Genomic DNA, 72,089 nt, shown 5'->3' on the forward strand with positions numbered 1-72,089 from the left:
CTACTGACTTCTTCACTCATAACCTCATCACACACATGGCTTCAAGGCTTTTCTAGAGCTGCCTTGACTCTCCGGAAGGGTCTTCCTCGTTCTATTCGGCTTGCTCCTACTGCTCATTTAAAAGAGCATTAAAAACCCATTTTTTCAAACTTGCCTACCCATCTTCTGTTCTTTGAAATCCTCACTACTTCTCATCACTACACATCTCCCCTCCCATTGTGTGAGACTTCCCCCACCTTTTAGATTGTAAGCTCTCTGGGGCAGGGTCTTCTCCCCCTTATGTGTCGCTGTCTGTATTTATCTGTCATTTGCAACCATGGTTCATAGAAGTCAGAATCATTTCTCTCACAAGTCATCTCCCAGCTCCTAATAAAAATGCATCAGCATCAAATAATAGAACTTTGCTGTTGTCTACTTTCCTATTACAAACAGTGTTTGGATATGTGACAACTGGTATTCACTCTCCAGAGCTGTAAGGTGAGGTAGGTGACAGGAAACAACATTACTTACCCTGGGCAGTACATGCAGAAGGCTTGCAGGATAACAATATTTTAAATAGAAAAATCATTCTTGAATAAACTCAGTTGTAATCGTTTCTATTTAAAGTAGACCTAAACCCCAACTGAATGACTTTTATTTTAAGTTAAGCAGGGTGTATGAAAATGCCATTTTATAATATAGTTTCCATCTATTTGCATGTGTTGCTGATCTACTTTATCCACTTTCAGCCTCATCGCATCTGCATGCACTTGCTCTACCTTTGTACAACAGTGCTCGGTGCCGACTTCCTGGTAGTGACTGTATTGCACCACAATTGAGGGCTTTGGCACTACCACTTCTAGTCTCCATCAGGAACATATGTGACAAGGCAGAAGCACAATTGTCATCCAAGAACAGGAAATATTAACAAGGACCATAAAAGAAGAATCACCAAGTTTTTTTTTCTTTTCTTAAATAAGGCTGAAGAAATCAATATAATAAAAACAACTTCTTAAGTGACAATAATATGTTAAAGCTTATGTGAGATTTTAGTGATTGAGGTTTGATTATATGGACTGGGCTTAGGCCAATAATAAAAGCAACATAACCCTGGTACATCCTAATTTGTTAGCAGCATTTTAAAATATCTTCAGTGTTTATGTGAGTTTTAAATTTACCTCTGCACACAAAGATGCACTATGAGCCACTTAAGATTCATCTGCAATGCACATTTGTTGTTAATTTAATTAAATGCGGAGTTACTGCACTGTACTTTTGCTTTCATCGAGTAGGGTGGGGAGAAGTGGAGATTGAACTTCAGCAGCCATTTTTTACCAGCCATTTGTAATATAGTAAATGCCATTATCACAATCTAAGGGAGGGCATTCAACTGTGCATGCCCTCAGTACATTTTGTACTGTGTATATATATATATATATATATATATATATATATATATATATATTCAAATGAATGGCTCGAAAAACTCTCCAGCGTTTATTTACTTTTCTAGTTTAATCTGCAAGATGCTGTGCTGTTTACTGCCATTATTTTTCTGACAACTTATATAGAAATACCTAGATTGGTCTTGGAAGCAACCCAATTGCAAAGATAGACTAACCTCCTACAGAGATTACGTTGCCATAGATTTGACCTGTATAGCATAGCTGTATAACATAGCATATGTTTGGTACTGAAAAACATGAAGGTCAGATTTCACATCCTTGTGGGCTAGCACCACACAAATTACCTGAATGCATTGGTGCATTGCATGCACCGGTGCATTGCAATGCAGATCAGCAACATATGTTACCATGCTGCTGATCTGCATTGCAATGCACCGGTAAACAAAAAGTTTCCATCCATACATTTTTATGTGTGCTGCCATATCATTACTTACTATAAATGGAAGCAGTACCTTAAAAAGTCAGCTAGGCCAGCGGTCACCAACTGGTGGTCCACGTCTCTGGCCCGTGCGCCCCCCAATGGGGTCAGGAGAAAGACCCCATGGGGGAAGTGCACTGGCCAGGGACGCAGATGTCACTTGTATGGATCGCAGGCTCAGGCCAGTGGGGGGGTTGTGTCTCTGGACACAACCTGCCTAACTCTACCATTAAAGGCGCACACCTGCGATGGGAGAGTAGGCAGGTTCTGGCATCATCACGTCACTCTGGGGGAAGTTTCTTCCCCTTCGAGTGACACATGGCTCCCTGTGCATGCACGGTCTGGAGTCTGTAAATATAGTGGCACATATTTTAGCATAGTGTTATGAAACACAAAAGTCCAAATATTTCTCCAAAAACATCATTTGTGGGTGTAATTATCTCATAAAAGCCACATCCAAAAGCACTTTGGTGTAAAGCTCCTCCACTTGAAGCTACATCCCGCCATTAATACTTTAAAGCAGCGGTCCCCAACCGGTGGTTCACGGCTCTGGTTGGTGCACCTCTAAAATCAGGAGCCGGTGAATTTAGTGGTCCCCAAAAGAAAAAGGTTGGCAACCACTGCTTTAAAGTACACTTGAGTTAAGCCTATACACCCTAAATGATTTACTAATTCTTAGCAAACAGTAAAAGCAACTTTAAAACAAACCCTCCTTCACTTTTCCCTATTTTTATATGAAGATCCTTAAAGACCACAACAACGGTTTGCTAAATAGCTTAGAAACACTTGCTGGTTGGTTGTGTACATTAGAGGACTGATAGGCTACCATGATCTGCACTCAATTCCTTTACATAGATATGGAATGATGAGTTAATTAGGGTTAATAAAGGCTTGTTTTACGTTTTTTTTTTACGACAGTGCACTCTGTGTGTTTAGAATATGTAAATACTTTAGTAAGCATGATTTGAGCACCGGTACACGTTGGGCTCTATTTATAAAGCAGTAAAAATATTCCGTGGTAGAGACTCTTCCTCCAGGCCATGGGTTTCAATGGTAGTAACTGATTCTCCACTAGGGAATGTTTTAGGGAATGTCAGATTGAAGTACAGCAAGGTTTTTGGAGGACTACCGGCTACAAAGATAGGTGCCCCACTGCATGTATATCAGTTAAAGAAAGGCTAAGTTTTTCTGCTTATTCCTATCTGTTCTTTCATGGTTGACACACACTAATATATATATATATATATATATATATATATATATATATATATATATATAATCTCTTAGGACTAAAGAGAAGGCCACATGAGGTGTATTTATGAGCTCTAACTCGGCTTGTTTCAATGTTCCCAGCTCAGTAGGGATTACAAAAAGTTTGTGGTAGAAGCACTTACCACACTAGGTAGTAGTTAAAAAACACAGTATTTGTTAAAAAACGAGTGGCTAATATCACCAACATTTCTCCAGTGTTTTCATATATTCTGAAAGGACCGTTTTCTTTTTTTAAACGAGGAGAAATACTCCTACGCCATAAAAAGCTGCAAAACATTGTAAAATGACATTTTACCAACTTAAAACCAGTTACATCAAACATGGAGCTTACAAACAAGCACATCAGACAGCAAAAAACACAAATGCTTTAGGCCAGAATCTTAAGTGTACATGTACAGTTGGACTGCTAGTAGTAAAATTGATAAAAATACACTCAATATATGCACAGTATTAAAGTAATATTGTAGATTGCAAGGCAATATACTAGTAAAACTATAAATTATCTAAGTTATGTAAAGGCAACATTGGAAAAATCCCATGATTAAAGATGTGTTTCAGCATAGAAATAGCAGTAAATTTTAGTCTCGGTGCAAATTATGTTGTTTGATCGAAAAGAGGATCTCAGAGTCATTGGGTATAAAACACATCCATGAATCTGCAGTAATATAAAGTTTATGGAGAAGCTGTGTATTTGTAAGCCTTGTGATTCCCAAGTTAAAAATATCTGTAGTTCCATCCCCAGAGATAAAATCCATCCCAGTAAACAGTAAAATGTCATAGAAGTCCTAATGTAGTGATCAATTGCTTAGGTGCTTTGCCCTAATCAGGATGCAAGACTGGACAAAATATCGATTAAATTGTCAAATCCATAAAGGTATCCATCTTCCCGATTTCCTTCTTGCCAGGGTATACGGTGATTCAGGGTTTGCCCATCAGGAAGGAGTGTTGTTTTTCCAAAATCAATAAGCCACACGTTACATTTTCCTTTCTTGTCGTGTACAAAAAGAAGGGAGCTTCCAATCACCTAACAAAGAAATGTTTATTCTTTAGTGGTATTATCATCAATGGACATCGATTTCGATAGAAGCACACAAAACAAATAACTGTAGGAGAAGGAGAAAAGAAAACGACCCTTAAACTAAGATTAAAGTTCCACTTTAGAAGATGGCATCAGGCAAGTGGTTATTGCACAAAGGGTCAGGCTATTCCTTCTGCAGTAAGCATCTTACCTGTCTGACCATGGTCTCCGATGTCAGAATTTGGTTAATGTTGGTTGAGAAATACCCAGCTGGGGACTTCTTGCGCAGTAGTTACATCGGAAGATGTTGGCCCCATGATAGGACGGGACAGGCGAGTATACACTGGGTTTAGTTCTGCTTTAAGGTGAAATTCTAGACTTTGGGTGACAATTGGTAGCAAGTAGGCATTTATTACCATAAACTCTGTATGTACAACTGGCTTTAATTTTCCCTTCTATGGGGAACCTGGAAGATGCCATACAAAAGCTGTGCACATACATAAAGCACCACACTGAGGTAGCCGACTTCCTTTCCTCTAATCATGGCATTCAGAGACAACTCTGAAATACTTGAGCTTCAATAATACACCCTACATTGCATAAATGGGCTGGAAAATACAGACTGTAATGTACGCATAGATTTTACGTTTGCCATACTAGTGGAGGACTGGTGGGGAAGGGAGAGTAATACTCTCTTCCATAGTTATCACCGAGGCACGTGTTCCCATCCAATTTTGTTGACAACTCAAAAATCTGGGATTTTACCTTACTTTTTTTCCTGGTGACAGTGATCACCAAGGCAAATAGAGTAAATCTCCCTCTCTATCACAAAGACACAGATGGCAACACAACAAAAACAGATTATGGCTTTATATACACTAGCATTTTCAGTGCAAATGCTCTAGTATGATCTGCAATGAGTAATGATAAATTCAAAGCTCTAATTCTTTTCTATGGATTTTAGTTCTCTCTCAAACAGCAAAAATGTTTTTCTCCAATTACAGAACATACGTGCAATTAATGAGAAGGACAATCTGATGGCCCCTCACCTCATGGTGTTTGAAGAAATCCGAAGACTCTACAATTGTTCTGATCTCCTGAAGCCGGTTCAGATATTTATGCTGTGGAAAACAAAAATACATATTAAAACTATATTTTTCCTTTTTTTCTAAATCAGCAACAATGTGCAATCTAATCAGATTTCAGTTCACTGCAGTGAAGCCAGTAAAGGGTTTAGTTATCTTAAATACCATAGGTAACTGTAATTTGCACAATGTTGTTAGCTAATTGATTACTTAAAGGAAAAAAAAATATAAAAAAGAAATTACTAATACAATTACAAACATCCTGGCCTGGTACATGGAACCTCGTTATGAGTCCTACCTTTATTCTATCCAAACTAGGCAGCTTCTAGTACGAAAAGACAAACAAAGGAAGCTCTAAAAAGTCCAATATTTTATGGAGTGTAGCCACAACCTTCTTCTGGTGACCTAGGCCAATATATATATTTTTTATTGACTTATTATCTAAGCTTAGTCAGAACTTCCCTATAATAATTTTGGGTTTAGTGTTATGCCCTCTGGAAACCATTCAGCCAAAATTACAACCTTCATGTAAATAAACACATTGAGCACGGCTATGAATTTGGATTTGCTTTGATTCACTTTTTGAATCTTAATGATGAAAGTGTTTTCCAGTGCATTGACAGTCATATTTTTCAGGATCATATTGCAAGATCCAGGTAAAAATTATGACTTTTTAAGAAAAGTTTGGGTCCACCTCAAGTTATTGTACATTTCAGCAAATTTGTGGCACTCTTTTTGCTCTACAAGAATTAAGGGACTACAGATAATACAGCAGTGTAAAATTAGCCCTAAGCAGAAAAATAATAAGCAGGCCAGGTCAAAATTTCCTACAAAGAGCACAGTATGGGGTTTTATTTCAGCACATGAGGGGAACACAACTGCATTATTGGTGACTGACAACAAACTACATGGCAGAGAGTGCCATTGTTTGTTGTGCATATTTGGACACTCATGGCAAGTGCTTAGCAAATAATATTCAGTTCTCATTGCCTTGTTCAAGAGAAAAAACATATCATCATATTTATCTTATTCCATTACAGGTTCCAAAATTAGGAGGTGTAAAAAAACATTTACACATACTTTATGCAGTCAGCTTTACTCCACAGAAGCCATGGTATCCATACACTGTACTGATGGACAAGAGCTTGAAAAAGCTGTATACCGTTTAGGGTAAAGATCTCTGTTATATTAGGCTACATTTGTACCAAGGGCTCTGCAGACATGTGATTGACTAGAGACTAGATGATGGGATATAAAGAAATATTTTGTATGGCTCTACTTACTGATTTGAATTGAGGAATTATCCTCTCACATTTTGAGGATATGTGATGGAATGAGACTCATTATTATCTTCTGGAAGTGATAAATAATTACCTTGATGGTAAATTTACTGTGAAGATAATCTTTTTTTTGTGTTAAATTTACATTTACTTTTGATCCTAAAAATAGTCCTTTCTTGACTTTTTTCTTTAAGCTTTTCTTTCGCTAATACCCTGCATTGATCCCCATGACTTTCTAGGAAAGTCAGTTTTACCTTCTGAATTAATGTTTAGGTTCAAAAAACTTTACCTTTCTTCAGGCATAAGCACACAGGTAAACCATCTGGTAAATTTGATGTCGAGCTAAAACTAATTTTAACATTCTGGTGAGATTGTTAACATTTGTTGAGCTCTAGGAGCTTTTATTTCTTGAATCACACTTTTTGCTCTGTTTAAAACACATGTATTGGGAGTACACCAAAAATGTACTATAAAGAACCTTTAAAGTCCTCAGATAGGTTTACTAGGTTTCATTTTTCAGGTACATCTTTTCTTTATGTCAGTCAGTTTTCCTGCTAGTAACACACATTCTATTCTAGGCTGACCATATTTACTCACTGTCCCCTATCTATGGAAAAGCAAGGTTGCCATCCTATGATTTGATTTGCACTATCTTATTATTATCTTATTATTATTATCTTGATTTGCACTACAAATACCATCTCCTAATCTACATTACATTGAAGGGTGTGCTTTGTAGCTCACAGAAAATAATGAAGAAACCAGATAGCATTGTTTGAGAAAATCTAGCATGTGTACAACAGTCCCCCAACATCATTCTTCAATCCATTCTGGTGGATGAATGAACAACTGAATGGGGACCTCAGATTTGGATTTAAGATTTACAGTCAGGTTTTAGATGTCCAAACTATGCGTTTGTACCCATAAATGGGAAAAAACATAGACATGTATGTCTGTTAAGGTTCTTGTGCCACGACATCCTCAGAAAAACCAAATGGGTCTAAAGGCTAAATATATTGAAAGTGCGAGACAAACTGGGAAATGTAGTCACCACTGCAAAAAATACTTTACATTACAGGAAAACATAAATACAAATTAACAAGTTCCCCTTTCACATTGCTGAGCAAAGTAACTTACCAGTATAACTTTGTTTCCATCAATAAATTCAAGAAAAGCTTTATGAACCTGGTCTCGAGATTTTGTAGTCTTAAAGTTTGTGTTGCATGTTCCATCACCTTTCTGCAAATAAAAACATTTGGGATACGTTTTATTTTCAAATCTGCAAAAACAAAAAAGGTTGTTTAAGCTCACAATACCACCTTTTGAGCTCTGAAACCCTAAGCTTGTGGTGGAAGCCCAGCCAACTTCATTTTTGAAGGACAAAGCCCTCTACTCATTTCCCTCACTCTTCATTTTCATAACCCCTTCTTGTGCATTGGACGTTATTGGCTCAATATTTCCGGTCGGGTTAAGGGGGTTTTTGTTGCACCTAACAACAAACAGATTTTCAAAATGTTTCTAATGGCTTATTAAGCAGACCAAAATGAAGCAAATAAAAGTTTACTGTTAGAGTTTAATTACACTTTAATAAAGAGTAATTAAACTTTTTTATAAAGTGTAATAAAACAAGCATGCCAGAACCATAGAGGTACTGAATAGGCTGGTGCGGATGTTCAGCAGAGCCAACACATACCTTTTAATGACCACTCTGATATTACTTCCACCCTGAATATTGGGGTTTTTAGGATGCCGGTTTTGGCATTTCTTGATGATGTCAAAGGCTGGTTCACACAACCTTATACTGAGCTTTTGGCCAGTAGTTTTCTGTGAGGAAAAAGTAGTGCTGCCTGAGTTTGCAGTGTTGCAAGCAGATATACAAAGCCAGTGGAATCTATTGTTTGGCAGAAAATCTAACAATCTATAAAATATAAAACCCAAAGACCCAAGCTTGTCCAGAGAAATGCTGTTTTTTGCTAGTATAAGGTTGCAACATTTAAAGTACCTGAAAAATGAGGCAAAGCAGATACACACAAAATCAATACTGACAATTAGTTCTTAGTAGCTGGGAACTTTAAGTTCTAAGTCAAAAGGAAGCTTTTATTAACACAAATAGCTATTAGACATGAATCTGTGAATGTTTACCCATAATGTGTCCCCCTACTTAAGTTCCCCTTTAGGTCTTGTGGGCTTCAGCTTGCAAAGGATCATTGTGCACTTAAAGCTTTTTTCATAGAGTGCTTAAAAGTTTTCAGGAAGCCAGCTACAATACCCTGTCCACCCTTCCCACCAGCCATGCATACAGAAGCAAAGACCCTGCCACAATGTATAAACACTTCATTAGCATGTGGGTTGTGGGAAAGGAAAAAAAGAGAAGCAAAAATATTAGCAGGTTAAATTTCAGCTCTAACAAACCAATGGGTTTCAATGACCTGACCTGCTATCATTTAACAAAGGTCATCTTATTATAACATTCTGCACAATGCTAACCTTTTAATGTGGCATTTCATTTTCCATAACAAACTTCCTTACTGTAAAGGGATGTTCCAGCTATTGTTTCACATCCACTTCTTCTGTGTACACAGGGGACACAGAATACAATGTGATAATTATGCCAGATATGCAGACTTTTAGTTGTATGTATTTTAAAACATCACTATTGTGGATCATCAAAACATCAATAGAAACATATGCCAGAAATAGAGAGATAACTTTAGGCTTGCTTCATGGGCCAGTATGAAACAGTGCAACATGTCCCCCTGTGCCTGTAATCCTGGGCTGCAATCTGAAACATGATTTGTAGATTTACCACCAAATAAGAGACAGACTGGCATCAATCTGTGCTATAAAAAGGATCACTGCTTTGGTGCTATAAAATCGCCAAGTGTGGTTTGCCCTATTAAAGAAAATCAGTTCCAGATTTAAAGCGGATATTTAAAAATGACATTAAACTTTTTGATGGATACTGCTTCGGGTTACATAACCCCCCTAGACTGGCGGGGATTGTGAAAATTCACAGGTGGACAAGTTGTCCACAGCGTTGGGAACTTAGCAGAAAGATCTTGCTGTTGGCCTATCTAAATAATATCCTAACGTAACACCATTGTGATGTAATTAAAAGCTATTTATGAGGAATCGCACTCCAATGCACCTAGAAAGCCTATGCTAGAGCACACTCCAACACTCAACTATGTGTGCTGCAGGGAAAAAAAAAGAATTGGGGGAATTTCTTTTTTGTTGGTGAAAAAACGAAGAGGCTGTAGTAGTGCAGTAAATCCACTTATAAAATATCACTTTTGGATGTACTGCCACTTTAAATGAAATGAGAAGATTACCTTTGTTCAGTCAATGGGAATTATTATTATGCACGTTATAGATATCAAGGACTGTGAAAGTGCAATAAATTATATATCTTAATTAGTTATCCATAGCGCCTAGGTTCATCTATTATAGCTAGCATTCTTTAACAAGGAATTCCCTATAAAACAGTCAACATCACAGCCAGCCTTAGCTTTTTTGTTTTGCAAGTTATGAGGAGCAAGATAAGGAAACACACCCTATCACATGTAATAAAAGTTATGTCAACAAAAGGAAAGTATCTACGTTTTCTATATTGTTGCAGTCAAAGTTAATTCGTAATTGCAGGTGTCGACATGATAAAGTCTTTCGCTATTTGTTCCTGTTTGGTCTTGAACGTGAATTTTATGGTTGGGTAAATTGTAGGTGTGATCCTACTACACCCTGTCCGAGGGCACGTATACTACTTGTATGATATAAATCAAAAAATGATAAATTATAATAATTAACTATGTATTAAAAGAAAACACCACCCGTACCTATTAACCAATGTAATATTACAAATCTAATTTAATGGAAAGGTTAGTAATGTTTTAATATCAAATTACTAAATATAATTAAGACTTACTTTCTTGGCAGCATGTAAACCAATACTTGGCAATATATTTTGTAATTGTACATGTGTTCACTCCCTTCTCTAAATCTTGTTGACAGGCAGCAGTTTAATATGTTTTTCCTGGTTCAGACCAGGACCAGGACAATTTGAATAAGACTTACTATACCATTGAGCTTTTATCTTCTAGAGAGAATTTTAAAACCAGTGTTCTTTTATTTTTCCCACAGAGCTGAGAGTTGTTTTTATGTTTTTGCTGCATTATATTAAATGGTCGCTATGACCATAGAAGGTGTAGAAAACTTTTACATAAAAGGTGTTGTCATGCCTAATCCTCATTTTCCAGTACATCTGTGTGTTCCAAATTCCTGTATTCCAGCCAGTGATTTTGTGCTGGATCGGGCTTAAAGTTAGATTGCATAACTCCAAAACATTGCTGGTTTATAATTATTTGCTAGTAATTGCACTTAGAAAGCAATGGGCACTAAGGGGACACATATGTTTACACATTCCATTATTGGGATTAGATCGTTAAAAAAAGCCCACTTTCCACAAACTTTCCTTTTAATAGGAAACACCTCTAGGTCTAACAATACAGTTGCTATCCTCACACTCCTTGCTTCATCCGTTTTGCTCAAGGTGAATTTCTAAAAATGCAGAAAATTAAAAACTTTGCACATGCCATAGGCATCTGCCTTACTTATTGATTAGGTTTACATGGGTAAGCCATATTTGAGCACATAGAAATTTAAAATAAAAAAAAAATCATAATTTCCCCCCAAAACAGCAAATATTGTCTAAAACACCTCAAAGTTTCATTTCAAAAGTTTGACGTTTCTGGTACACAAACAAGATTCAATCCAGTATGCGCAATACGACTTCCTATTTTTCAGAAACTAATACATTGCACTTTGGAATATCCTGTAAGTCCCTACCAAACTAAGAACAGAAAGTGCAACAAACAGAGAAAAACACGGTGTCTTTTTAAAAAAATTGTGTCAGATGACAGCAACGACACAATTCTCAAAGCTTTAGCACAAGGATGATGTTCTTTGATTCAACCACACAACAGTAATTGGTTATTATCTGGAAATAATTTTATGGAAAATAAGTTCCTTATCCTAGTATGTTACTTTGTAAATTGAGCTCATGACTGGTAAAAGAATTTTAGTCCATCCAGACCATCATATAAAACTTAGTTAATTGCTGAATATTGGCCAGGATAAAAGTTATCTCATGGTATTTAATACCACACTGACCAACTTGTAGATGAAGTGCCAGTACATGTGCAACATTATTTGCAGAAAATGCTAAACTACCACCAGTTGTGGAAGGTGGCCAATGGTATCCTCTGGCACTGGATGAGAATCATTGCAATGCCAAGTTACAAGTTATCTCTATTAGCTACGATTTCTTTGACTTTTATGGCACTAGCATTCAGTCCTGGCTGACAAAATTGAAAACTTTTACCAAAAAGTCTTTCTCTTGTCTCATGGTTAGTTGGAAGGGCCAGAAGGGTGTTGAACATCCTGAAAACATCACAGTACTCCATGTCAGTACTCCTTTTTTAAAAAGACGCAGCCCCATTGCACATAGTGGGCTGGTTCTTGGGAGGAATTTTGCAAATAACAAAATGCCAGGATAAAAGTTATTGATGAGCAGTAGGCATTACTAGGCAGGTTGCATTTGCATGCAGACAGACATTGGTAGCACCTATGCCTTATGTTGAGTTCCATGAATAAAAGAACTTAAACACAAAGTAAGAGGGCTGGGAGGAAAAAAAGTCTGGCTGGTGCTGGACATCAGCCAATAATTGTGATCTGCCTGACTTACATACAGCATCTAATGGATCTAAAGTGCAGTGAAATCAGAGTAAGCATATTAAGAGAGGATCCTGTACTACTGTGCAAGACTGAAGAGTTCACCTTTAACAGATGCCACCCTTATTGAAATTAAATCTGATCAGTGGGATGTATTATCACTGCAAACTACATTTGAAAACTAATGCAACAACTTATATGATATAAATAATGCACAAACATGATGTGTACATTGTTTAAAGTTGTTAGTGTACACTATACCACTTTGAAGTTTAGACCATGACTAAGTCATGACTAACCTTCTTCCCCTAACTGCACTTGCTTTGGCAATCGTGTCTAAAATGGATTATTTGTGGCCTTGCTTTGCAATATGTGATTCTTTCATCAACACACAAGTCTTTAAAATGTCATTGTGTGGGCAGAAAGAGGATACGGTAGAGAAGTTGACAAATATACATAAAACAAATTAGCCAAACTTGCGTCAAGAACAGCTAGCGAGCAGAAGTGAAAAAGGCTTTATTAGGCTCCCACCTGACCCCCATTTTACAGTCCATAACACATGGCTCATCGAAGCTGTTGAGAAGGTCATCTAACTGAATGTAACTTTCTTTGTCTCTTTCCGTCACTCCATGGTAGGTGGGAACACAGGAGGCCAGAACATCATTCATCACCATCTCAAAGCAGTTCTTCTCATTTTCAGAGTAACGTTTTAAAATGGTTCCCCCTGCTGCTGCTTTAAAGCTTCCTAGGAAAACAAATAATAAAAATAAAGAATTATTTGACATCACAAATACTAAATGCAATATTAAATATATTATGTGGTTTAAAAAGATACATCTGAACAATGCCAAATCATCATGTTCTCACTGCATACAATGAAAAACAATTTAAACCTATTATGCTCTGTGCCACCATAACAGAAGCAACTGCAGTCAGTGCATGGCCACAGCATACTGATCACCTTTAAAGACTGTCAATGAACACCAAGCAAACAAAACTAGTTACCTTGGATTGGAAAATACATATTTTCACACATTCAGACACACACTTTCTAGGAATTTACATTTACAGGTAGTCCCCAGGTTACATACGAGATAGGGACTGTGGGTTTGTAATTAAATCGAATTTGTGTGTCGGGGGACAGGTACATTATTTTATTAAATGGAATTAGGACAGATGTTTGCGTCAACATATTTGGCAGCGTGGTGTCAGTTACTGTATAAAATCCTCACTGTGGGTTAATCACAAACAAAACAAAAAAAAAGCTTTATGGAGCCTAGACATGCATAAAATTCTGGAGCAAGCTGTGCTTCGATATGCAAAAAGAAAAAACTGCAGAGTTTGTCTAGGTCAATAAGGAGTTACAAGAGCTTGCAGAACAGCAAAAGTTTTCTTCTACAAGTCATGCGAACCGCACGGCATCCTACAGTATGGAGAATAGTCATCATTGCTGTAGTGGGTGGTCCTGAAAACTTGGGGATGCTACAAAAAAGTTTGCTCACTTGAGAGATTTTGGAACACTGGTGCAAAGAAAAGAACGGAAAGCTGCAAGCACTCCTCTTAGAAATCGAATTTTTCAAAACATTTTAAGCAGCTGTAATTAATTTTGTTCTGTCCTTGATAAAGGTCAAGAATATAAGTTATTTTTAATGTCACATACTCGAATCAGATTATTTGTTCCTGTATTTAATAGCTTGGTGTAGATTAATTGCCTGGTTTCCTAGGCAAGATTTGTAGCAGAGGGTAAATCATTAACCAATAGCCAAGGTTACAACTACAAAAATGCCAGGTGCTTCCTATTGCTGGGATTGAAACCCCAGGCGTACATGTAGACATGGGTCAAAACAATGGTTTCAGCAACTGATACAAACATTGTCTTTTCTGGAACTAGAGACAAATTCTACAGTAACTAAGGGAAATATTGAATTAAAGTAGAATGTTTTACAATGTTTTGTACAATCCCATGAAATGGCGACACATAAATAGCTTGTTTTCTTAACTAATCTTATCAGTGAAATGACGTATTGGGATCACTTACATATAAAAATGTGGCAAAATGATAGCTATGTCACTAAAGAAACACTGAGAAATCCCATCTGGGAGTTTTACCAGCTTTAACCTACGAATAAGCTGGCATTTACTGGAAAAAACTATGGATATATTGTCTCATTACTGCATCATTTGTTATCTAGCAAGAGAGTCAGTGTTTTCTCATATATGACGAAAGGTACCAGCCCAGGATAATACCAGCTGCTGTGTGAGGGATGACCGCACAAAGTAGAGAAGCTAAGCTAATATGTAACAAGCCATTAGACTTAGGATAATGTCTAAACATTCAGAAAAAAAAGTTATTACAGACACTTTAAAGGGCCATATGTGCCAGTATATAAATGTGTTTTACATAAACATGTACAGATTTTTAACAAATAGGAACATTGATTATATTGAGAACTCAGGGTAAAACAATCATTTAACCAAACTTACACTTACTGCCCATTGCCCATAAAATGTTGAGTCCTAACTAACCCAATCCTCTCCCAAGAGGTGTAACAAGCCTCAGATTTAAAAGATGAATTTGTTATGTATGTTGGAGCCCAGATTGGAAGCATTTATTGTGTATCCCCATCCCAGTAAGTAAAGTATAAAAAATGCAGTATTGTATAAAACAAAAACAGTAACTGCCACCGTCACAAAAAAAGCTACTACAAAGGAAAAAAAGAGGACCTCTGGAAGTGCCTGCACAAAGTTAGAGCAGCCTTCAGTTACCAACAGTGGTGCAGTTAGTCTGTCCTGAATCTCCCTCTCATTCAGTGTGTGCATTGGAGTGTGATGCCTCAAAGCACACATTGGAGCATGCTGATCAGAATGAATAATTGCCCATTTCCTGAAGATCTGGTAGCCAAGTGACACTGACAGCATTATAAAAAGTGGGGGTATTGATGTGTGGCAACATTTTCTGAGCTACTTATAGCAGGAGGTATACTGAGAGAACTTTGAGGGAGTACACTAAAACTGGAGGCACTATAAACTGGAGGAGATGCTAATGCTAAAGGAATTATAACAGGGACATTATAAGAAGCAACACTAGTATATAGGGCACTAAGGGTGAGACACTAAGGACACCCTAACAGTGGGGACAGTGGGGTACTGAGGTAAGGTACTATAACAGGGTCATTATATTGGGTATGTACGCTGCATTGAATTTTGCAGATGGGAAAATATTTATAGTTTTAACAACAAATAAAAACCATAAATGTGGCAATTTAACAGTGTTTCTGAAACTAGTTCTGCTTTCTTTTTTTGTTTCTCCAAGATCATTATACATGTTTCTCATGACTTTAAAAAGTCAATTAGGTGATAGGTAAAAATTGTGCATGAAGAGTAAATGTGCGATTCATTTTTATTGTGCTTTTCATTATGCCAGATCATGGTTTTAAATGGGGAAGCAGCAACTTCTGAAACGTTACCTTTCTTTTAGTGTAAAAACTACCCAGCTTATGGTTTAAGATACAATTATTTATTAAGACTCGATTAAGTCTCGAGTTGTATACGGAGACTATATAGGCGATATGAATTAGTGGGTCCCCCCTCCAAAACAGACAATAATCGTAGTAATAGCAATACAGCCTGGATATGTGTTTACTATGTTGATTTATTTTCAAGATTCATTTTTTTCCGATGAAATCCCTTACCAATGTAAATACTTTCAGATCACCATTAGAAGAAATACTAGGGCTCTATGTTCCCACCCCAGTCTCTCCTCTCAATTGCTGTTCAGGTTTATTGTCAGCCAAGCTTATGGTGATTATAGAAAATTGCAATTATTGGTACACTATTACTCTTATTATATTACTTATTACTATTAGTTTTTTTTTAAATAGCATTGGCTGTGTGTTGTGGTTTTTACATCACAAATGAGTGGACCTTATATTTTAGCTACTACAGAAATCCTCTGTTGACAGTATATTCCTGAAGAAGTGGTTTTACAACTGCAAAACGCATTGATTTGGAGGTGGACAATATTATTCATGGCAAGATGTGCATTATGACATTATTATGATATACCATATGTACTGCTTGTGATAACATAGCTATGTTGTTGTTATACAATAAAAGATGTTTTTAACGTTTATATTTATCCCACTTTATAGGTTAGAGGTTATATGAATGCCTAAAAGGCCCCTTAAGAATTGTTACATTGTACTGTATTTACACTGTCCAAAATTACCAAAAGGCATACTGTGTGATGCATAAAAGAGGACTTTCATAAGACATAAAAATAGTTTCATAAATGGAAGTCATACTGAAACACCGCCCCCGTCGAGAGTTGGTTCTTCTCCTACAGCAGTGGAGTCTATCGGTAAGAGGTTGTATGCATTACAATTACAATTTCCCAAAGCCTTATCTTGAACTTTGTGTTTTGTACCTGTTCCAATTGTTACTTACGCTCCTTACACCGACAGATGTTATGTTATACTAATCATAAAGATGCCTTTTTGACCTACACAGTAGTCACTGTGCACTCTACCTCTCTCCGGATGTCTCCCCCGCTTTTAATATTTTGGGGGAATAACGCCTGGACACATATTGGGGTTAACTGGGTTGATCCTGGTTTATCCTTTGTGTTAAATTTTTACAAACTTGCAGGTTTTTTGTATGCACACACACTGTTTGCCCTCTTTTGTTGTTTCTCCCCTGAAGCTCATTCCCTTCCTTTTTTTCTGCTTTCTCCCTTATGTCTCACCTCCCTCAGGATTTCCCTCCCCTCTAGTCCCCTGGGTCATCAAAAACCCTACTGTACCTCATGCTCTTGTGTAAGGCACGTCTACCCTGTACAGTAATGGCAGTATCAGTCCTTTTTCCCTAATGTACAGGGTTTGAACTCCCCCACGAAACAATCTCAGGCATTTCGCTACTTCCACTCCAAGAAAATAGACATACTATGTTTACAGGAGACATTTTTCCTCTTCCTCCTGCCCCAAGTATTTATTTTGCTCTTACCCAGGGGTGTACCAGGCTAATACTTCTATGAAGCAAAGAGGGGTTCTCATAGGTTTTCGCAAGACTGTAACCTTCACGCTGGACAAATAGCAGACCCTGATGGGCGCTTCCTCATTCTAGTGGGTGACTTAAATGACGTCAAAGTGACGTTGGTCACATTTTATGCACCGAAAGATCGTCAGAATGGCTTTTTCATTAAATTGTTTCAACTAATCCAGACATATAGACAAGGAGGTCTAATTATGAGCAGGGATACGAACGCTACCCGGATGCCGTGGTTAGATAAAAAAAAATGTGCAAAACCCCACCATGCAATACAAGGAAACGGCGGCCTCTCGTAAACTTCTGGCTACCTTTCGCTTTGAAATGTTGGCGGATTTATGAAGGGAAATCCACCCATCAAAATTGGATTATACCCACCTCTCCCACCCACATCAACAATTATCATGAATTGATCATATTTTCATCTCTACCACAATTCTCTCACTCACAACTCAATGTGTGAGAAATATTGGCTATCTCATGGTCCAAAAATGATGCAGTAACACCTTTTCCTCTCTATTTCCCATACCGGAGTCTTTCAAGTGGTCACTGAATGACTCTTTCCTAAGCAACCCAATATTGTGTAAGATAATACAGACTTCGCTCTTAGCCACACCCCTGAAGTCCCCAGTGAAACTCTATGGGCTGCCCACAAGGCAGTCATTAGACGCTGCTTCACAAATTGGCTTCACAAATCAAGTAACAACGCCTAGCGCAAATTACTCAATTAAAGCGTTAATATACTGATTTGCGTAGTCAATTCTCAGCCACTCATATTAGGGAATTGGGTAGGTGGCTAGAATCAGTCCGCACACAACTGAATCTCAAAACAAGCCTCACACAAGGTTGGCTAGGAGACTACGCAAGCCCGACCACTGCTTTACACCTTACCGTCTTGAAGTAAACGGCTCAGACCTCACAAGTAACCTGGTTACTGATTTTGCAAGAATTCCCTAAACACCTTAGAGAACTGTATAAACCACCGCCTGTGTCAGGGAATGTCGCTATGTATAGTTTCCTTGATACTTTGCACTTGCCTGCACTTCCAGCACCATTGATCAAAATATTATAAGCCCCAATAAAACAAACAGAAATCATGCTAGCAATTAAAAACTTCTACAATATCTAACCTGTTACTTAGGCGCTCTGTTCAGATCTAGGACTCAGTCAGACAGTCGGGAGGTTTGGAATCTAACTATTCCCCATTGTCTACCATAGTTGGTAATCCACGGTTCTCACTGGGATTTGAACATCCACAGAGATTCCAGTGGTGGACAGAACATGGTCTGTACATAATTTTCCCAATTTTTTGGTCCACGAGGTCAAACATGCAAACATGTCTCGTTTCAATGCAAACATGTCTCGTGAAAAATACCAGGTCCCAGACTCATCAGCTGTTGCAAATTTCTCACTTCATTATATACTTGATTAAAACAGTTGCCCCCAGTGGGTACCCCATCATCTTTCGAGTGTATATGTGCTCGTAACCCTCTGGCAAAAGGAGAAGTTTCGATGCTTTATGACACACCCACCCACACCCACACACAGTGAGAAATGTATACCTCATCATCCTTGTCTTATGTAAGCCGCTGAGAGGGTCTTTGGGGCAGGAGGTATGATGTGGGACACTACTGCCCACTGTAGCATCAATGCCTCGGCGGTTGAAGTAAACTACAAGCTGTTGATGAATTGGTACATGGTCCCAGTGAGACTAGCAAAAATAAGTCCTGATCTGAGTCACAAGTGTTTTCGAACCTGCAAAGGCTTATCAGTTAGCTTACACACTAGTGGGAAGGTCTTTCTCAAAAATGACCAGCAGAGGCGTTGCTTAATCTAAAACTTGAAGTGTGCACCACAGTACAATTTCATTTATTAACACACCTAATTACGTCAGCTAAGATGGTAATAGCGAGAGCTAGATGGTAATAGCGAGAGCTTAGTGGTCAGCCACTCCCACTATGGGTTTCTTTTTTTTCTCTTGCTTCTTCTTCTCTTCTATCATGGTTATGTACTTATTTTAGCTGCATTTTGAGGGGTAGAATGCTGCAGTACTCAGGGGTATTCGCCATGGCTGACCCTTTATGCGCTGGGTGGGAGAGATGTCAACTCTACAAGGGGATCCACCCCCCCAATTCAAGGAGATTAATCTATCAAGGGCGGCCACTAGTTTTCCAGGTTATTTTGACATGATACTGTATTTGCCACACTGTTTGTTTTATGTTGAAGCTTCACCTTGATGCGGAATTGTCCCTTTTTTAATTTTTTTTTCTGTTTTTTATTATTGGAATTAAAAGTTGGAATGTAATGTTTTGAATTTTTACACTTTTTCTTGAAAAAGTTGAATAAAAATGTATTGAAACAAAAATGAAGTCATACTTGCACATGATGTTACCACTCCTGGGACTTCATACAGATTATAAATGATCACTTAAAATTCAGAAGTACATTGTAATTCATTAGTGACATTTTAAGAAAAATCCAAGACATTTTTAAACAAAGACTCAATGACAATGTCACCAGAACATCAAAAACTCTACATGAGCTGAAAGAATTCAAGCCAAAAAATGAATTCAATTTAAAATTTCACCTTCTCCAGCATTTTAATGGGAGGCTTAATAAGGGAATGTAAACTCTAACAATGAACATCTCTTTGCTCCTTTTTGGGCCGTTGAATATGGTATTAAAAGAGTTTATTGAATATTTCTTACATAAAAACAAAACACAAACCTGTTGATCTTGTCAGAAATTCAAACCTATCCTGCGTCCTCTGCATACTTCCTTTGTCAACTCATATAGCCTATTTAGCTCTTCCAGTCTTTGTTTTGCATTTGAAGACAGAGTAGTTTAGCCGCGTGTGGCTCCTGAGCTCTGGTGGCTCCGGCTCCGGTAGTTTGTTCCGGAACAAACTACCGGCTAGGCTGTATCTGGCCTAAAGGCCTGAGTTTGCCAACCCTGGTCTAGAACAAGGACAAAAATTTCTTGCATATAATAAATGCCTAAATTGCTTAAGCGGTCTATAATAAAAGTGAACTCATTGTTGACAGATTAATCAAGTTGCCATTGCTGAACTCATTATAAAGAATGCCAACTGCTTGGTTTTAAAGTTGGTATGTGGGTTTTAGTAATTGCAGTCATACACCTGAAACAAGCATACAAGTGACTGCACCACAGAATTGTGTGCAATTACCAGAACACCTGAGCTGCATACTCATTTTAGGTTGGTAATTCCGAATGCATTATAATCTATCAGTCTAGATCGGCCATCCTCAACCAGGGTTACATGGAACCCCAGGGTTCCATTGGAAGTTGTGTGGGATTCCTTAAGTTTTGGCTGACTGACCTCCCATCTGATGCCTGCATAATCTAATTTGCAACCTCACTTGAAACAGCCAGAAACATGACATGATAGATTCAGCTTCTTATCATTCTGAAGTTGAGCATTCTGACCACCCCTGCAGAAGGATCATTATTTCCTCACCACCACCACCATTGGAATGAGCCTTCTTCCCACTAACCTCTAATTATTTAATTTTAGCAGGGGTTCCCAAGACCTGAAAACGAATACATGCTTTGGGAGTAAAAAGGATGAGAAAATGGATTATATAATACACGCATGAAAGTGTGGTGAAGTAATAGCAACATCTTAATGTGCTCATGCACTTGATAAATTACTTTTTTTATTTCTCCTTCAATGAAGAAAGCGTTAGGCAAGTAGAGAAATAGTCCTTGGAAATTGGGTCCTGGACTACAGATGAGAACTGATAAAGGGGAAGGTAAGGATCTTTAATTCTCCACTCCAACAGACTTCATAAGAGCAAAAAAAATGCATGAAAGATAAGAATAACCAAACAACCTGCATTCTGGCAACTAGCCAGGTGTTTGTTAAAATACAAAAATGTAGTGATGGTAGAAGGATTGATGGGAAAGTTCTCTAGTGTTCATATGTGGGTTAAGAAATGACAGAAGCACCAACCCATCAGGTATTACCAAAGCCAAGTTGCTGAAAGACTGGCTTTCATGAGGATTAGAATCCTGATTTAAAAGGAATTTTGCTGCCTTTCTTTTTCTAGACTGCTATATTTAATGAAGACCACTCATGGCTTTGGTAGTCTGAAGATGACAGATTGCAATCAAAATGTATAGGAGAAGTGAAAAAGGAATGCGTGCCTAGTCTTCTAACCAATTATAGTCAAATGACTAGGTTTCTTCCAACCACTGAGCTCTGTTTCAATTAACAAACATACCTTTTTATAAAAGCTTGTGTTGCTACTCAAAGACCCCATAATACAAGTTACAATGTCCACCACAGAGGAATAACAGGCAATGCACAGGATTTTAAATAGTAGCTTAAATGCATGCAGTCTACAACATACAGTGCATCAAATGCATACGGTCCATTTTCAATAATCTATAACAAAAAAGTTTAAACATATTAGCCTTATGTTTATATATAAAGGCTTGCATAGAGGAGCTATTTGGATGGAAAGTGGTTGGCCAATTAATATGAATACACAGATGCTTACTGATGACTAAAAAGTTGCACCAGGGTTGTAAAAGGTCAGTAATTTTAAGTAGTGTCTCCTGTAATTCTGAAATCCACCAGTGCTAGACATTTTCATTCTGCAGAGAATATGCTAATTTCCCAGTGTATTATGTCTTTCCAATTTTTCATCTAAATACAGTATTTAAAATAACACCATGACTTGCTTTTGTACATCTTTCTTACCATTATGACCAGCGAGCTGCACCCAGCGCCTCTTGAAAGGGCTGATCACCGGAATGTTCACAATGGTTCTAAGCTTCTGCCATGATTTATTCTGCAGATAAAAACAGAAAAAAGGTAAATAAACATAAAATGACAAATTAGATGTTCTGGTAAGTATGTAAAAGGTTATGAAAGTAGCATGGGTGGGACTTTTCTGCATACCCCGTAGAAGTTGTCAGACATAAACAGGGAAAAAGTTAATACCACCTGGTTTAAAAATAAATTCCTGTTTAAAAAGTCTTTTTAAAGAAAGTGTATAATACGAATAAATTGTATGTAAAGCCACTGATAGGGAAAGGTAAACATTCTTGTCATTTTTTGTCCCTAAATACATATTTGTTTACATTCTGTCTATTCAGATAGCAAGTAGGAGATGATCTATCCAAAGAGTAATCACCTCTAGAACAGTTCTTACCAGTAAAACAGGTTGACCCATATATACATTATATATATATATATATATATATATATTATATATATATACACACACACATACATATATATATACACACACATACACAAACTCATTAAAGAGTTCAAAAACAAAGCCTAACCTAGTTTGTAGGATAAATAAAAAATAACAAAATAAACACTGAAAATTTGATGTAGAACTAAAACTAATAAAGAATAAGGTAGAAATGTAAAAACAGGTCGTGTAAGTAAGAAAGTGGGTTTGTATGTTGGTCCTGGAGCAGTTAAGGAATTTACCACGTGCTTAACCTACAAATATTTCCTGAAGAAGGGCACTGGTTAGCAAGTATTTGAAAAAAAGTCCATCAGCCGAAAGATTTTAGGATTACTTAAACCTAGACAATAACTGGGTCTAAGTAACTTAAAAGCTTACTTTGAAGATAATTTTAAAAATACAAGTTAAGGCATGAAAATCATTAAAATGTTTACCATCAGTGTTTTTCTTTCCTTTTTGGGTGCCTCCCCTCAGGGGGTTCTACCGGGCCAGACAGGTTCTACACAAGTACATTAAATGAGAATAGCTGTGTATTCCTCATCTTTTCTACCAAAGCAGCCAATTTGCTCATAGCACTGTTGGCCTTTCCTGCACATATTCTATGGGGAGAGCTTAGAGCCTCTAGGAAGGGAAGTGCTTCCATTGGATGCAAGTAAATGAAGGGATTACAGAGAGAGCAAAAAGCCAATCAGGTGCCTTGGTACAGGTGGTGAGGAACACAACTGTGTTCCTTATGGAGCTTCTTTTTCTCCAATAAGGCACCTGGCCTGAGCTCATTGCTCCACCTTTAATCTCTGCACATATCCTGTGGGAAACAATTTTACTTCTAAAAGGTGCTGTGTTTGAAGAGGTGTCGCCAATTATGCAACTGCAAAAATATATTTTTTGATGTTGAGGGCTGAAGGGAGGTCAGTAAAAAAATGCCAGATAATCTAGGTCGGCCACTAATGCTTTCTATTCTGTGACCTTCAAGAGAAGCATTTGTAATTGTGCCATTATATCTGTACTTCTGCATTTGGCTAAACAAAGTGAAAAACAAAATATTCTTTTAATTGCAAGGTTGCAACTTTCTGCTTGACTTAACTAGTATTGTGTGATTTAATAATCATACGGTTAATTACGTGACCAAGATAAGCAGGCCAAACAAAAACATTTTCACCAATAAATATTCATATCTGGTGGATATTAAAAACTGCAAACAAGCAAGCAGAAATTTTAAATTGTGCTGGGGCAATAGGTATGAGATTTCCACATACAAAAGGTAAATGTCACCATCATATGCATGTTTTTTTCTTTCATACCATTCAATAATTCACTTGATTACTAAATCAATACCATATATGTAATAATGATCAGCGGTTTCCACTATTTAACACAGTAATGCCAAAAATCAGCTGATGTACACTACACACAGGCAATCATGAAGCCGGTGGGATTCTCCTACCAGTTTCTATAAAATATCTTCCTCGTTGCTACGGCCAAGATGTCGCTGCCTTGCTGCTCTATCACTATCAAAAAGATTCAGCAATGTTCAGGCCCAGCAAGGAAGTGATTCTGCAGAAGTAAGTAAAAGGCTACCCTTGTATATCTGTTGAGAGCCACATGTAACCAGCCCTAGACTCACCTAGAGACCTCCTGCCAGTTTCTATATAATAGCTTTCTTGCTACTGGGGTCAACAAAATGTGGTTCCCTCATTGCCCTGTCACTAGTAAGTGAAATTTGGCAGAATTCAGAACCAGCAGGGAAATCATTTTAGTTGTATTAGGTTCTCTGATGTGGCTCATGGTGGTAGAAGTAAAGTCACCTGTTTGACATCAGCCTAAAGATGCAAGCTTCAATGCTGTCAACTGTATTCCTGTTTTTACTGTTCTGTTTAGTCATTGTCAAAAAAAATAAATAAATAATTCTGCTAGTATTTCTGTCGTCTGAATTCACACTCTGCACATTTGTTCCCAGTCAATATCTCATTGTGTAGTGAACTGGGATAAGGAAGCCAAACCTGGACCCTACATCTTTAAAAACCAGGAGCCATCCATGCGTACACATTGAAGTGTAAGAGGCATCCATGTGAACACAAAACAAAAAAAAAAATCTGAACGCCCTAATGCAATTTGTTGAGCTTTGCCAGAACACAGTTTACTTCTGGCAAGAATAAACAGAAATAATTACTGAGCATAAGTATTATTAAGAAATCTAGGACATTCTGTTCAACAAACCATATAGGGAGTGAGAACCATTCTGTTATTACAAATCCCTTTAGCGAGTGCAAAAGAATGTGTTACTTGGTAGTGAGCTATTAAAGCAACTTTGTCGCTAATAGAACTAAAGTTAAAAAGAGCCACCCTATAAAAGAACAGAAGTACTTTACACCAACTGTATCCAACTTACTGTACCCTCTGTGGTTCCACCTTAGTAAACTGGATTACAAAATAAAGCGGCAACAATGTACTTGCAAAAGACATGCAAATAATTTCCATACTTACACACAGATATAAACTTCCAAAACCCCCTGCAATTCACATAGTCAATGCATGGACTTCCTAGCCCGATTTGTTCAACTTCCTCTGCCTGCTTGGCATAATCAGTTTCAATCTTGCAAAGCCAGTAAGAATCTGTATTTGATGGCAATGAGAACTTCTTCATATAGACATAATGTAAGGCCCTGGTCAGTACCAGTATTCTCCAGACACCAGTCCCCCAATCTAATGCCGCAGTGTTCACCTCTAGCTGCCCCCACTCAGCCTCAGGAGACTGGTTACGCCTCCCAGCACTCAGTTGCCCCCAGGATTTAGTGCGCAAGGGATGGTGTCTTTGGATAAGCCAGCAGCTGACCAGGAGCCCAAAGATACACAGTACAGAATTACCGAGAAATCCAGAAACAAGCCAAAGTCAAACACAGGAGATCAGTCCACCAAACAAGGTACAAAGGAAAAGGCACAAGGAAAATCGGGGTCACAGGCAGGCTGAGTTCAAGCGGATTGGGCCTGTTATAATGTAAGGCCCTAGTCAGTACCAGTATTCTCCAGACACCAGTCCCCCAACCTAATGCCGCATTCTTCACCTATACCAGCCCCCGCTCAGCCTTGGGAGACTGGTTGTGTCTCCCAGCACTTAGTTGCCCCCAGGACTAAGTCGTAAGGGATCGGCCAGGAGCAGCCAGGAGAACTAGAATAGCAGCAGCCCCTGCTTCCCTTTAGCCGTGCAGCCTGATGAATTTATGGCATCCCCAGGATCCCTTGTTAGGCTGTGTACAGCTGGAGGGAATTCCAGAGGCTGATCAGCTCCTGACTGCTGTAAATGACATCTCTGGACAGAACAACATATGTTTTATATTGCGATGGCATGCAGCACGGAGTTGTCAGCCAGATGCTCTCCTAACACATAACAATTAAATTGTGCACTCTGCAGGAATCTCCAACACTGGCCTGATATATAATATATCTTGGCAATCTTATCTACATGTTATAATGCTCTAGGACACCTTTTTCAGCTTATACTTCTTATTTGCTCATTGATGAGTCAACACAAATAGGGTGAGCTTAGAGCTGTCCTCAGTTGCCACTACAGTTCTACATCCTATATTTGGCAAAGTTTACTTTCCCCCCAATGCAATGGAAACTACAGGGTTTAGAAAAAGGATAAACGAAATCACATCCTCTGTTCACAACCATGCACTTGTCATATAACAAAATAACTATATTTCATCCTACAGAAATGCCTGTACAACTTGAACAACTGCATTCTCTACTCAAGCTTTTAGCAAATAAGATCACACTATAATGCTTTATAGGTAACAGTGAAGTATGTGGAACACCTATATTGGTCCAGGATTTCTAAACCTATTTAGAAGATTGGTTATGGGGAAAACAACAGTTTACCTTATTTTCCAGGCTTTGCATCACATTCCCGTCCATGACACCAGAATCTACCAACTCAACTTCATGTTCACTCTCCATTATTGTAAAACTATAAAGGCAGACAAGATGCTGTCCTTCCTCACCATGGTGTGTTGGTTCTCTGACTCGAGGAGATACCTGACCTTTTATTTTATTTTTGCCCCCCAGGAATCTTTAGCCTAAATAGGCCTCTGCCAATTCTGTTGTCCTCCTATTAATCAAGTTTTATAATTATAGCTCTCTATTGCCAGGATTTAAAATAGTAGTGGAAATACATAAAATAAATTAGCATGGTTCCCAATGGAACCAGATAACTAGGTCTGCACAAATTCTGTGTCAGCCAACACTCATTGGGATGGGACATAAAAAATGTTTTAAGGAACTCGCATACAGTAGTCCAACTATTCATTTGTTATTATTATTATTAATAGTAATATTAATAATAATAAACATGATTTAAATAGTGCCAACATATTATGCAGCGCTGTACATTAAATAGGGGTTGCAAATGACAGACAGATATAGACAGTTACACAGGAGGAGGAGAGGACCCTGTCCTGAAGAGCTTACAATCAACCAATAAATATATTTTGCAAGCACTGTATACGCATCAAAAAATTTTTTATTATTGTATTGTACTGTATTTTTAAGCCATGATGGGATTTCCTGAATGTCTCACTTCCAAACCATTGGATAGGTAATAATTGCCCAATCTGCAGGCCCCTATGTTCCTCCAGTCATTACCCCATTAGATTTCTTCAATGGAGGATGAAGAGGTTAAAACACTCTACGAAATTTATCAGCATAATGGATGCCTTTCACAGTGGACGTCCATGGCACAAAATTACCTGCAGACTAGGTTTTATATATTAACTTCCCACAGTCATCTGAATAACTGGGTGGACATGCTGGCATGGTTAGCCTAATATTTTTCAAGAAATGTCCAACTTTGGAGGGGGGGGGGGGGGATAAATTCTGTAGACAGCTAACAGGAGGAAGAAAACAGGTCTAAATTAGTTGAAAATTTTTCTAAATAAGTTTATCAAGATTTTCAGAACCCTTGAATGCTCCTAAGAATTCAATTCATTGAAATATCAACAATACAAGATAAAGTATTCACTTCATTTAAGTAAATAGTTTTTTACCCATGCCTTATATAGAAACCTATATTCAACAGCACCAATGTAATAAATTAATACATAGGAATATTTTTTTTACAAATCCTGATTCTGGCATCTGTATTTTACTGGTATGCTTAGCTAATCAGATACAGCGAAGGGTGAGGCCATAAAAAGAAACCCAATGCAGGAATGTAGTCACAAACAAGATAAGTAACTAGTGAAAAAAGTCAGATACCATACAGATACCATTTTTTTTCATTCTTGACAATACAATATTATTTTTAATTGGTTGCAAGGAAACAATGCAAGTATGCATTGATAATATATACTTATTCTTCAAAGCCTAAATCCAAGCTCAGCTGCCCATCACGCAATGATCCTGCCTCCCATCTGCTGTAAAAAATGCTACACACATTTTATAAATACACTAAAAACAAAAGTAAAGAAAAAATTGCTGATGGACTAGGAAATTATAGGAGCCAGTTTCTGCAAGGAAAAAAGTAGTTAGGAATATATTTTTAACACATAAATTGTATTCAGAATTAGCACCATTTACACTGCAAGGTTCCTTGTGTACGTGTCAGTCTATTTTAGCACCATCCAATAATGTCACCAACTAAATGTGGCAAGCTTTTTGAAGTAAAAGATTCTGTATCAAAGCTCCTAAAGCCAAAATGGACTACTTCTGTTTTTAAATGAATAAAGAGGTTAGCTTAGGCTGCCATATTCACCTCCTCTCAGATGCGGTTACCTGCAATAATTCTTCTCAACCTCTAGATGTAGTGCCATACATCTCAGATCAGAGATCATACTGCGAGCGCAGCAAATCATGGGGCTGCCCTGACCGAAGGTCTCACCATGACCACCAGCACTTACATTTTAGGTACATACAGAGTTCTGCTCTTTGCATGGAAAATAGCTTCCCACCAGAAAGGAGGCAAAAAGGAGGACTGCAGGTGCACAACCTGAAAACTTCACGAAAAGATAACAAATACCAAAAAGCATAAAAAGCATTACATGATTAGGATGGTAAGCTTCAGTGAAGGCAAACAGGGGGGTTTAAGTTGGACTTTAAGGCTCTCATGCAGAGTCCAGTGCCCAATTACCAATCATTGTGCATAATAACTAAAGGCTAAGGGTGAAGGATGAAAGGGGATAATTTTAGTACATCTCAGCAACTGACTTTCCTGTAGTCAGTGTTTGCAGATTTGTGCATCAGTTTGTAGGACTCATGGGGTGTTTTGGGGCCCCAGGGTCCTTGGGAAGTTAAAGGACAGACACTGGAGCAGCAAAACAAGTTTGCATTGTGCGCAGCATGTACTGTACAGAAGATATAAAGGAGGTTTTTACTGTCACACATGTTTTACCTATGGTGAAAGTAAAAAGCAATGTGGCAATTCTATGATGTCCTCCATATGCCCTTTACAAACCTTTCCACTGAACAACAGCAGTCTGTAAATAAAACAATAATTAAGGACACGGGCTGTAACCTTTATATTCCGTTTCTGATATAAGAAATCACCAAGGGTGTATTGTACAATATGAAAAAAAAGAAAAACAGGTGTATCCTTTCTTCACATCCTGTTTGTACCACAACGGCAGCTGGTGTTAGCTTTAATGTAAGACAATGTATGCCAGAATATTCTACCTGGGCTTCTGTTCCCCTTCTAAGCCTGCTGTCACAATGTCATAAAAAGGGTATAAAAGAAGAGTCAAAATCCTAGTAATACAGTTGTAGGAAAAGCACATTACAAAATATCACTCCTGCCAGTTTGGTGCCCTTATTAAGCTTTTTTCATTTGTTTAGGAAGAAAAAAAAAGAAAAAAAACAGTGTTCCCTAAGGTCTTTTATTTGATTACAACAAGTAACTGGGTAACTGACAGACAAACATCTCCTCAATCTAAAGCCCCAGAAATGTGCATGACAAAAGCTTCATGGACACATGCATTTTTTGTTTTGGTGTGGAGGTTGTGACACCGAGATCCTAAATAAAAAATGTGAGATTTTGGTGACTTTGTTCTCCCAGCCCAATAAGGAAGTAGTCTTTCAGTGGTGCCCGTGCCCATAACACCCCGCAGACCCAGTTAGATCCTGGGTGCCATTGACCCCTAAATGACTAAAGACATCTTGTGGGTAAAAAATACTGTTAAGGACAGCTAAAGGAGAGTTTGGCAGCCTGTGCAAATTGTTTTATTCTTAAACTTTTCCAAAGATTTATTTGGATTTTGTAAACATTTTGGCTAGAGTTAGGCTTAAAATGCACAACTTGTAATGTATAGAGTGTGATGTTCACTTTCACCTCATTCTGAACAGAAGGTTGCAAATTTGGCATGAATGTACAGAAGTTACATCACCTGACACCTTCAACGCTGACCCTAAAGATGAAGAACAATGAAAGGTAAATACCATGTAGGAATGCTGTACATGCTTGCACATTATCTCAAGAGCCACCACACCCCACTCTGCTTTAGGTTTTCAGAGAACAAAACTGAGTCTTGGTCTGTAAATATTTATAAAATCTCAAGATCTTTCTTTGTCGATTAAAATTAATTATTAAATAGGGAGAGTGTACAACCACTATTTAAAATCACAGTAAACTGACTGAAACACTGTGGTGGAAGCTTTCAATTTAGATTTTTATCTCAACCAAAGTGGTAAGTAATCTTGGCCTTCTGGAGACCACATATACCACAAGAAATTAAAGCCTTAGAACCATCATGCATATTGCACTATTAAAAGCATCTTAAAAACAACAGCAATAATATTATAACAATAAATTGCTTATTATACATTTAGTAACTGGTGGTCAACTGTAGTCCTATTGTGGAGCAGGTCAAAAAAATCAGGTCAATAAAAAGCAGGTCAATACTAAGTAAGACTTTGGAGGAAATATTAGCGTTGTCACCTGCCTTCAGGTAATAAACTTTAATGAACTTTTCAGGTAGGTAAAATTTTGCAAAGGTATTTTGAGGGATTAAACAAATCTGAAAAATGTATTATGAAAACGATGAAAAGCAAACATATTGCAATGTAATACACATTACTAACTTCATAATGAGCCACCTGCTGCTTACATTGTTGACTAGTGAGTAGACAATATATATAAGCATCATACGTGACATACTCTTAAAAAAGTTCCCACAGTACATTTCCCTCAAGTTGAAACTGATAGTCGCAAAGACAAAGAAAAAGCAGAAACTACTTTTTTATCAGCAACTAAGTACAGTACAAAGTCCTCTGCCACATCTTTCAATTTCCAATGCAGCAGATTATATCAAGCGAATTAAGGCATTTACAATTCAGCTTGCCAGGTTCTGTGTAATCAGGCCCAGCCTCTGGGGAGGTATGCAATGTCAACAGAGCTTATTGCGTTCTTATCTACATGGGGCGTAATATTTACTTTTGGAAAAAGCCACATCCTTCAGTAATCACCCTCTCCACTAAGTAAGCCACCTTAATGATATGATTACCTTCAGGTAGACACGTGTTTACAGGAAAGACTACTAATCACTTCTCACTTTTACAGTTTCACTTATGTCAAACTTCTGCAATATTTTGACAAATATCTGAAGGATTCTTAATGACCACAGTGTGAAATGAACTGCCCAAATAAACTGATAAAGGGGTTTCCAGTTTAAATTTAGGTCCTGTGTCTACCTGGGATTCTTATCTATCTATCTATCTATCTATCTATCTATCTATCTATCTATCTATCTATCTATCTATCCTTTTTTTAAATGCTTATAGATAAATGAAAGTGAACAGTGTTGTTTTCCTAACCTGTAATATGTGGCCAAACTGCATTCAGACCCTCTAAGAAAGCATAATATTGAATAGATATCTTGGTTGTTTTCAGCTTTTCTACCAGGCCCTTGCATGAAACATGAACCATTCAGAGCTAGTGTGTTGTCCCTGCCACCTCCATAGGTTTCAACTGAACCCTCTTTTTACTGCAATGATTTTAAGCATTTACAATCTATTGCGGAATTGGCAGGTGTTCTGGAGGACTGGAAGTGGAAATATATGTTAAAAAAATAAAAACACTATGCTGTGTTGCAACTGCAAGCAATAGCCGGCACATGCATTTGCAAATACCTGGATAGTCCTAGAGGTTACAGCCTGTAACCTGTTACCAGCCTGTTGTTGTAAATCTTTTTTTTTTTTGTTTACTAGTCATATGAACTAGCTCTAAATTCAAAGTCAACGATTTTTTCGAGTCTTTAATGCAGTATGAATAGAACCCTTGTTTAATTCTTATGGTCTTTATCTACCTTCACTTTCTATCTCATAGTTACAAGAAGAAGAGAAGAAGTGAGAGGCAATTAAGGAATTCCCCTCCCAGAATGCATCACCACAGCCAGACTTTTCGGCTCATTGACCCCCTTCATGAAGTTTCAGAATATAAAATAAATTATAGAGAGAAAATTTTATGTACTTTATACAAAACATAGTTCTACAAATGGTAATAATATTCTTTGTATTACATGAGTCTTTCATAGGTCAAAAGTCACTGGTGGATGACTCAACTGAAAGCAACTGAAATATCAATTTTAGGTGACTGTAGAAATCACACCTAAACTAAGACCCGGAAATTATCACAAAGTAAATAGTCTCCATCTACAGTACAGTGAATATACAGACCTTGTTCCACAAAAATGGCTGTGCAAGGGCATCATTAGAGGGACCTCTGCAGAATAAATATCTACCTAAATACCTATTTCTGTACATTCTACCATTTACCAATATAACTCAAAACACAGAAAATTACATTACCGATAAGAAAATAGAAAATTATATACTGCTCCTCTGTAAAGCTGGTTGCAAAATGCTTCTGTAAATGTCACATTTAAGGCCCATTTGCCTCTGGTCAAACACATTTGCTGGTTACCAAAAAATAAAGCAATGGAATTTGGGAGTCAAAGGCCAGCTATGCAAATAATTTCTGATCTTCATCAACTACTGCTGAAAAAAGGACAACACCCTTAGCATACAAAAATCATTAAAATGTATACAATGAATGCAAAACCAATGCATGTTAAAATTTCCAGAACACAAGATTTAATGCTATTAGGAGAACTGTGGGTATTTTTTATCAATAAGTCATGCATAAAATACTACTACCACTAATGACTAATGACTACTAAAACTAAAACTACTAAAATCAATACTAAGTAAAGGGACAACAGGGTTCTCCCCAGGCCCTTTTAACTGGCTGCACCACCCGGCACTTTTCAGCACCCACCTGGCTGTTTTTGGGTGGTTACTAAAGAGTTTGGTCACAATACAGGGGCTGCCACCCACCTACAATTTCTTCCCACCCGGCTTAAAAAAAATTCTGGGCTGAGCACTGGACAATTATCAGCATTGGTTGAAGACATTTTTGCATTATAGTTCTACCAGAAATCAGAAATTGTAAGTGGCCGTGGAGTATTACTATGAATCCAAATTTATTGTCTCTTAGAAAAGATATAGAAAAAAAATAAGATGTTCTAGATGCCTTAGTCTATTGGCCAAATATCATTCAAAGTACTAACTCTGAGCCCAGGTCTCCCTGGAGCCACCCCAGTTTGTTACAATTTGTCATGTTGTTCTAACCAATGGAAATCATTGAGTGCTTGACTTCTGCACAAAGGACTCCTTTCCCAGTACAGTCCAGCCAATGGGCAGTGACAAGAGAAGCAGCACAGTGATGATCTCTCTCATTCTGCCTTCCCTTCTTATTAACATGCTTCTTGGCAGTATATGAACTTATTGGTTACTTGTACTCATTCTTCCTTGCACAGTGCAGTAGCATTCCATTGCATAATGCACCTTTCAACAATCTATCTTCCACAGTGGAATAAGTAGTACATTCTGTACCATGAGTAGGTTAATTTCATTTTGGTGAAAACATTTCACCCAAAAAAAAAAAAAGAGTTATTATAATATTTATTATAAAATACACATACAAAACAAATTAGTCATATGCTAAATTTAGTCTAGTCATCATCAATGACCTCACAATTTGGACTGGGCTTTGATGTGTTATAGTAGACTAATGATCTCAAACTAGGTTTTCAGGATTAACAAACATATTGCTCATTCACCAAAAAACTACATTAGCTGAGTATTTCCATGAATAAATCTTAAAAAAAAAAAAAAAAGAGGTCAATAGATGATTCACCTTTCATTACCATTTTAAAAAAAATTTTAACATTTGCAGTCATACTTCCATCAATACCAATCACACAAAGCAAAATTATTTGAATGTTACCCTCAAGAAGTTCTATTTTGACGAAACACGAAAAAAATCTATAAGGCGGACCTTAACTCAAAAAGTGTACTATATAAGAACATAAATATCAAAAGCATTAATTGTATTCAAGTAGAATCCTATAAAATTAGAATTTGTCTTGAAATTCTCCTAACTTACTGTGCTTAGGCAATTCTGAGCCTTTTTGCCTTACAGCGGTACATCATTATTTAAGATCATCCAATATATTGCTGTCTGACTGCTATACGATTTAGTAATATCACAACTGTTCTCCTTGCTGGAGAAGAAGCTGTACCTGCAGTGTCAGGATATCCCTCCGTCTGCCTTCACTATTCTCTAAATCTTTACTTTTTTCAATCCTTCTTTTACATCCTTATTCCTACTCCATCAGTCATCAGGGAGAAGTTCTGACATTCATTATCAAGATTGTCATCCTTGCACAACAAAAAGAGCAGAACATGATATGGTCTGTTAGTTAAAGGATAAAATTCAGCTGCAGGTAGACTACAGGCAATACTGCGGAGGTATCCTCTGCCATCTTATTTGAGAAAAGCTTTCCCAATTCAGGTCGGACGTGTTTACAGCAAAATGCATATATTGATGCCGCCGACCATTTTTTTTGAAAATGAAAGCTTTCCGCTTGCTATTTAATCCTCTGACTTTATTAGTTTCAGTGATCCAAACAGATAAATAGAAAATACATACAGAATTGCTGGTTTACTTGTTCTCAGTCAGAAGTGACTCAGAAAGCAGTAAAGCCATTGAATCAGCATGACAGAGAAAAAGGGATTTACTTAATGCAATACCCTATTTTGAGACTTTGTTCCACAACTAGTAGGACAACTTTTGCAATGTGCTAAAATGCAGTTTGGGACAGTGTCAAAGAACATCTGAACAGTAATTTTGGACAAAAACCTGTAACTATATTTCCAAAAAGGGTTGATACACATAAGGGCTGTATAGGTTATACTTTCTCTTCTCACAACTAGAAAGAGATGACAAACAGTATCTAGTGAGAACTGCAGTACATTGTACGGATGTATATAGAATAAAGTGGTGTTTCTAATAGGACAGGCTTATCAGATGTGTTCATGACTGTTTCAACAAACCTGCACATAATTGATCAATGTTCTTAGGGATTTGCTACAGGGCAGATATTCTGACAACTAGGAATTGATGGCAAATAAAGGGAGGTAACTGGGCAGAAATACACAGCATACTACTCACAAATTTTTGCTACTATCAAATGTTTTTGTGAACTGTGGAGCAAGACTTATTCACCTCTAAATGTTATAATACTAGAGATAAGTATGGGGAATTTGAGCTCTATTCTCATTCACACAATAATACAATTAACAAATCACTGAATAGCAGAGCCCTTAAAACAGCAGCCATAGAGGAGCAATGCATAAACACACGTTGATGACAGTTAACAATATTACAACTATCCCCAGTCAAGTAAATGTGCACTTAGAGAGATGAAAATGTATATTATACATCTTTAATACACACAATTACGCCTTAAAAATCATTATAACACCAACAGTAAGACTGAATATTAGTCAATGTCTAAGCAAATGTCTAAAGCAGGGGTGTCAAACTCAAATACACAGAGGGCCGAAATTAAAAACTTACACCAAGTCGCAGGCCAAACTTTATTTAAATTTATTGAAAAAATTGAGGGCGTTTTTCCTTCTCATTACATGTAAAACATTTTCATTTGGAAAGAAAGAGGTTTTGCTTAGCATTCAATCTGGAACAAGCTTATAATACAGGAAGAGGCCTAAGAATTTTTTTTTAAATTTTATTCCAATGTCTGTAAAAAGTTATTATGCCACCCAGTACTGGCATCATGGTACAAGTCAGGTTTTCCTGCTGTTTCTGTCTGTTGCATTTAGTGTTTAGGCATATATAAATAGCCAAAAATGTTAGGCTTAGGGAGCTGACTAAAGACAGATTAAGCAGTTAGGATTTAGAAAACATGTTAGTTTATACTTACTACGCTTTCAAAGTGATTTTGGAATTTAAGACTGTTCCATAGACAGGAGTGATGCCGATACTACAATTTCCGGCATTACTTGCATCCATAGAACAATCCATTGTGTGGCTACGCATAGGCCGCTGCTCTATAGACACGAGTGATGCCGGGAATTGTAGTAGGGGCATCACTCACTGAAATCCGTAGTAGCGGTGGGCCACATGTAATTAATTTTCGGAATTAATTTTGGGCCAAAAAAAAAGGATGCTTCGGGCCAGAGTTTGACACCCCTAGTCTAAAGGGTACTCGTTTCAATATCAATATCTCCGAATCAAAAAATTTCAAACTAATACAGCTCTAGAATCCTTAATAATTCATGAATGACTTTTGTAATGCATACAGTGTAAGTACCTGAATCTCACCTGGTATCAAGTCCCTGTATAAAAGACTGCACATCGACACATGTAAAAATACTGGATAATAATATTTATAATGTGGGTTCCAAGTCAGGGAGTTAGAAACCACTGACTTTATTGGATCAGCCTGACAGCTGGGCAACTTGTATTTTCAAGAGGGGAGGTCAGAAATGGCAGTGAACACTACAGGTTCCTTTTAATAGAACCAATTTAGGTATCAGAGCTGAACGTTTGTTTGCAGACATGTAACAAAGACTCTGTTTTGAAAGTACACAAACTACTCAAATATGGAAAACCAGATCATCAAACATAATGCTTCATGGATCACTTCGCGGGAACCAGCATGGATCCTGGAAGATGCTTGTAGTACTGTGCAGAGCAGTAAAAGCACAGTGCTGGCTGATTATCTTTCCTGCCATCAGGAAAAGGTCACCAGTCATCTACAATACATCACACATGTGCAATGTTGCATGCATTTAAACAACACACCAGGTTCGACATCTTATGATGTTCTCGGGACACTGTAAAATTAAATATAGAAGGACACTTCTCTCACTAAAATGTAAAATATAATTTTAAAAATCGGAAGCTCCCTAAATCACCAACTATAATCAGATTGTTAATAAAGAGTGGGGAAAATATGAAACCCAATTACTCAGTGAGGGTCACACAATATTTGTTCTGATTTTGTTTTCCTGTTCTTTTGGACATGCGGTTTGTATTGAAATAATCTTTAGGTCTGATTGAATTAAAACAGACACACTGGTCCTGAATGATTAAATTAAAGCTCTCCAAGACTATAGAAGATAGACAATCAATGGAAAACATGGTTGATCCAGCAAACCTGCAGTATATCTTGTTCAGGGTAGAAAACCGATAGAAAATTTTTTTTTTCTATTGAAATGAATTCCAGGTTTGCTGGATCACCCAGGCCCTTAAAAGTTCTCAGACTTGGGGAGTTTTTATAAATCGGCCCCACTGATGTTTTATTAAATGTAAACATTCTGCTTACTTAAAGGAAAAGTGATCTTTTTCTTAAAAACTAAAATTCATTTGTAAAGGTTGCAGAACTTTTTTGGTGCATATTACATTTGACATTTCTATCCATCACTACTACACTACACTGCTGACTACAGAAACATTCCACTGATTGGATTAAAAAGATTACACATAATATTCCCCCTTTTCTACAATTACAGGCACATATAGAATATTTAGCATCTGACACTCCGTGCCTGGCAGCCACATCTATAGAAGGAAGTTTCATCCACTGGCTGCTGGTTCCCTGCACCACTTGAGTGATACACTAATGACTTAATGGCCAGGTTGGAAGAGTCACAACAGACAGACATAGGCATCTAACACAGAATACGTTATTCAAGCTAAATCCAGTTACATTACAAGTTAATACAGCCAAGTACATTATAGGTGCATTAAAGCAAAAAAGATACAAGGTTTCTGAATTTGTTTTCTTTTCAACTTAAGCCTGTTGAGCTTGTTGCAGACTTGCACCCTTGCAATTTGTAGGGAAGCACTAATATTTCTGCATTTCTTCTGTTGTGTCAGTCAGAGCTTTCCAACCAAATAAATGTAGGCTTTGCTGATCCCAGAGCTATAGTTGTGACTCAACGGGGAAGGCATGTTGGAACTCTGGATAGAGACCACTGCTTCTCCACATAAATTGAGGCCACAACTATGCAACTGCTGACAGAGAAAAAGCTTTATATTTGGGCTGTGGATAACTTATTATTAAAATGAACTGTGAGGCACTGAACACCTTTTAATATGAAACGCAGCTGAAATGTATTTAGCCAATCTTAACGGATGGTTCAGTTAGGCAGAGTTAGAATACTGTATGTTGTTAACAAAAGGCTAGCCAAAGTAGGAGAGGTCAACAGTCATCAGGGGATTTTACGAATGGCGTTGACATTCAAGAATGCTTCTCTATGACAACATGCATGAATGGAACAACATGAATCAGAATCAGGTACAGAATTACAGTATACAATTATGACAGAAGCATGTACACATTTACAGGCAGGCAAGCACTATAGTATTATCCCAGATAAGTCATAACTCTGTATTTGTTACAATCACTATCATCAATGCTTTCAGCAAGATGAAGTCATATGACCGTCAATGTATTCTGTCCCTGAAAATGATCATTTGTTGTCACTGCTCTTCCTGTTCTACAACTGCTATTGAAAGCAGATAAACACTGCTATGTGAGTCATACCAAAGTGCTTTGAGCTCCCTACCTACCATTGAAGACCTTTGTTTTCAGAATTTAATTTACAACGTGAATGGGAAGAATGCAAGATAGTACAAAATGTTGCCTTTTCATTACAACTCTGGCTTTTCCTTCTACATTCAATACAGCCAACATCTACAGATCACGTATCCTGGTTCCTGCAGGCTCCAGGCCTCCACTGTCATAACAGTTCAATAGTTATGTTCTATGGAATTGCTAACTTACTTGCATTTTATAGTTATCTGTAGCTCATTCTCAAAGAACTTGCCAAGTTTGTTCTGTAATAAAACAAACTTACCTGCCTGGTATTCTTTACAACGTACAATTCCAGCAAACCTGTAATATGCAGTTGATTGGTCAGGCCAGAATGACCTATCAAGATAGCCAAAGATCACAAACCTGACTAAAAATGCCGGCAAAGGAGTAAGGAGCAGTGATTTATTTGAATAATTGCAATCAGGCTAGTAAGTTTATTGTACTGCAGAAGAGACATTGTCTGTCCCTTATGAAATAAAGAACCTGCTACATTTCCATTTTACTTGACTAAATCTAAAGTTGAGTGACATCTCCAATTGGGGGCAAGGTTACTTTTATTTTCTTACTTAAAAAGACTTAAAGGAATCATTTTGAAACCAGTTTTTTTAGGCTAAGGGCAGGAGATGATTACAAGGGCTGTGACTGTCAATCGGATTAGGCCAGGTAAATGCCACTGTTTACTGTGACCTATAGAAAGGCCTACTAAACTCATTGTTTTCCCCCATTGGAGCTGCAAGCAGCCTCTTGTACAATCATTGTGTAAATGTTGCTATAGAAAAGCAACTAAAAGAAGACTTATAAATGTATTTATTGGAAGAAAATGGAAAGGTGAATTGGAAAAAGAATGAGTTGGGTAGAGTAATCAAATTCCATGGGCAAAGCTCTTCTTTCTTGTCCAAAGGAAATTAAAGAAGAACTAAACACCATTATACTCCCCTGTCCTGGTTCTGTCGCAGGACACAGCCATCTTCTTCTCATTACTACTTCTGATCTTCAGCCATCTTGAAAGGGGAAGCAGGCATTAACAGGTATGCAGAAAAAAACAATGTACAGCTCAGCAATTTTTAAGTCTCCAGCGAGCAATCACGCACACTAGAATGTTTATTGTGGAAGGGACATTGCCCTGCCTGATCACAAATTTTTAAAGGCGAAACTTAGTCTATGACCAATTTAAAAAAACTCCAAGGCTACGCACAAAAAGAATCTTTAACCAATAACCTTAATATAATTTCACAGAGGTGAAACACAATGCAGACAGAAATCATGCCTCATTCTGATAAAATCATGATTAACTGGCTGTCTCATTCTGGCTCACAAAATGAATTTCATTTCTATGACTCACCATGGCATTATATGGCTCTACAAAATCAAAAGGTAGTAAGGGTTAAGTTGTTTAGCTGTCTCTAAAATAGAGCTGTGTCAATAGGACATCAAAGTCATCAAGAAAAGCATCTTGAAGCAGGTTGGTACAGTTTAGATTGAGGTGAAACGCTAGTCAAAGGCGGCTATCAATGAACTCAGATGGGTCTTAAACTGATAGGTAATATATGCTCAATGCAGCGGGAAGAAAGTAGGCTTCATGGAAATACTTATTCTAAATTACAACTTGCCCCGGCCCCCAATGATTGACAGTTCTCCTGTGTAAAAACTAGACCAATACAAACAAAGAAACTAAGGAGAGTCGGCAGAACTTTTTTTTTTTTTTGAGTGGGGGGGGGACAAAAGGCAAGAGGTAACAGGAAAGTATTTAGGGAACAATTGTTACAAAGTACAGTTGTCTTTTGAAGCTGAACTTCTGCCAAAAAGATATTTTGCAGATAGTCTCCCCAGACATTGCAAAAATTTAAATTCTCAGTAAATTTTGCTCTTTTGCCTGGACAAATTATCATTTAACTTTCACAGTGCAGGGATAACCTCAAGAAAAAAAAAAAGTTGATCGGAGATAAGGAAAACTTTAAAAACACAAAGAAACAGAACCTATGTTTTATGAATAACACTTACTACCACATGGACTGTCAGGGGCTAAAACTGTGCTTACCTTCAAGGCATTGTGGTCTTCTATGGCAGTCTGGGGGCCAGGCACAAGTCATAAAACATAAGGCCAAAATAAAGGCATGCAATACTAACTAGGGTTTTGTATATAAATATTTGTAAAGTTAAAATAGTTCTTCTATCTTTCCTAAAATTCACAACTACATAACAGTATGAAAATGAACGAGCCAGGTCCCAACTCTTGTTTCATTTTAACAGATGAGAGAAATGAGCTTGCTCCCTGGAGTTTTAGTAAAATAATAAAGCTTATCAGCAGACCTAATGATCTAGAAGTCAAGGTCATAATGGGTAACTTCTGTGATAAGTGTACTGGAAGATTTAAAAAGTGGCACTTTTCAAAAGGCATTATCAATAGAAATTATTAATAATATTTAAATGGTCATAGGTACACAATTCCTTTTCAATTCCACAATAATAAGTGCAGCTTTAAATTTAAACCAAATGCAGTCCAATCTCACACTAAACCCCCATGGACATAGATATTTGATGGAAGGTGGTCTTTAGGTTTGTTCACAAAGCCTTCAGCTTGTACAAGTACAGTGTCTACAGAGGAGGTCAGCAAACTATTTTGGCCACTAGGCCATTTCAGGGGTATACCATACTTTCCAGGACACACAAAAAACAGCAGCAAATTAACCTGTTGCTTTTGTCCTGCACAGGAACTTTGGGCGGCTGCTGTGCTTTCTAACAGTACCTGGACATATTGGCTGTTATAATGCTTTTTACTGCTTCTTTTGCCATGTGATAGCTTTCCAGCAATTTCTAGATAGCAGCTTTGAAAACTCTGCTGTGTAGTCAGCTAATGTTTCTTTACGGGCTATTCGGAAGAAGGGAGCAGGGTGGTAACTGTTTTATTTGTTCATTCCAGTAGACTATAGTCAGTTCACCAGCTTGGTCCTAATGTCTGGAGGCGTTGGATGAAAAAACATGCAAACCGTTCAGAAGGTAAAACAATTCTCATATGTAAATTTAGCAACATCCCTAACTGGTGCCACACATAACACCTTAGTGCAGTGCCATATGTTCAAATTAAACACTCATTGAGATTAGAAAATATTTTATTCACATGAAGATTCTTGAACTATAAATCATTTTTCACATCAGAATATGTCACTATATAAACAAGAGTGAATGATGACAATCATGTTTTCAATACAATATGGCTCAGTTACAGCATGCCAAATGTGGCACTTTCAACTATATGACAGGTGGTTAAACTTCAATTGCTTCTCTAATTTGCTTATGCTAATACGAGGTGTTCTGTTCCCACAAAGAATTGGCGTGAGTGTGAAGACAACAGATTGTCAAGTAGACGCTTTGTCGCTGCCTATATGCAAATAAAATGGAAATCTGTGCTGCACTGTGGAGTTCCCTGACATTCAAATGCTCTCAGTTTACAAATATTTGAACAGTAGCGGCTCATGACATAATAGTGCATAGGCAGTATGTGCAATGCAATAGAGAGAAATAATGCATACTCATCACAAGCAACAACAAAAAAAAAAAACAAACAAACATGAAATGACAATGCAGCAAAACAAATACCATACTACAATTCCAGGATATACCTAAAATCTACAGCATCACTTGCCTGAACGTCCTTGTTATAGTCGCGCATTATAGTGCACAGAAGTTCAAAACCCATACACAAATATGGAATAATATATATATATATATATATATATATAAATAAATATAAAAATGACTTGCTTAGATAAGGTGGCTACATTAGTTTTTATTTCAGGCTTTTGTTTCTTTAGTCGTTATCTGCTTGTCCACTGGTAATACCTGCAGGTCATTCTTCCTGGACATATCTACCTTACCTTTGCAATGGCATGCTATGCCAATGCATCTCCTGCCGGCTTGGTAAGCCCCTCAAAAGTTTGGCGACACTAAAAAAGAACTCCCATCCCCTCTCCAGACTGGTTCTACCCCGCCCTTATATTTACTGTATTTCAGTTCTTTCAATCACTGAGACTTGGTATCTCATGTTGGGTTTACCAAGGGCAGTTTGCAGGCATCCCATGACATCCATCCAACACTGTTATGCTTTTAGAGTGATGTATGCAGCCCGCCTCATCTTCCTGCATTGCAGAAAGGAGAACAGAGACCCAGTGATGATATCAGGGAGTCTATAAGTAAGTTATAAAAATGGAAAGGGACTAGAAAAGAAACAAACTAAGATAAAGAATAAACCAACCCAAATAACCATATCAGTTTTTGTAACCTACAATACCATCAATGTTATATAACAAAGATGAACAAAGACTAGGTAAACATCTAAAAAAAAAAAACATGCAGTGATTCATCAATTGACTGGTAACACATGCAAAACCATAAACAGCATGAGGAAAAGAGATATGATACCATAGCAAAATGGTCACTAATGTTTTCCCTAACACAGGTCAATATTTAGAAATTTACCATTATCCGTTTGTTTGGAAACATTAAACCAATATTGTCTATAAATATTCAGTTATCCTTCTCACAACAATGAGAAAGCTGCTCTCTCCGTGCATGCCTTCAAGGTATAATATTATAGTCCCATGCATTAGCATAAAATTAAAGATCTAAATAAAACAGTGATTAAACATGATTTACAAACAGACATTAAATACATCTTTCATTAATGTGTGCAGTGTAGTAGGGTGGCATGTGGTGCGGCCCGCAGTGTGACTTTGTATCAGTACTGTAATTTTGTTAATTACTATCTGCCAACGGACTTAGATACGGTGACATGAAGCAGCTCTTCCACTGACTGATGGGTATATTACGATCACGTTGGTTTTTTAAACATTAAAGTGTATGTGAACCCTAAGGAAACAAGCCATTCCCTGACAGTGCCCCATTGTTGGCACCTCAACAGCAGCTTGCCGTCCCAACTGCTGCATTCTGGCCATTCCATATCTGAGCGCATGACCATGGTGAGACCATTATGTTCCGCTCACTGATGGGTATATTACGATCACGTTGGTTTTATGTTATATCACGTAGCCAGTAATGGCCACTGTATTCAATTTGATTTATACAATACACAATGATAACACACTGATACTGAACTCACTACCTCAGACACTTTCCGTCTAAGCCGTATAAAGACAAGCAGTTAATGAATAGGTTTTCCATCCAGCACGATGAACCCAGCCACACATCTGAAAGGATAAAATGCCAACGACTGCAGTGTGCCAAATGCCATTTATTACTGTACATGTCAAACAGCTTGTACTAACCCAGCAAATTGTATGCACAAGGCGCGGCTCACTTTACAAAGTATGCTAGTGACAACACGAATTCCAACTCATACAGAGTTGTTTCCAAACATCCTCACAAGCCAAATTTTTTTATTGATACATTTCTATATTTCCTTTTTTTATTTTTCTACATACATTTGGTATGTTCAACATGCAATTTCCATAAATCACAAGTTAGAATACACTCAGTCACTCCTAATACCATATTCATTTCTTTTTGGTCACATCACTGCACCCTCCACCATACACCTACATGCAGCCAAAGCGCCTCCATCCTGCCACCAAAACATCACCATATAGTGACCACTAAGGCAATGGAGCTTTGACTGCATAGGTTGTAGTATTGACCCACTATTTGCCACCCCCATTCGTTGTCTATGAGCTCCTATATGCAGAGTCCCACCAAAGAAGCAATAACCACACCACAACCTCGCCCACAGTCCCAATATAGCCTAAAAGTGATCACTGGGGTAAGGAAGAGTGAAGAAATACTTCTTTTGGGCCAATCCTATTGCAACCTTCTCCCCAGCTTCCTTCCCCAGGCCTAACAAAGTCCACTTGGTGAAAGTTTTTTTCTGCTTTCTTTATATAAAATGTACAGCTTTATCTATATGGTATACCTGATAGTATTTATCCTGAAAAGTCAGCTGTCTAAGTACAAATTCCTATCAAATAAATTGAATACTAGACGATAAAACAGCCTATCTAGAATAGTGTAGACTGGCACCTTTCTTAACCCAAAATGCTTTATTTACTTTGTCAATTAATTGTCCCTACTTGTCTGCCATCCAAATAACAATGTATGTGGATCAATATCGTAACAGTATAACAATCGGCACTCCTGTACACACATTGTGGGTGTTGGCATGTTCACATAGTATGCCAGCTACGGTTACACACACAATGTACCAGATACATAATCCCAGGCACTGCTTGTTATTTGTATGTAAGGTATGCCAGGTGCACAGTATTGCTGGGTCAGAGGATGATTTCCATAGTGCCAATATCAGAATCGTTGCCTGTATACATTTTATAAATCATTCACATACTAAGCTTCAATATATGGGCAAACCTTTGCTCTCTAGCTGTTATACAACAACAGGTCCCATAACGTCCTGTTAGTTGTTGGTCCACAATTGCAGAAAGACCTTGCTCTACCAGATGTCCATGCCATGGGGCACATATAACATGAAATTAGCTGTTAAATTCTGCAGGATGTCAAAAATATTTAATGCTTTCTGGATGCCAAGGCAGAATTAACGTGGTGCCATTACAAACTGAGAGCCAGTTTCAATTCCAAGCATGTCTAAATATTAGCAATATATGATAATATTGAGACACATTTAACCTTGACTATGTTGTGAGGGAGAGTGGAATTTTGGCAGGCAGTGGGTACAGATGACATAAATGCAATTACTTACACTCAATGTTAAAAAGTAGCAGAGCCCTGTGACACTCATTTCCAGCTATTATGGAAATATAACACCCAGCCTGCCATTCAAAACTGGGAGCTACAAGTTGCTTGATCTAAACAGAGTCTCTTGTGGCCCCCAGGCACTTGTTAGACTGGGTGCCATCACTGACCTGTCAAACTGGAGCCAGACTGTCGGTATATATACAGAAATAATGATGGAATGTGGCAGTGCCCAAACAGCATTCACAAACAGCCTGTGATTTTTACCAGCTACTTAGCACCTAAAAGACAAGGTCTTGGCAGGCTGAAACTTTTAGTTCCAGTGTTTCCCAATTTAGAGAACTTTTTTGTTTTGTTTGGGATCCTGGGTACCTGATGCCAACCTGGATGGGGTTGTCTTCACACAGCACCCCTTGGCAACTTGTAACACTGCAGGATGAATAGTGGTTGGCATTGAAAGCCATGTGATGCAATGGCAGTCTATTTTACATATTTTATTATTCACAGGAGGACTTGTGGCACCTTTCCTTGAAGCCAACTCAACATGTTATATACAGTGGTAAAAGCTGGCATGGCACAGGCAGCACTTACAAACAACTTGTGTTTACAGCTATTCAGCACTAGCTAGACTAAGACTTTTTTTGTTATACAGAAGTAGAAGAATTACAGGTTGTCCAAGCTTGAGCTGCAGCTGATTCTTGGAGGGACTCAAAACATCTGACAGCACCTAGTCTTAAAGGCTCAAGGCCACTGACAACACAACATGTCTTGGCAGTGCCCAATCCCTGAGACATGACATGGAGAGCAGTGGGCAGGGCAGGCTGGAATTCGGTAGCACAAATGCTGCAAAGCCGCAGGCTGCCCAACCCAGATATTTTTTCCAGGAGGACCTAACAAACTATAGCCAACCAATCCCATTACATACAATGTGTGTTGGCAGTGCCCGTGCAACACTGCCAGTTTCAATGAAAATTCAATTTTTACTGAGATCTGGGTCATTTAGCTGCAGCCAGTCCCAGTGATACAAGGTCACCCCAACTCTGTAGCAAGTCCCCTTATCTTGAGGCTCAGCAGCATGGAGTTTGTTGGGACCTGATCTACTTCAAGGAAGGCTCTGGGCATCAATCGACTCACAACCATCCCATTATATCAGATCCAATATTCAATACTGTCAGTAAATGACATGTCAGGAAGCAGTCACACAGCTTGCAAGCTACTCAGTCCCGAGTCTTGCCAGGCAAATACTATCACTTCCACAAAGCTTGAAGAGCTGCAGTTCCCATTTTACAGATAGTTTCTGTTCATGGACAGATGCAAGGAATGGGGCAGCAGTCAGCTTGGATGACCTAATGGCACCATGCCAGGTAGTAACTGGCCAGCACACCCCGCAACCTTGGCTCAGGACTTGGTTGGCAGGACAGGCGACACAACTGCTGTAGAGTCACAGGCTGCCTGATCAATGAATCCTTGGAAGACTATGGGCACCTGCCAACCCACTGTATAAGACACATTATAGCCAGAACCTGGCAGTGCCCAGTCACTCAGTTCTGAGTCCTGCCAGGCTGACACAAGTACTTCTACAAAGCTTGAAGAGCGGCTTTTCTCAGTTTAGAGTTAAAGTTAGTTATTGGATGAATGCAGGGAATCTAGCAGCAGTGTCTAATGTTGGAAGGAGATGGGGCAGCTGCTGCCCAGGTGGCACACACCCCCAACAATGTACCCTGATACCTGTGACTGCCACCTACACCCATGGCAGTGCCCCCCCTTGCCACCTACACCCATGGCAGTGCCCCCCCTTGCCACCTACACCCATGGCAGTGCCCCCCTTGCCACCTACACCCATGGCAGTGCCCCCCATGACCCATGGCAGTGCCCCCCATGACACCTACACCCATGGCAGTGCCCCCCATGACACCTACACCCATGGCAGTGCCCCCCATGACACCTACACCCATAGCAGTGCCCCCCCATGTCACTTACATCCATGGCAGTGCCCCCCATGCCACCCCCATGTGTCACTCACCAGGTTCTGCTCCTCGCTGTGCTCCAGGTCCACATTGCCTTGGCTTTTGCTCTCGGAGTCGCTGAGCAGGTCATCCTCGGAATCCTCCAGGACAGAGGAGGACCCAGTGGAGGACAGTGAGGTGCTGGACACAGACAGCCTGCGATTGGTCAGTTTCAGCAATCCTTCGCTCCTCATGTCGCCCCACACCGGCAGGTCCGGGCTGGGAGGCGGCGGCTCCTCGGAGTTGGTGACCATGAGTTGGGGTATAACGTGGCTCTGCCAGCTGCCTCTTCTCAGCTCTTCGGAAGCCTCCCCATTGCTCCGGTGCCAGCTCCCGCTCCCCATCCTCCTCCTCCGCCTCGGCTCCCTCAGGCCGTCCCGCTCCGCAGAGCAGCGAGCTTCAAAGTACAGCCGCAACTCCCCGACACTCAGCCGCTTCCTCCCGCTGCTCAGACTCGGGGAGCTCACGGGCTCCCCTACACCCCCCGCATGGTTCATCCCGCTGACACTCGTTACCTCTGTGGGAATCATCCAAACCTTGGCGTGACGGGGGGGATCTCAGACAGCGTGCTACACATTAACCGCTCCGGCTGTCTGCAGCACTGCACGGGGAGATGACAACTTTCTACTCACTTCCTCCTTCACAACCTGAGACTTGTGTGTGGGAGGGCAGAGGTAGTGTGTGGAGACTCATAGCAGCCTACAGGTTTTACTAATCCTCTCACCTTTGTAGTGGAAGGCTCATGTGTCACATTCCTTATGGAACAGGCAGATGGATTCATTCAGAACATTTTTATATTCCTTCCACCAAATTTATTAATAATTTTGCAGAGCTGTGCACATGGGGGGCACCTTATATTTTCCCAGGGGTCTGGGAGCGCCAAATTGGCAGAATGGCAGAGCTGCAAGTTGTTGGAATGCTGTGCACTTAGACCCCCTAATAATATTTGCCCAGGGGCCCGACCTCTTTCATAGCCCCAATTGAAAGAATGGCAGGGGTGCAAATTGCCGGAATGCTGTGATCCGGGGCTACCACTTCATGTTTGCCCAAAGCCAATACCTTCCATAGAGCTCAACTTGGCAGGGGTGCAGGTTGCCGTGATGCTGTGCATTTAGGGCCCCCACTTTTTATTTTTACTAGGGCCCCAACATTCTCTAGTGCCCCAACTGACAGCATGGCAGGGGTGGAGGTTGCTGAGTCCCCACTTTATATTGCCTAGGGTCTATACTTTCTCCAGCGCCCCAACTAATTAAATGTCAGGGGTGCAGGTTGCTGGAATGCTGTAAACTTGGGGTCCCCACTTCATGTTTGCTAAGGGTTCCATTCTGCCTAAAATCATACCAGCATCCAGGAGTTATGAGGATGTCACCCACAAGAAGAATTTTGAGTTGGAGCTAATTTTATGGACAAGTTTTTTTTAATCACAAAAATAATCCAGTATACAAGATATTCCTGCAATGTTTACAACATGCTGTAAACAATCATGCAAGGGATAACCTTCTGAATGTTACATACATAAAACCAAAAAACATACAAATAGATTAGGTAACATGAGTAAATACAGACTCAACTGCAAGACCTTAGACTTAGAAAAAACACTGCTAAAATCAAGTGATAATGGGGGCATTGGGTTACATACATAAAACCAAAAAACATACAAATAGATTAGGTAACATGAGTAAATACAGACTCAACTGCAAGACCTTAGACTTAGAAAAAACACTGCTAAAATCAAGTGATAATGGGGGCATTGGGTAATTGCCCAGTTTGCCGTACCCTAAAATTGCCCTGACTTTGTCTAGAACTCAGGTGGCCTAATAATCAAGTGAAACTAAAACAGAAATATGAACAAAGGGCAGCCATACATGTTCTATTGGTACTGTATAAGGATGCCACAACCCTAATATAATTGCATTACCAGAAACAATACACTAAAACGTAGGATTTTTTTAGGCATTAGATCTTCACACTCATATTGTAAGATAAAACAATACACGTTTTATTTAAAAAAAATATATATATTTTTTACATATAAACAAATACAATAAAAAAAATGATATTACAATATTCCAATAATATGTCTCAAATGTACACTTGTGACTTTCAAAAGTCCACTTCTTCAGGAGCATTTGGAGATATATCAGATGCATATAAAAACGTTTCTGTGAAAAAATAAATCAGAAAGATGCACAGAAGAAAACTTTCTGGGTAGTTAAGTTAAAAGCAGAATAAATGTGATACCTGTTGGCATTATTTTTAGTTGTAAATGTTTGAAATTTCTTACCCTCACTTTACCCTCTTAGGTTTGGGATGGCAACAATATAAAAAAAATATAAGGAAAGGGTGATCATTACACCCAGGTGCTTATTTGTTCTTGGAGGAGTATTGGATGCAATATCTTCCAGGCTCAGAGGGATTTTTATTTATGGTAGTTGCCAACTATTCTAGTAATTTTGACTGGGTCTTTTGTTTGTTCAGAGATTTGCAACAGCTGCCATGACCATAAAAGTAGAAACTGTTGTACAATGTGCAGGTTTTAGGAACTTCTAAATACACCCAATTCAATTAAGGATTGTTCCTTTTTCAAAACATTGAATAAATTAGTTTAGTTAGTTACATTTTGTTGACTGCATTTTTTTAGATGATTTTTAGAACTATTTATGCTTTGATCACTTGAACAATTAGCTGAAATTGAACTTTTTTTTAACTGCTAGGGAGTGATTGTTCATTAACTTGAGAAAGGAGAGGAATATCTAAAATGTGTACCTATGAGATACCTTTCTAACATGGGGAACCCCCTTGAAATAACTATCAGGTCTTCAGGGAACCCTTGCTATATTTCCTATATCCATGACTCACCGTCCATTAGTGTGGTGGTCAGTAGGAAGAAAGCCTCTTACATTGATAGCCATTGGTAAGAATGTCACCCTTACAGATAGCCAAAAGGTTATTAGTATCTGTTAAACTGGCCTGATAGTCACAAATTGCTCATTGCTCAAGGACCCCCCCTAGCATTCACTGGAGGAACCCTTGGACTCCACAGAACCCTGATTGAGAAACACTGCCCTAGAGTTCCAAAAAGGGGAAGGAGAATCCCTATGACAGTAGTACATGGCACCCCTTGTAGCTTAATACAAGGTGCTTCTTTTGATCTTTTTTCAGAGTCAGCTGGATCACAAACTACCAGCCACAGAATTAGCCTAGATTTCTGTTTCATAGAAGTGTATTCTTTTTACTACACTGTACTAGTACCTCCCACATACAATCTTGTTGGCCCATTCCTATGAAAGAGGGCAGTACAGATTTTGATCTGATGAGCATCTGGTTAGCATCTAGCAAAATGCATTAAAAAGCCAAAAAATGTACTTCATTCTGGTCTAGCAAAAAGCTGCAATGTTCTGCCATGCAATGTCTCTGTGCATTGTTTAGCCTGCAATGTTCTGCCTTGCAATGTTCTGCCATGCAATGTCTCTGTGCAATGTTCTGCCATGCAATGTCTCTGTGCAATGTTCTGCCATGCAATGTCTCTGTGCAATGTTCTGTCGTGCAATGTTCTGCCATTCAATGTCTCTGTGCAATGTTCTGTCGTGCAATGTTCTGCCATGCAATGTCTCTGTGCAATGTTCTGCCATGCAATGTCTCTGTGCAATGTTCTGCCATGCAATCTCTCTCTCTCCTAGTGTGATAGGCAAAATACTGAGTGATTACTATGACAGTCTAGTAAATAGCAATGTATGGAACAAAATAATCCCCAAATAATAAAGTATATATTTTAATAAATGTTTCAGTGTTCAGTATCCTCATGATAGGCTGCCTCACTCGCTAATAAGAATGTACAAGAGGCATGCACACTTCAGTACATTATGGGCATTGGGTTTGTGTCAGTGACATCAATTTGACATGCTTCAGATATAATACATAATTCATTGATATGTCCATTTTAACCTGCATTTGACTTACTTCAAGTTGGTTTTGCATTTCTCCACTTGTAAAGGAATAGTAAAAAGTCAGTTGACTTATGGAAATAGATATGGAAATGCCAAAGTTTTGTCTGGTTGAAAGACTGGGCAATCTGTCACAACTACAGGTTTTTGGAAGCTGATTGTAAAAGAAAACACTTCTGGGTGCACTTTTTTTCTCACATCCTCCCTCTTCCCTTTCAGGCTCCTCTTTAGCACTTTTTTAGTTATGCCATAAATTAATGCACACAGCTATGAAGGGGCCAGTTGTCTGTAAAAAAGCACGCTATCATTACAGCATATTATCCTGGCTACCTTACAATGACTTTTGACTCGTTTTGAAAAAAAGCTTCATGAGCATCAGAAGATTTTATCTGGCAATTATTTTAAGCATTGTAATAATAGCAGACAGTAGGCTGACCACTATTCATTATAGGTGAATGAAAGAATCTAGTTGCTATGGGGATCCGAAGCAGTTCTTCTTTAGATGTTTAAATGAGAGATAATGTGTATACTTTTAAACACTTGTGAATATACGCAAAGAAAAAAATGTTTAAATGTGTCACTAACTAATCAACTAATCAAATCCTTTTCAAAATAATCTTTTGGCTTACTGAAGGAATAAAAGGTAGATTTTGAATGGTAACTTTAGTGACAAGAACAGAATAGGCCTCGGGTATAATTTTTCCTACAGGTAATGGGCATTTCACTTTCTTAATCCATTAGAGGTGCTACCTACCTTTGAGTAAACCTGTTAAATTTGAAATGTTTATAAATAAGTTTTATAACAGTTATGGATTAGTTCATTAGTTCAAGCTTTCAAAAGTCTTATTTCTTTCTTTATATTTATGCAACCTTACTAAAGGATGTGATCAGCTAAATTGTATATAATATATATTTTTGTGTAACTCAAAATAAGTTCAGCTTGCAATGTTTGATGTTGGTTGTGTGTATATTTTAATGATCTTGAACCCTAATGCTGGACTTTGGACTTGTTTCATGTAAATCATTTCTAAACTGAATTTTATTTTTAGCCTTTTCAAACATTTTCATACTGGAATTTGTATTAGAGCAATTGATATTTAACAAAGAGGCCTCCCTTTGAAATGTATCTGAAAACCAAGCATTACTCATCTGAGTAAATATTTTTTAGCTGTAAATACTGGTTGAATGGTAATGCTATTTACCATATAGGTGGGGTGTGCACAGCTAGCATGAGCATGCATTGCTAGCATGTATTCTTCGGAGGGTTTCTTCTGAGGTTGCTAGGGGTTCCTTGAGCAATGAGCAATTGGTACCTTTCAAGTGAGTTTAAGTGACCCACAATGATCTTTTTGGCTGTCTATATTGCTTACATTCTTTTCAATGACCAACATGCTAATGTACAGTAAAGTGTGAATATAGTAATTATAGCAGAGGTTCCCTGAAGACCTGAAAGTTATTTTAAGTGCTTTACCAATGTTAAAATGGTCTAGAAATACTGTGCTAAAGGTATCATCTTTGTGTTTAAAAATCTGAGAATCAAAACTTTAGATTAGTCTCAGGACATTTCAAATTATATTAATTGTGATTAAGACTGGTAATAAACTCCTTAAGTTCCTGACATGTACAATCCCATAATACGAGCAAGATTTGGCACATAGACAAACAGTCATAAGCAAATATTTAGTGCTCCTACCCTCCGGGTACAGATTGGCATAGGACAAAGCTCAACATGTTAAACATGTTACCACCGCCACGTTCTGCACCTTAAAGTAGTGGTAACTACACTACAAAACACATTATATTTTAAAATAAATCCCAAAAGATTGTATTGACACTGTTCTTTTCACCCTTGTGTAAGAACATTTCCACAAATTTGAAACCTTTACTGTGAGCAGTGCTATTGCCACTACATCAATCAATATTATTCAGGCATCATGGAGTACATGGGTTAACTCTATCAAATTTTTTAGATGTATGGTATCCTTTAGAAAGCTTGACACACAGGGCCCTAAGAGTTCATCCACCAAATTATTGGTATTTCCAGTAATAATTCCTGCACTAGGGCCTTTAAGATGTTAAATTTTATTTATGTGTCAAGGCAATGCATAACCATGCCACAATTGTAGTTAAAGCCTACCTATACTCAGAATTTTCACTTTACATAAAAGGGTAAAGAACCCTTTTATATAGGTTAAATTTTTTTTTTTTTTTGTAGGCGCAACAAAAAAGACCGCCCTCTAATTCTCGGCTGCCTACGTGGTCAAGAATGAATGGGAATGCAAAGCCTCCCGGGATACCTACGTCAGACCTCCTGGGAGGCTATTGGGCTTTTTTTGCTTGAGCCTTTTTGCTCAAAGAGAAACATTTGCCGATCTCACGCATGCACAGTGAGGCTCATCCCCATCTTGAGCCTGGGTCAGGTGACGTAGGATGAAGAACCAAAAAGAGAAGACGAAGATCGCGGTGCCTGGAGCACTGGCTTCTGGACGAATGTCGGGACAACGCAGGACCAGATGCAAGATACCCTTGGAGTGATCAGTCTGCCCTGCAGGATTGAAGGTAAGTGTGTTTTTTTTTGGAGTATAGTTCCTGTTTTCGATCAGCACCCAGGTATGTCGTTTGTTACTTAATCGTGTATAATGATTTATTAGCTCCTAACATTTTCTGTTGAAGTCTCTGACGTTCATCTATGCCAATATTTATGTTAAATATGTCTAGACATCCTGATTTATAGTCCTGAATATTGGCTTCTTCTCAAAAATCAGTAAAGAACAAACCTCTAGTTTGGTATATTCTGTTCAATCCACAGAGGACAAGAAGTTTTAAGTTGTTTTTTGTCATGCATACGTTCAACAAAACTTTACTGGCAAATAAGTACATACCATTGACCATTTATTTGTACTTTAGTAAGAACAAGAAACCAAGTCCTAAATTGAATGCACCTTCATCCTGGGGTAATTAATCATGTGATGATAAGTTAATAATTTCTAATTAGTTTTACCATTTGAGGTTTGCATGACCATTTTTTTCATAGTTACTACCTTTTTGGGTTGTATATATGTGTTCTCTATGTGACTTGGGTTTTAAAAAAGGATGGCACCCAGCCCACTATGGATGCATTTACTATTGGGCATAGATGTGCAGCCTATAGTGCTGGTATGATAATTAAATCAGTTACCGTTGAAACAAAACAGTGAAAATTCCCCCACCGCCTGTTGAATTTATTGTTTATATGGGTAATCAGTGGAGGAAATCAGTGCAGAAGGGTAAGCAAATCTGTGTTTAACTCCCCCAATATACATTTGAACTTAGTTATACGGTACATTTTCTATTATCAAGGTAGGTGCTGCACCCTTTTCCCTTTATAATATTTGAATTGAAATATCTCCTTTGTCACTGGTAGGGGTGAAAAATCTGTATCTGCTACTGTATGTGTATTCCTGTTGTATGTCTTCCATTTACTACATGCTGTTTTGTTTTACATTTGTCATAAATGTCCTTTTTGAATCTATTTTCAGTTTTTTATCTTATTTTGTGAAATATTTTATGAGATGGCAAACTCAAAATTGGTGCATCCATAGTTTGTATATCGAATTTCTCCTTTTCAGGTTTGTTTTTTAATATTAACATTCTAATTCAATTTAGTCTCCTATTTCTATTTTAACTCTAATCCTGCCTTTTAACATTAGAAAATATTTGGGTTATATTTTTTTAAGGAATTTCTTGTGTCAAAGGATACATTTTTTTATTGCAGACAATTTTCTTATGGAGAAAATGAAAGAATTCTGGCTTCTACTTTGTACCACTTTTGTGATAGAATTTTGGATGTAACTATGTCCCACCCAAATCTTTGATATCCTGCTTTCTTTGAAACAATAAAATTCAATGTAAAGTAGCTTCAAAAATAAGACCTATTTTTATTTATGTTTCCAGGGATCATATATACATGAAAATACTTCTCAATATAGACAATTCATCCAACATTATCATAGTACAAGTAATACTATAAAGGAAGGGGAACAAAGTACAATCTTTAAGCATTTGGACATCTGACAACTAAACTGAAGGACAAGTGGGAAGGAAACCATGTAATTCAAGCTATTGGCACTCTAAAGAGATTAGGCGGTCATGGGACAGCAATCTACTCACATACCATGGTGTTTGTGCAAAAATACTTATAATCTACCATGTATGGAAGAAAGCGTTGCAACATACGATTCCCACACCTCAAAGAAATGGTTTACTTGGCTGTGTTTCTCAAGGGAAGCTTTGATCAACTCTAACTGGAACACCTGATCCAATTGTGGGCAAGGGTAGGAGGAGCTGAACCAATCCATTTCTAGTAAGACCCATTTTTAGTTGTTGTGTCAAGTGGGGGAGCAGAACGCTCAAGTCTCCATAAGACATCAGATTACCTGTTTTCTAACTAGAGCTCTATAAGTATCATATATCATTGCTATACACACCAGCTGTGACTTCCATAGGTTAACCAGGGGTGTATGTTTGATCCTGCAGATTCCAGGGCCATTTGGCAGATATGTCGAAAGGACAAGCATATGGGCTACTCTAAGTTTGTTGCTAGTCTACAAGAAGCCTAAATCTGGATTTAAAATTAAAATGGGACAAAGGCCATGCAAATAAACCTTACAAGACAGGATGGCAATAGGCAAAATGAGTATGAGAGTAAAATCTCTTAGAACACTTTACATGTCTGCACAGCTCCAGTAATTAGATTAAGGCATATATTATACTGCCAGTAAATTGTACCGGCGTAATTGAAGTGATATACAAAAGCCTCAGACTTTTTATGCCTTTCAGAATTTTGTTCCCAGGATGCAATAATTGATGCAATTATACTAATATAAAAACATTGTTTTCTTTTGTTATACCGTCCACACAAATATTTTTGTAATATAAATATATTCATCACATTGTGCTTATTTTGTCTAACCATGTCTAGTGGTATGTAAATTCTTTTAAAGTAGTTGTGACCAGCATGTCCAATCATTTAGATTAGTGGTCCCCAACCTTTTGGTGCTCATGGACCACTAAATGCACAGACGTCGGACCGTGCATGCGCGGGGAGCCGTGTGTCATTTAAAGGGGAAGAAACTTTCCTCAGAGTGACATCATAATGCCAGAACCTGCCCATTCCTGAGCCTGCGATGGGAAAGTGTGCGGGTTGTGTCCGGTGAGCCCCCCAAGCATGGCCATAGCCATGGCCCACCTGTCAGATGGCCAGGGGGTTGGGGACCCCTGACATAGATCATTGAATACTAGCCACGGTGGTTGGTAATGTGATTGTATATCCAAAACGTTATATTTATTTATTGTTGATTATGACCTGGTAAGGACATGCTTAAAAGTGAGAAAAGACAGTTGGTCCAGGAATAGCTAGCATCATTGGAAGATGTTCCCTTCGAGTTCTGGTGACTACTCTAAAACTTTTCCTATTTTCTATTATTTTCTGTCTCAGGTGACAATGAAGAAGGTAAATCTACTTAGTGGGGAAAAAGAGATGAATGAAAACTATCCAGGGATTCTTGGCCTTTGCTACTCCAAAATTAAAATAAAAAACATTTTAGCTAAACATATATTTTACAATAGCCTCTGCTGGAAAATGGCAGTTTTACAAGAAAACTAAAAAGCCAAGGTCATCTAAAGTAAGACAGATTTTCTAACATTAATTTTGCAATTGCAAGAAACTGAGGGATATAGAAGGTTGACAGAAGTAACGATCGTTCACCGTGGCCTTTTAGTCACCTGGAAGAAGCTACACTCTGACCCAAGTCATGTACGGTTGTAGCACATCATGGCCACAGATCCTGCCCCTTGCTTTGGCTTTATTGAAGGATTATCTGTGCAAGTGATAGTCAGTGCCTCAAAAATTGCAGCACACCCATTGCTGTTTTTAAATGGCATGGGTTTGAATGTGGAGCCCAGTTGTCAAAAAGTCACCAGTTATTCCTAAGTGCATCTTAAATAGAACAAAGAACAGTTAACGTATAGGTTTGTCAACCCGGCACTACCAAGATGGTTGATGATCATCCGGAAGCAAAAGAATAGATCATGTGAGTTGGCTGGGGTCAGTTCTGCTTTACGTATGTACTCTCTATTGTCATATTCCTGTTGTGGGTGGGTTTATAAGACAGCATGACCTCATTATAGGTCCTTATCCTGTGTCTAGTTTAGCCTGCAGCCCACTTTATTGTCCACTCAGGAGTTATGTATATTTCTTGCATCATATCACTGTGATTATGGAATATTTCTTAATATCAACCATTTTAATACTGCATTTTGCTGTGCTTGCTCTTTGTATTTAATATGTATCAGTATTCTTACTATTCCAATAAATTCACACAAAAAATTGCATAATGTATTTATTTTTGCTTGTTATAGCTAACACCCACGGTTTCCTCTAAACTTTTAATATATTAGTAACTTGATTTTTGCAGATGTACAATTTTTCACAAAGCCAAATGATTTCTCACAGTTTATACCTACTGAAATATGTAAAATGAAAAAAAGATTTCTAACTCATTAAAATAGAGCAACATCATAGGTGTCATATATATCCTGATCTGCAGTGCTCCTTGTCTCACTCCCCACACACATGTGGGTGCGCTAGAAAAATGGCCTCCCCCACATTTCAAAACCAGCTTGTGTTACCATGGCAACTGTACAGCTTCTGCCTGGAGAGGGGGCTCCTATTCTTACACATTTTAAGAATAAAACTTTTAGTTAAAAAAGCTTTTTGTTAAAATTACCAAAGCTGGTGTGGAGGAAAGGATGGGCAATCAATGCCTCTTGCTGTTTTATATTATTTTTAATATTTTATTTCCTTCTTCTAAGTAAAAATGCAGGTGGGGAAAACAAAGTATAAAATGTAGAAAACAGGGTAAAAACAATAACAGCAAAGACCAAAACAAAATGCATAAAAAAATGCAGCCGCAGAACATTCATACTCCAATACCTACCTACTGAAAATATTAGTGTACGCTTTACTTAGATCAGTGAAAAAAACTTTTGCATGAAAGTATATAAAAAATCTACTTTGTGAGTATAAACGATGAATAATTTCTCACACTTTCTATGGTCTCCGGCCTTTATTGTAAACACAGGTGCATGGCAGGAATTAGAAATGTTCTCTGATGCGTTTCGTGCAGAAGCACTTAGTCATCCAGTCATAGAACCTTTATGACTAAATGCATCTGCATAAAATGTCAGGGCCAGAAAAATAAAGAAGTGGTCCATTGGGATGTTATCACCTCCACACCTTGCTTCATTTCTTTCTTTATATTAATTTAATTTATATGCCTAAATATTACCCAAAGTGCACGTATAATATATGGGTAAAAGTTGCCTCACACATTTTCTAAATAAAACAAATATGACAAAATATGTAAATTTTAGACAAAAGTCAGAAGATTCTTGGGTGAAAACATAATTATAAATAACCTCCATAGTGGATAGGAAAATTAAGACTTTGGACTGATCATCTGGCTTTCTTCTTTAAGTTGAAGTCTGCCTTGAGATGCTGGAGTGAATCTAAAAGGAGATGCACAGAATAAGGCACCGTTGATGACCAGTTTAGTGACCGACATATTGGTGGGAAAGTCAATATTCCAGTAATTCCAGTTTGATTTACGAAGGGTTATCCTAATTGGGGGTAATATTGCCAAATTGGTGGATAGACAGTGTATTATAGCATTTACATAGGTCAATTTAGTTTGATTTGTGGGTGTCACCGTGCCACAGAGCAGGATGGTGGCCCCTCCATGACACCAGCTTAGTTGTCACAGACGTGGATGGGGCTCAGGGTCTAAGCAGCTGTTCGATCTTCACCAGAAACTCTAGAAGTGAGGATGTTACGCTGCGGGCAACTGCCGGGTTGCGGCCCCCGTGCACACAGAGGCAGGGGACTGATGGCAGAAACCAAGCAAGGTGCCGGAACTTGAGACAGAATGTGAGACAGAAGCGTGGTCAAACAAACCAGAGGTCAGGGCAGGTGGCAAACAGGAATAGACTAAGATCAAAGCCAGAGTCAGTACACAGGAGAGTCAGCTTCTGGAGACGCAGACAGGAACAGCTGGAACCTAGGAACAGAGCCTAAGAGAACTTCTTGTCCAGGCAACTCCCTGTTACCAGTCACTTCCTTATAAAGGGAAGGTCATGTGATGGACGGGAGTCATGTGATCCTCAGACTGCTAACCCACCACCAGAGGGAGTGTCGGTGAAAAGGCATTTTATTTTTTATTTTTCTTGGAATCACTAAACAGAAGTAGGGTATGTATAATTATGTTGTAATGGAGGGAAAGGTGTTAATACTTTTTCTCCTGTTATTAATAAATTAATCACATGTTTGTTTTGAGTATGCTAATAGGTAAAGGGTTACAGTAGATAGATTTGTCACTGAAAAATATATGAGGGGGTTGGGAAAGGGGATGCAGTCTATAATACAAAAACGAATTAACTAGGAGTATACTGTGTATCCAGATAATATTTTAATAAAAGATAGGATAGGACTGAGAAATACCAAAGGTTGGAATGAACATATATAATCAAATCTGAGGATTGTGTTGTATAGAGACTATGTTGTTTAATTATGATTTGTTGAAAAACAAATATTGTATGACACATTTTATGTTGGCTTGTTTATTTTTTTTAAGGCATTTTAAGGTGGTGTTCCCATGCCTGCCAGCTGGTGGAGTGTGTCTGCGGAACACTCTGGTCTTCTGAGGTAAAGGGGCAGCTGACAGAGAGTCATATGATTTGGACCAGGAAGTGAGCAGGGACTGGGATCCCAAAGCAGAGTTGGTGTTGGCAGCAGCAGAGTGTAAGGTGGGTGAACCTGAAGGAGGCACAGACCCCCTGGTCCTGCGTATTTATGGTACTTGCATCCTAAATATTAAATATCGGTTATACAATGTAATGGGTATACTTTATGAGTTAGTAAAGGTTCCTGTTACAGGTAAATTTAAACCCCAGTGGAGGACATTTGACAAAACTTGTTCGCATTCACATGTGTTATTATATATGTTATTATACATTCATGAGTGTTTATACTGTGCATTTTGAGGGGAGAGTTGGCATGCCTAATTCCCAATGGTATCTAGTAGTAGTTAGTCACATTTACGTGGACTTGTTTTGAAGAAGTTTAAGACATATTGCGTTATTCCAAGCTATCAGGACCCGATGAAACAGCTTGGAAGACTGCAAAATGTTTGCAACATTACAAGAACAAGTCCAGCAAAATATGCCTAGCTAGATATTCAATGATCTGGATAAATGGGTAAACCTTCACAGACATGCATGCAAGGGTTTTCTTAGTTCAGTCATGCAACGAAAGTCGGGATGTCATCTATCCCTGACATGGTCAAAGTGCACTTGTGGCATACAATGTATTGGTATGCAGGTGTTAAATCTACTCCCAGGTTTGTACTGCTTTTAAAGGGGGGCTACTCATCTTCTGCCATAGATCCTTCTGTCCGCCTTACAGGACATGTTTTACTTTCATACACCGAGCCACTAAGTTTGCTTGTACAGGCTCGGGACAATTCCAGATGAGCATAAGATCCACCTAGCCAATGAAAATGGCAGAAGTCTTCAAACCTGGAAAATTAGGTAAAGATGTCAGCTTCAGCTGTTGCTGCAACAAGGGACATCAGACCTGTTGCAGTGCTGGAGAGGGTTATATTGGCAGGTAAAGCTGCGTACACACTGCCAATTTTTGTCGTTGGAAAGGATCTTTCACGATCCTTTCCAACGACAAGGGAGTGCACGATGCATGAACGGTGCTGTACATACAGCACCGTTCATGCTCTATGGAGAGGGCAGGGGGAGAGCGACGGAGCGGCACCCTGCTGCGCGCTCTCCCCTTCACTTTCATTACGATCGGCTGTCGTCCATCGTCCGTGGATCCGGCAGGACGGTCGTCCGGACTATGGACGACACCGACTGTACACACGGCAGATTTTCGCCCGATAATTGGCCGATGCCGATTATCGGGCGATAAAAATCTGACGTGTGTACGTAGCTTTACAGTGCCATATAGTGCAAACATGCTGAGCACATTTTAGCAAAACGTTGAGTACTGGAAGCAAAGTTTTTGAGTTAGGCAACTGTTTAAAAGGGAAATTATCTTGCATTGGAAAGATTTTGCTCTCCAAGACAAAACGTAAGGGGAAAGCTACCAAATGGGACACCACATAGTACATGTAAACCATTCCCTACTTTATCCAAGAGAATTGGCTTTTGATAATCCTTAAAGACAAAGCACAAGTTTTATGTATCAGAATTTTGTTGACCAGTGGTTGTAGTTTTTTTTCCTTTCCAATAAACGGAAATCCTTCTCTATTCAGGTCTTCTAGCCACACAATTACAAGCTAATCACAAACAAAATGATTTAACCACAGGCAGATGCTCCGGCTATTGACATGCAAATCTGTACACTTAGCTTTGTGTTTTGCTTCCTGCATTGAGTGACAGTATTTTTTTTAGTCATTATTTGCTTATACGGCTAAGCCTAAGAAGCTGCTAAATCTGAATTCCAGGAGAAAGAAATCTCTGTCCTGTGCTTGTGAAAATGTTTTAAATATTAGAACATGCTGCACCTTCCAGCAAACATAGATTACATATGAAGTTTAAAGAAGAACCCCAATAAACCATTAAGCCATCATACAGTATGTCTCATTCTCTACATACATTGTTTACATCCCTACATACGTTGTAGAGAAAATTGTGGATACCAGCAAAAATGAACTTCTTATCTTCTAAAGTTGAACTCCAGACAAACAGCTAAAAAACAGATGAAATACACACAAATTAGATGTTTTTCCTGCAAAAGGGATTTGTATTTCCGTCCATATAGTTCTGTGATTTACATAGCTCTACCACAGAGTATAACCTTGTTCAGCAGGACAGGAGAGCTGATTTTACTTTACTGCAGTTTAAAAACACTGACAGGTTTATCCTTGACAGCTTGTAATTGGATTGATGAACTTACCCTGTTGTCCCTATGCTTTTACCTTCATTTAGTTGCATGTTCCTTGCATTGCAGCACAACTGATAGACTCCTTGTGTTGCCTTTCCTAATGTAAGATTAATTCTTCTTCTGATTACCACACTAATATACCATGAGCTGTGGATATAGTAATTACAGTAGGGATTCTTTGAGGACCTGAAAGTTATTTCAAGTGTTCCCACTTCCCAGGTTACAAAGGTTGGGAAACACTGGTCTAAATGGACAAAGTGGTAGATTCTGTTTTATCTGAGTCTTTTAACTAACTAACGGTTGGAAGCAAAGAGCGATATGCAAAGTGCAAGGAAACAGAAATCTCTTTGTCACTATTCTAACTATAACAAACCAAAAAATCTAGATGGTTTCTATATTTGTTGCCAAAATGAAAAGTGGAATCTGAATCAGCAACATTCTTTTAAATGTGATGCTTCCATTATTTCATAAATTTCACTTGAAAAAAATGATTGTTAATACAAAGTTGTTATTACAAGTTAAGACAAAAACCATTCACATTCTTTGATTGGAATGCCTAAATGTTGGACCCTTTTGGTGGTATGGAACTTTGCCAACCAGGAAAGAAGGGGACAGTAAGGGTGTCACTACATATTCACAGTGAAGGAGACGGGGGCTACACATTACTTCCTGCCTCTTCCTTGATGTATCAGACCTTTTCCTTCCCTAACAGTGGGGGCGCCAATACCATTTTCTTACCCATAACTGAGGAAATACCATTATTTTTTTGTTTTATGTTTTTTAAAAGAAGAATACACACATATGTACTGTATACAGTACATGTACAAGGGTCTATATAGCATCCATTCTTAGGCACTTCTTGTGTTAAAAAGCTTCAGGGTAGGTAGGCTAGTTTTCCACTGTGATGTTGGGAATCTGGAAAACAAGTTTAGGGTTCTGGAGCTTGTCAGGGAAGAGTTGGGAGGGTTCCCTGACCATCTGGTCCGTGTCCATGTTTATTGCTACCTAAGCAGGCTGAGCACAGGTGTGGTATTTAGGATAACAGGCCCAAGGAACAGAGAGCTCTGTATCCAGTGCGTAGTTGGAGAGACAGGAGCTCTACAAAACTGCTGCCAAGGGAATTTCGCCAAGACTGTAAGTTGCCCTAATTGAGTTATGGACTTTGTTTTATACTTTTGTTTGTGTAGAGTAGACAGGGCTGGGAAGTAAGCTAGCCCAGAGCCAGATGGCTTATGTTTATTTTACTGTTTATTTATTGGGCAAATTACAAATAAAGCACAGACAGAAAATTCACCCCACCTATGACAATTACCCACTCAGTGCATAGATCTTCCAGCACACTCATCAGCAGGCTGAGAACGGCTGTCACGGTGCAAGGTTACCCAATCTGTTAACCCTTGCTAAACACACTCACAGGTAGACTACCATCATGTGCTTAGATGGAAGGACGTAACATTACGTCTGACAACTGCAGTTCTGCCTATTTTAGTACAGTCTGTTTTACCCACTGCCACTCCAGACAGGGATGACTATTTCTACTACATTCAGAGATTCAGCTTACACCTTCTTACACCTTTATACAACACACAAACAAAGTGCACATACAGGACAGAAAAATAAAGACTAATCAAAGAACAATAGATGAACAATAGCAACAATATAAAATAAAAGGGAATAACGAGTTGGTTTGCCTTGGTCCAGGTTGCTGGTACCAAGTTCAATTAGGATTTAGAGTCACTGGGCTCTCTGCGGCGCTCAATCTATTAATGTGGTTGTCTTTAGCATCAAGATGGTATCAGTGAGAGCTCCCTCTGGTAGGCTTGTACAGCTTTTTCTATGCCAATACTAAGAGGAGTGACTAGAAGAACCATCCAATGAGAGCAAGGTGTAGGCCAGAGGTCGGCAAACTCCAGGCTTTAGGCCAGATACGGCCTAGCCGGTAGTTTGTTCCGGCCTAATGTCCCCGGGCAACCCGCAGCGAAGCCGGAACAAACTACTGCAGCCGCTGGAGCCCCAGAGCCACATGCGGCTCTTGAGCCTCCATGCTGTGGTTCGCTTCCCTATTTACTGCGGCTGGCGTTAACACTTCCGCCAGGGTAAATAGGGATTTCCCTTCAGGAGGCGTTTCTGGTGGGGGCGGAGCCATTAGGGTGGGACTCGAGAGAGAGTCTGGCTTAGTGTGCTCCTGCCTACCTCTGAAATGGCCTAGAAGTTTGCTTACCCCTGGTGTAGGCTGTCACAGAGGGTGTGTTCACATAGAATATGATGCTCCATGGACACACCTAGGGTGCTCTTATTTTTGCTAGATTCATAATCTATAGTTTCAAAGTATGAAGTCCTTTCAGGGTTCAAATAATCCCTGACCACATGCCAATATACCACAAATAGAGAGAGCAGTGTGGTTTCCTTGGGATACTTTTTTAACTCAAAGTATCCCAGGCTACTGTCGTGGGTGGTGGATGTACTCACTTTGGAGATCCTCTGTTTTTTATTTAGGTGAGTGGAGATGTTTTATTGTACGAGCATATATTAGTTAGGTTTATCTAATTATATGGTACATCTTTTAGGCAATTTTCCACACATTTTTCTTTTAGTGTTTTGATCAAGGCATGGACAGAATATATATATATATATATATATATATATATATATATTTATATATTTACTTTTCACAAGTTCTGGATTTTATTGATTAAGTTATGGGTTACATGAAATACCTTTTTTTTGCCTTGATTTATTCATCGCTTTATACTTGTTTAGCTTTTCCCCCTTTAAATAGAGTGAGTGTGTTTACTAATTACTTTTCTTTTATGACACTGGGTCTGCACAAAATTTAAATATATCAACAGCCTAATGGTGGAAAGAGAGCAGAATCACAGGGATAGAACTCATTTATCTTTGGAATATATAAATATTTAGTTTGGATAGGTGATTTTCCAGGGGCTACATGCACAATTGTTTTGATGCAGTATTGGAAAAATTGATCGCCAGGCATTATGAAGTGGGGGCAGCTAGGGAATAACCTCCATGAGACCCATAAGGAAATGTTCTGGGTGGCCCTGGAAGAAAAATATAAAAAATATTAAAATATATAAAATATATAATAAATAAAAAATATAAAAATTAAAGTTGATTAATTAGCGAGGTATGAATTAACCAAACACTTTGGAAGTATATTAAGGTCCGTTTTAGGACCTATTTACAAAACGAATAGTTAATCTCAGAGATTAAAGCAATGAATTTAGCTTGAAATAGGAAAATAAAATTGATTAATATTCTTTTCTTTACACTTGAATTTTTTAAGCCAATTTGTCTGAAAGACATCCTCTTTACGCCTCGCCGTCCTGCAATCCAACATTTTATGAATAGAAATCTATAAATGACCACTAGCACTCAGCATTTAATTTAAGTTCATTAGTTCCTTTGGACATCGTGGTAAGCACTGCTAATTGATTGATGAATAGAAAAATGATTTACAAGAAACTAACTATGTATATATCCTACTTTATTGTATTAAGTATTAATTGTTATTTGTAGGGCTCCTCTTCCTGAAGAAGCAGACACAGACTCTGTGAAACGCGTTGAAGCCGTGGAAACACCTCGTTTGGAGATGTTTCCACCAGGAGATCTACGGAGTGCTCTCTTTCCAGCAAGTGTTTGGTTTTATACCTTTGTAGTGTATGGTTTTATTATGTTTATAAATAAAATGTAATGTGGTTTTATATCTCATTGTCATTTGATTAAATAAATCTGACCTTAAAAGTCCCTGTAAAACTTGGTTCCACAGGAAAACCGTACTGTTCTCTCTATTTGTAGATTCATAATCTGTTAAAACATAGCAGGCAAAAAAATCCCAACTTTTATGTTTGTTGTAAACTAGTGGATCTGGAAGGATGTGCTGGTGGGTTATCTGATGACAGAGTAGGGGATTTATGATAAAGGAGAATTTATGTTCCTGTGTCCATACTTTTAGACACAGGCTCTAAAGAGGGACTGTAGCCTCCACTCCTGTACCTTAAAAGGAAATCCGACATTAGTGCTTTCCTCAATATCCCACCACCTCTTGCCTGTTTTCTGGTTACTGCCATGCAGACTCCCATGTGAGTGTCTTAAATAGCTTATATTATATATAACTTAAATACTTCTGCTTATGAGGTTGCATTAGGATCATTTTTATTTAACCATGTGTGTCCAAAAAAAAACATTAACATTAATACTACCTAAAATCTTGTAAAATCCACAATTGTGTGACAATTTACATGTGTGTTTAATGAGTAGATGTACTAGAATCAGGCAGGTTAAAAAATTGTATTTTGTCTTGATCATGAACTGGTCATTCTTGCATGTCATTGGATTGATCAATTGTCTATCTGATATCCATCAATAAACACTACAACTTGATGCTAGATATCCATTCACTGTGTATGGTATCCATATAAAAAACACATTTTGGAAATCTGCCATGTTTTCTCCAACAATTGGATATCCCATGCGACAGGATTATGTAACCTTATCAGGTATTTTCTGTTATGGGTGAGCTGTGTGTCAGGAACTGGTTGGGTGGCCAACAGCTGTTACTAGTTAATATTTATTGAATTATTTTTATCAAGTCCACCTAATTATTAATCCTGTTCTTTGCCAACATTTTAGTTACAGCAAGTTACCAACAATATGTTTAAAATGAAACAAGGACATCCAACGTATAGTGTAACCACAATGACTTTTAATTACAGGCATTGTCGGAAGACAGTATGCCGTGATTAAACGGGTGAGGATTACCTCTCCCATGCAGTTAAAGTACATAGAAGTTATTTATTTGTCATATTGCATAACTGCCAATAAATATATTATTAAAGAACCTTAATGTTTACCTTTATAGCAAACAAAACATTGAAGATTAAGTAATTACTACATAATAGACACCCCAAGGTGCTTGATTGTACCTATTTAGTAAGCCTAATGAATAACTAAAACCAATACCAAAAGTTGAATATAATGCAGCTTATTGACCCTTACATTTGATGGCTGCATTCACTTTCATTTTTAGAATTAAGGATGATTTCAGCAAGTACAGAAAATACATATTTATTATGTCAGAAAGGCAGTGTCTTTGTTGTTTTCTGAGAACTGTACAGGATGCATAACATTATTTATTATTATTTTTTTCTGTAAACTCCAAATTTACTCACCCCCCATGCAATTAGGATGAACAAAGGAAGACATATTTGTAGTCCTTCCTGGGTGGCAACCAGGTACCTAGGTATAGGAACTAAGCTATTTGAAAAATCACCAGGTGAGAATAAGTAAGAAAGGCTAAAAAAGTACACCCATCTAGCCACCTCAAATCCTGTAAATTGCAAAATATTATCTTGGATTTAGAGGTTTTAAAAACCTGCTGCCAGCAAAATAGGACTGAGCAACTTTATTATGGAAGTAATAGCCATTTCTCGTCTCAACGATTATTCACGATTATTTTGAACGATCATATAGTGCACAATTCTGTACATAGTGTAACAATACAATTGTTCAAATTTAATTCACTATTAATGTACACACACTAGATACAATCGTTTGACTGATGCAGGAAGTGATGTGTACCAGAGAAAGTGTACCGCAGAACCATTGACGATCACTGAATGACCGTACACACAAAAGATAGCGAACGATCATCACCCAATCAGATCTGCGGGGACTTTCATTCGTTTCCAACCACATTCCTCGTTCATCGACATCATTCATATAAGAAACTTTTTTGTTAACAACTATCGGACGATCAGTTGTTAATCCTTATTTTCCAACAACACTTATTACACGTGTGTACATAGCCCTAGAACATTTTGAGACTCAATAAGGAGACCCATTTGAAATTGCATCTTGTGTTCCCCACCCATTCTGACTGGGCTTGGGCTGTGTATTCCCCTCACTTTCAGCTGGTGTATGTGGTCCCATAGCCATGGAGAAGAACCTATGTATGGCGTAGTGTTTTTATGGTGTTTTTTTAAGTTTCACATGTACTCCTGAGGAAGCAGACTTTTTGATCCATGAAACGCATTGAGGTGTGAGTTTTCAAACTTTGGAGACCTCATGTAATTTTGTATTGGCATTTTTATTAGTTGTCATACTAATTTAGTTGTCTCAGTACTTTGGGACACTGAAAAAAACAAAACAACACAGGTTGGAAAACCTCATTCTGCTGAAATGCTAATCTGATGCATGGATCTATGACTCAAAAAACAGAAGCTAAGCAAAAACATTTTAAAAAGAGGTTCACATATAGTCCTCAAAGATTCCTTTGAATAGTGTGCTCCTTGTGTGAAACTAAATGATTTGCTGGGTAAATTAAGAGACAAATATTGCAACCATTCTATTTTTTTAATGCCAATATCATTTTTATATACTACAAACAAAAATAATTCCACTGAAGTGGAAATAAACATATTTGATGCGTATAAAATATGGGACTAGGTACACATCCAATGTTTTTTCCTATTTCTTATTTTTCCCTATACATTTTTGTAAATATAAAAGCGCATCCTCTTTCCATTCTAAGGTTTTGCATATCTGGATGTAAAATTTTATTAGCTCGTTGGCAGGTTTAGGGTAAATACAACCTTGGATGAACAACAACTCGTGACATATTACATTGTGTCATTATTTATTTAACAAAGACTAAGTCAAAATGCAAAAACAGTGTGTGAAAAATTAGGTACACCCTTGTGACTAACTTGTAGAAGTTTTGGTATTTTGTTGGCCTGGAGCATTCAGGTGTTGGTTGACACAATGCCAACAAGAAAAGACATCAGTAACGACCTTAGAGAAACAATTACTGATGAACATAATTCTGGGAAGGATTTCAAGGCCATTTCCAAACAGTTTGAAGTCCATCATTCTACAATGAGAGAGATTATTCATCAGTGAAAAACATTCACAACAGTTAGCAATTCTCCCAGAAGTGGACATACCAGCAAATTCATCCCAAGGTCAGACTGTGCAATGCTCAGAAGAATTTCTAAAAACATAAGAGCTACAGACACTACAGGCCTTGGTTCCCATGCTAAATGATGAACTTTATGACAATTAGAAAAAGAATGGACAAGTATGGCTTGTTTGCCTCATCTTTCTCAGAAGAACATGGCAGCACGGTTTAGGTTTGCTTGTCCTTTGGACAGATGGGACCAAAGTGGAGATTAATAGCCATAATGTGCCACACGTGGTGAAAACCACAGTAAAGTTTTACTCCCAACCCCCGGCAAACCCCTGTTCTGTGTCCTGTTGATTCACAGATGGCAACCTAACACTGTATAAAGTACAAAAGTAGATATATCCCAGAGGCCTGCACAGTGCCCAAAAATGTTTTTAAATTATTTAGGTAATAATAGAGTATTAATGGATATAAAATGATCTTCTACATATTCTATACTGTAATGTATTTTATATTCAGGAGAGAACACCAAACCTATTTAATGTACAGTGCTCCGTAATATGTTGGCACTAAAAACATTCTGTTCATTATTAATAATAATAATAATAATAATAACGATCGACGGAGGACGACGCTGGAACACGAACACGACGCTGGATGAGCACAGCGGGACCAGGTAAGTGGGGATTTTAATTTACGTAAAATCTCGGGGTTAACCATAATAGCAACTTATTATATAATAGCAACGGTCGGGAGGTTAACTGTACTCTACAGGATTTTCTGGTCTTCTAAAAATACATTTTATGCACGTACAACAATAAGAGGGAATGTAAAGAACAATGCCCCAGGGGAAAAAGTTAATTCATACCAAAAATTAAATAATAACTTTAAATAAATTTAATAACTTAAATTATTAAATAAGGCTGTTATTGTTAAATATGTTTTACTTGGATTAAGTTTTTAGGCCTTTTATCTAAATTTTACTTGCTGCAGAATGCTAGCATTAGGAGCCACTGCCCCCTTCTGGGGAAGCTGGAATTACTCTAAGTAAGAGACAATTTTACAGAAAAACTTTATCTAGATCAGGGACGTCAAACTCAAATACACAGAAGGCCGAAATTAAAAACATAGACCAAGTCGTGGGCCAAACTTCAAATTGAAAAAACAATCTCAATAAGAAGAAACATGAACACATTAGAAGAGCATGCAGTAATATGCAGTGGATTGATCTAAATTATTTAGATCAATTGTTTCTTCTTATTGAGATTAATTATTTTACTTTGCCAAATTATGCAATGGGAAACCAAATGAATTGCTGCATTCTCTAGAACAGTAAAACAATTAATAGAGCAATAGCTCTATGATAATTCCTGATAATAATAATCCTGATAATTCCTGATTATTGAGTTTACCTGTCGGTATAAACTCTGCGGGGTCCACGCATAGTCTGCTGTTCAATAGACATGAGTGATGCTGCCACTACAATTCCAGGCATCACTTGCTTCTATAAATTGTGGGCCATGCATAGGCAGAGAAGCCACTGATCTAGAGACGCGAGTGATGCCAGGAATTGTAGTAGCAGCATTATACTCGCATCTATAGCAGCTTAATAAGAATTGCAGCTGATCCGCCAGTACTACGCATTGCAGTAGCTGCGTGCCAGCTGAAATTCATATTAAGAATTCTTTTGGGGTTGTGCAGACGTTTTAGGTGGGAGGGGTAGGGTGACATTGATGTGGCAGGAGTGAAAGTGTTAAAAGGTGAAGGAACATTAGGAGTTGTGTCAATTGGTGGGAAGACAGAGTGAAGGAAAGATTTACGAAGCAATGGAAACGTTTTACAGAAGTGCAGTAAAATTTTCTCACCAGCTGGCCTTTTAAGTGGGAAGGTGGTTGTTTTTTGCCGTCAGGTCCTCTAAGGAAGTTGGTTTGAGTAGTGTTTTTTAGTGAGGTAGGAGATCCATCTTTGGTGTGGATTCTCCAGAATATTCTGGTAAATAGTTATTGTTGGAATGGTCATGGAATGGGGACTGCAACTAGTGGAGATATTGTTCCCATGCTTGGTGTGGATTCGGCTGGAAGCATACATATCATAGTGGCGCAGATCCCCAAAAGGGGGTGGTGTATGGGGGAGGACTTTGAGGACCAGTAACCAAAATGTAAGAGGGATCTCAAGTCAGTGTTAGGTGAATGTTATGTAACTCTGGTAATGTTATTCACTATGATTGTTATTTGTTGTTATTTGGGATTTGTTTTTATTATTGTTAAAATGTTATTTGTATTTGTAATAAAAGGCCTATAGGCCATTTACCCACTATTTGGTGTTGTGTAGTTATGTGTTCTGGGTAAACAAAGGGGGAAGGGTGGGGTATTGGCCGAATGCGGCACTCTGTCTTGCCCCAGTCATGTTTACACAGATTTGAACCAACATTCACGTTACTAACCCTTACATTATAACTGGGGTCCTGATCAGTTAGAAGTGCATGGTCAGAATCACAAGGTTCACATATTTTGGAGTTTAAAATGGTGTAAGAAACATTTACTAAGCAAACTTAACAAAATCAAAATAATGCAAAACACCAATATAACAAATAAGCAGAAGTAATAAAAATACTATCTCTTTTTACTTTGTTCTGGATTATATGTTTTTTTCTTATTTGCTTAGCCTCTCCTATCATAATATTTTTGTCATCAGCCCATTTTTGGGGAAAATCGGTGACCCGAAACAGTTCTCTAACAGCTCTTAAATTTGGTCTTTAGGCTGTTCTAAATGCAAATGAATTCTCTAAAATCTGTACGCACTTGACTTTTGGGTCCTAAGCCTTCACACTTTCTCCATGTAAAGGAGGCAGGGTTTTTTTTATTGTGTCCAATTGTCTGGCTATTTGGCATAGAAACTTCCTTTTGGTTGTCCAGGATCAGGGTCCTCTTAGGACAATGTTAGCTCAAAGGACTGTCCAGAGTGGACACATCTGCAACTCTGGATTACTGAACCCTGAGATGTTGCCAGTGGGACACTGGAACATCAAATAAACC

The 72,089-nt window shown here is 38.2% G+C and overlaps 1 protein-coding gene across 1 annotated transcript; it reads right to left on the reverse strand.

Annotated features, from left to right (window-relative positions):
* Nucleotides 1-3,409: 3,409 nt before the first annotated feature.
* ITPKA (inositol-trisphosphate 3-kinase A) lies at nt 3,410-47,842 on the reverse strand. The gene is made up of 7 exons (XM_072427639.1): nt 47,213-47,842; nt 22,015-22,105; nt 12,742-12,990; nt 11,896-11,954; nt 7,656-7,907; nt 5,203-5,274; nt 3,410-4,159 (listed from the first exon to the last, which is right to left on the reverse strand). The coding sequence occupies exons 1-7, from the start codon at nt 47,723-47,725 to the stop codon at nt 3,959-3,961; spliced, it is 1,437 nt and encodes a 478-aa protein (XP_072283740.1). The 5' UTR covers nt 47,726-47,842; the 3' UTR covers nt 3,410-3,958.
* Between the last annotated feature and the right edge of the window lie 24,247 nt (nt 47,843-72,089).

This window comes from Pyxicephalus adspersus, chromosome 12 (assembly GCF_032062135.1).
Source record: "Pyxicephalus adspersus chromosome 12, UCB_Pads_2.0, whole genome shotgun sequence".
NCBI classification, from domain to species: Eukaryota; Metazoa; Chordata; class Amphibia; order Anura; family Pyxicephalidae; genus Pyxicephalus; species Pyxicephalus adspersus.

Excerpts from the sequence above, each read along its gene's own strand:
- ITPKA (XM_072427639.1), bottom strand. The coding sequence starts at position 47,725 with ATGATTCCCACAGAGGTAACGAGTGTCAGCGGGATGAACCATGCGGGG. Across the intron at positions 22,106-47,212 it reads ACAGCGAGGAGCAGAACCTG|AATAAATCATGGCAGAAGCT; the intron begins GTGAGTGACACA and ends TTTTATCTGCAG. Across the intron at positions 11,955-12,741 it reads AGCCTTTTTCACTTCTGCTC|GATGTTCAACACCCTTCTGG; the intron begins GCTAGCTGTTCT and ends TGATGTTTTCAG.